This window comes from Gossypium hirsutum, chromosome A08, assembly GCF_007990345.1.
Source record: "Gossypium hirsutum isolate 1008001.06 chromosome A08, Gossypium_hirsutum_v2.1, whole genome shotgun sequence".
NCBI classification, from domain to species: Eukaryota; Viridiplantae; Streptophyta; class Magnoliopsida; order Malvales; family Malvaceae; genus Gossypium; species Gossypium hirsutum.
The window spans coordinates 116,066,221-116,138,309 of record NC_053431.1 but is presented as its reverse complement, the minus strand read 5'-3'; the positions used below and the strand labels follow the sequence as shown (position 1 = coordinate 116,138,309).

Here is a 72,089-nt window from a genome sequence, read left to right as displayed (position 1 = left end):
TTTTTATTTATGAATATTAAGTGTTTTTGATGAATACTAGGTATTTGGAGCCTTTATTATGCTATTTGATGAATTTATGAAGAGATTTTTGTTAAATTTTAATTTTAGGATTAAATTGTGAATGTGTCAAAATATTAGGGTTTGATAGTGTTTGATGTTTATTGGGGGATTTTTGAAGGCTTAGAATATTTGGATAAATTATTGATTTGAGAAAACTAGTTAATTTGATGAATTTCGAGTTAATGGACTAAATAGAAAAATTTATAAATGTTTAGGGTAATTGTGTAATTTAAAATAATAAAAGGGTTTTAATTGTAAAATGGATTTGAAATGAAATATATGCTAACAATTAAGGGATTTTACATTATAGATCAGGAATCCATAGATATCTAAGGAAAAGGAAAATAAGCGGAGTAGTCCCTAAACTTTCGCAATTTCTGAGATTCAGTCCAGGTAAGTTCGTTGCATGGTCACTATAAATTTTATTGAATATTCCATACTATTCATTTTGGTTGAATTATGGATTTTATTGAGTTATGCTTACCGAAATAGAAATACGGTGATTATTCAGGCTAAGTACCTAGCAGGCTTATTCAGGTTAAGTACCTAGCAGGCTTTGTGTCGGTGATTATTCAGGTTAAGTGCCTAGCAAGCTTTGTGTCGGTGATTATTCAGGCTAAGTGCCTAGCAGGCTTTGTGCCGGTGATTATTCGGGCTTTGTGCTTAGTAGGTTGTGTGCCGGTGTATTGGAAGTTGCATTTAATTGAATAGTTTTTGGTGAATTATTAAAAGAAATTTATATGGAACTTAATAAACTTCTTGATGTTTATCAGTTTGATTTATTCTTGTAAGAATTTTGGAATCGTTACTTTGATTGGATCGAATCGGAAGCTAGCACACTATCATCAACATCTCGGTAGTCATTTTGGTTCTTAATGTTGGTTTAAGTGGCATGTATTAGGAAAGGGTCTATAGTACTTGAATATTTTGTATGGATGTACACATGGGAAGTAATTTACTATACTTGTTTTTAGTAAAAATAGTTGAACTTGTGTGCTTAATTAGGTAGACCTTTTTGGAACATATATATGAAGAAATTGTATAAATCTTTTGGTGTCAAATGATGGTGACTGAATACTTCAAGTATGCTAAGTGAATTAGCTTAGTTATAAGTAGTTATGATGCTTAATTTTTTATAAGTGCTTAGTATGTTTGAATATATGGTAAATTGGTATTTGGTTGTGAATGACATTTATGAATATTAATGTTAGTAGTTGAATGGCATGATTTGCACCATTTGGTATGTTTTGGTAAGGAAATTTAATAATAAGTATTGATGAAAATATGTTTAGAAGTTAGTGAATATTTTGGCCAAATTTAGTACATGATTATACATATTACATGTTGTCATTTGAGGTGCTTAAGGGCATATTGGTTGTATTTTCTTATACATGATTGATTAGCTAAAATATGCACGATCTTGGTGCCTTTTTATACCCTGTATATATTTGGAATTTTGGTTATAGGTGCATGCCAAAATAGGTGAGAAAAATGGCTTGTAAAATGGTCTATTTTCGTCCATACGGGTACAGACACAGGCGTGTGTCTCAGCCATGTGTCCAGGTGACACGGCTTTCTATCCCTTGTAGTTTTAAAAATGGTTGCGAGTCAGACTGTTACACAGCCTAGTACACGGCCTGGTACACGAGCGTATGGGGTTATTATGAAGGGTATACGGCCTATCACACAGGCGTGTGGATTGGCCGTGTGACCCAAGTCAGTGAGTTACACAAGCAAGGACATAGGCTGTGACATTGCCGTGTGTCCCTATTTCGTAGGGACACACGGCCGTGTGATCTCTACAATTTAGAAAAAAAATTTGAGTTTCCTATTTAGTCTCGACTTGCTTCTAATGTGTTTTTAGAGTACAGTGAGCCCATTTAGGGAACAATATGTATAATTTGGATTGCTTTTAAAATGATTATTGATAGGATTTGAAATGTTTGAAAATTATGTTCGTTTGAATTGTAAACGTCGGTGATGCTTCATAACCCTAATCCAGTAATGGATACGGGTTAGGGGTGTTACAGCATATCTTTACTTGACAATGCACATGCAAGAGTTAGAATAGAGACTCACCTAATACTCATCTAAACTGTAACTCGAAGCTCCAAACTCGAACATCCTTCTCGAACCAGCAGAATTGCTTAAGGAACATATAATCACCATTAAAACCCATTTACATACAAATTGCTAACATCTCAATCATAACAACCGCCATGTAAGCCTTGTATTCATAACCTACTGTTTATAAGCTTCTTAACAGTCTTATTCTTTTAAAAACTTAACATGCAAAGCTATTAGACTAACCAGAAGGTGAAATGTCCGCTGATTAACTTAAAAATCTTAGCTCTATATTAATAAGAAAGAAGAGAACATACAAATTTAGGAACAAGAACCAGAGAATAGTATTTTCCACAATTAAAAACCTCCTAATGAACTCTTTTCACTATATATATACCCTTAGTTTCTTTTGGTGGAACTTGACAAGTGTCAATGGTATCCAAAATTTGTTTCAATAGATGACCTACAAGATCCGAGAGAAACATAAATGAAAATCCTTCATAAATGATATTTGACCAGTCAATTTAGTTGGTTCCTAATCAAATCACATTACAAACCCAATTAGCATAGTGTTCAGGCAAACTAGGCGTACTGCACATTTGGCAGTAACTCTTACTAGGCTTATTCTTTGCTTGATATATTCTTTTATTAAACAGCATAATAACTCAAGATAGAATCTTTAATTACTTACATGACGGGTACCTTATGCCAAATTCTTATTCACCAAAAACTGCACAATTCATTTCTAGTTTCAACGAGCTAGCGAAGAGATCGTTGGACATATGTATTAGGACTCAAATGATTTATAATTACATTTTTGCTTTTAGCCTATTAATTATAAATTCATTTAGTCACGAAGTCATTCCACTATAGTATCGTGACTGAGTTCTCCCTAACGACATACCATTACGAAAGTAATTATTTAGTGCTTGTCCAATGACATTATCATAAGTGTGTTACCCTTATAGTATATCTTTGATCTCTTTAGGATAATATCCATTCTCTCAATATGATCGTATTTTATCTCATTGTTTGCATATTCCTTCATGAAAAGCCAATCACTATTAAATAGTGATCAAGTCATCCATCACAAAGACGAACGACTAGTGGTTACATTTACTTTTCATCAGCCATGTAATGCCGATGAAAATATATCATTTACTCATGTCTTAGGGTATAAATTCCACTATTGTAAATGACACTACATACTGTAGAAATCGTACACCTAACACACTAGCTTTCGATTTCTTATTTATTCGAACTCAGGCTTTTACTTACATCAAAGTATACGAGTCACGCATAAATAGTCCATCATCCACTCAGGATTTAGGTATGCCACATTATGAACGTCATAAGTGAATAAATCTATAAACAGATTTAAGATCTATTATTCTTAAGTTCAATCTGATATATTGTTGGGCCAGTTAGTCACATCTATGTCTCTTATCTTTTGGGAGTCATTCACTCTGATGCCCAAGACAAAGCATCTCACCAGTTGGACTTGATAAACGTCATATTAGTCTTTCAATTGGTTTGTTTATTTTCGATTAGAATAAAGATATGTTTAGGTTCGTCTACTAATATAAGTTATCTTTATGTATTATAATCCGACCACGTAAATATAAGTTATCTTTTTGTATTATGATCTGACCACGTAATACTACTTAATATTAATTAAACATTAGACAATCAGCGAGTAATATTTGCTTTCATTTTGCTTTGTGTACAAAAAATCATGTGAGGACAATATACAAAGTATTAATGTAATTCATGAATAATTTTATTAACCAATTTATTTGAAAAATTACAAGTGTACTTAGACGAAAATATTACACTTAGGGCACCAAATCCAACAATATGGAGAGTCTAACTCCAAATATTTTCATGTCCATGCTTCTAAATGATGACAGACCAATCATATTCCTTTGTTCCATAACGATTCTAGAAAGGTTGTTATTGATTGATGTGGCATGGGTAACATTACTCTATATTATTTTCAGTTGTTTTCTAGTTCTGGTGTACCAACTTTGGATGCTTTTGCTAATTTCAGGGGGATTATCACAGATTATGATAACGGATATTTGTTGGCGTCTTTTTCTGTTCAGAAGTTTCGGGTTACTCTTTCTCAAATGCATATTGATAAGACTCTTGGGCCAGGTAGTTTAAATTTGACTTTCTTTAAAAAATGCTAGCCTCTCATTGAGGCTGGGATGTTTAAGTAATGTTATGAATGGTTGAATCAGAGTGAATTCCTACAACACTTAATGATAAGATCGTTATACTTATCCTGAACAAAGATCGACTAGATTGCATGAAAAACCTTTAGTGTATTTCTTTGTGCAATGTACTGTATAAGTTGGTGACTAAGGTTTTTGCTAAACATCTCAAAACTTTAATGCCCTATTTGGTGTCGCCTATGTAGTCTGTTTTTATTCCAGGCTACTTGATCATTTATAACGTTATGGTTGCCTTTCAGCTTGTGTATCACATGAAGAATAAAGTTAGGGTCGGATCGAGGAGGTGGCATCGAAAATAGATATTTATATGGTGTACGATCGGGTTGATTGGAACTTTCTTTGGTTTATTCTGCTTAAATTTGATTTTGCCACATAATGGGATAATTGGTTGATGATGTGCGTTAAAACAGTCTAGTATATGGTTGCTTTAAATTGTGAGGATTTTGGTCTACTTATATTGTATCGTGGCATTAATCAAGATGGCCCATTGTCTCATCACTTGTTCATTATGTGTGTTAAAGTTTTGAGTTACTTGTTTCGATAAGCAGAACAATGTGGCGCGTTACATGGAATTACTATCTGTCGAAATAACCCAAATGTTTCCCATTTCTTATTTGTTGGTGATGGCTTATTCTTCTTCCATGCAAAGAAATCTGAATGTCAAGTTATGAAGAATATTTTAACCACCTATGAGGTTGCATCAAGGCAAGCAGTGAACTTTTAGAAGTTCGACATGTTATTTAGTTCGAATACACCTTCAACAAATAGGGCTATGGTACATTCAATCTTGGGAGTAAGTGTTTTAATTAAACAGGCATGTTATTTGTGTCTCCAATTGCTTAGCGGTCATAATAAAAAAGGTGTTCAGTTTTATTTGGGATTGATGATGTGCATGATAAGTTTTATATTTATGATTGATCGTACTTGAAAACTAACTATTATCACAATAAAGGCAAGCGCACCTATCGAACAGTAGTATAGCTTATAGCAGTACTTGAATGTCGAACCCACATGAACTAAAAGTACTAGTATTAACCTTCTTTTTATTATCTAGCCTAAAAATAAGGGGATTTGCTTTATCTAAACTAATTAACTAAACTAAGAATGCACAGGAAGTAAATTGGGGAAATACTTTTGAGAAAAACTGATTGATTTAGACAATACCCAAGGAAGAATCCACCTAAACTTCACTTGTTATTTGACTCTGAACTAGATGATTTATTTACTTGACTCGATTCGTAGAAATCTCTAATTTATATTATTATCTCTCTCAAGACTAAAAACGTCTAACCTTAGGTTGATTAATTGAAATCTATTTCTAATTAAAACCCCTAGTGTTGCATTACTCGATCTATGGATTCCCTTATTAGGTTTGACCCTAATCCGACAGATTTATGTCGCCCTATGTCTAGGTGCAATCAACTCCGCTTAATTATGCTAGATCTACTCTTAGACAGGGACTTTTGCTCCTCTAAATAATCACATCAATACTTGAATTAATATCCTGGAATATTAAAGCAAGAATTAAGAACACATAATTAAGAACAAATCAAGTATTTATCATATAATTCAAAAAATAGTAACAAGATCCGTCTTAGGTTTCATACCCCTTAGGTATTTAGGGAATTTAGTTCATTTGTGTAAAATAAAACATCTCAGAAGAATAATAATAACAAAACATAAACAAACCCAAAAACCCCTGAAGGAAATTGAAGGGAGATCTTCAGTCTTGAAGGAGAATCCAGCTTCTAAGATAGATCAATCGGCTTTCTTTGGGTAATTCCTTGCCTCCCACTCCGTGTGTTCCTTCTAGGTGCCTCATCGGGTGTTTATATAGGCTTTAGAATGCTTCAAAACCCTCAAAAGTGGCCTTTTCTAAGTAGAACTAGACTTGGGCTTGACAAGGACACAGCCGTGTGCCACGCCCGTGGGGCGGCTTAGGCTGTGTTAAAGTCTGCTAAATAGACATGGGCATGTGGTATAATCGTGTGAGGAAGTTCAGGCCGTGTTGATTTCCCATGTTGACCCATTTTCTCCGTTTTTGGCTCGTTTCTCACTCTTTTTACTCTCCAATGCTCACCTAAGTATAAAACATGAAATTAAAAGATTAGGAGCATCAAATTCACTAAAAACAATAAAAGATCATTCATAAATATGCCAAGCATGGGGTAAAAATATGTACAGATTACGGTTTATCAAATATCCCCACACTTAAGCTGTAACGCCCCCTACCCGAGACCATCGCCGGAGTCGAGCACGAGGTGTTAACGGACTTAATTCATTAATTAAACAGCTCAAACAATTTATTTTAGAATTTCCAGACAAGCTGGCTAACTGCGTCACAGTCGCTAAAAAAATCCATATCTCGAGTTACAAAACTCGAAATCCAATTCCGTAAATTTTCCCTGAAAATAGACAGATATATCTGCTTACTAAAATTTTTATAGAACTTTTGGTTGGGCCAATTAGTACAGTTTATTAGTTAAAGTCTCCCCTGTTTTAGGGTTCGGCTACTCTGACCCCTGTATATTACGGATCAGATATATCCCTGTCTAGAGTTTCAATGACTATGCCGTTTGTTTCTCACAAGGATTTCATATATGTAAGGTAAAACTCCTAATTGTTTTTATACAATTTATGGTAAATTTTTAAATTTAGAACAGGGGATTCAGAAATTGCTCTGACCCTGTTTCACCAAAATGTAAATATTTGATAAAATAAAACTCTTTTACCTATTTTGTTTCTTCCACATGAAAATAGATTCATTAAGCTTCAATTCCATATTTTATTCATCATCTAATTCTATCTCTACTATTTTTAGTGATTTTTCAAACTCACGCCACTGCTGCTGTGTGATTCTGTTTTATAGCTAATTTCACCATTTTATGGATTTCCATAGATTAGTTAGCACATAAAGCATACGTGTTATCAAATATAATCTCGATTAGCCACTCCAATAGCTAATCATTCTCAAACATTTCCATGCCATCCATGAACTATATCATAATATTATATACACAAAAGGATTATAATGCTATACATGCCATATTCGCAAAATATGCAAGCCACCATACCGAGATGGTCCGTTAATAGTCTGAGCGTGCCTCCGACCGTCCTGATCTCCAAACTGGCTTGTCAAAACTATAAGGAATGGAAGGGAGGGAGTAAGCATAAATGCTTAGTAAGTTCACATGCAAATAACAAATAACTTAACAAAGCAATTATACCAACCAACATTAGCATAATATCACCAAAACATATATCACATTTCTATTCATCATTCATCGTTTTACTACATTATTGTTGTCGTATCAAGTCTCAACCCGAGGGTTAAGTACATACCTGTCCAAAGTGCCCATTCCACAACACTTACCAATACGTCACTTGCATCTTGAGTATTCTTTCATTTCACTAGAATTTTACCCGTTGAACACATCGGAATATAACTTAGATACATGGAAAGTTTGCACATAAGTGCCACATATGTAGCCAACCTACCATGTAACTCGCCCATAAGCGAACTCGACCTCAACTCAATGAGCTCGGGCATTCGTATCCATAAGTGAACTCGGACTCAACTCAACGAGTTCGTATGCCTAGTTATATCTCACGAACTCGGACTCAACTCAACGAGCTCAGGCATTCGTATCCATAAGTGAACTCAAACTCAACTCAACGAGTTCGGATACCTAAATATCTGAATCTATTCCTAAGGTTCAACGAGACTTTCCTTGTTCGTACTCCTTTACCATTCTCCTTGGAATACCAATGACGATACTTCGGTAGTCTTTCACATTTTTCACATAATTCATAAAATTTTTGCATGTTGTCCAACAATGACCACAAAGCATAGAATTGCATGATAACAATCATAATATCATACAAATAGCATTAAATGATTTAAAATAACGGTTATATTACAATATTTACATATGAACTTACCTCGATACAAAATGAGAATAGTCGAGCCTATTCCTCGTAAACTTTATTTTTCCCCTGATCTCAACTCGAATCTCTTTTCTCTTGATCTATAATACCATATTAATTTATTTAATACACACATTCATCAAAATAGCCCTTAATACGAACTTTGGTAAAATTACCATTTTGCCCCTAAACTTTCACATATTTACACTTTTGCCCCAAGGTTCGTAAATTAAACCTCATCCTCTTTTCTTATGTTTTATGACATGCTGATCATTTTTCCCTTCTATAGCAACATCAAATTCACACTCTAATATGTACTTATGAATATTAGGTAATTTTACCGATTATGTCATTTTACTCGTTTTTACGAAAAATCACTTAGCAAAAGTTGTTTAACACAATGTCAAACTTCATATTCTACCATAAAACATCAAAATTCATACATATCATCCATGGGAAAAATTTTAAATATAAACCCTAGCTCAAAATATTGGTAGAAATAGTTAAACCGAGCTACGAGGATTTCAGAAATGTAAAGAACATTAAAAACGGGCATAGAAATCACTTACAATCAAGGCTTAAAAGTGTTGAAAACCTAGCTATGGTGGAGAGAAAATTTTGGCAGCAACTTATGGAGAAGATGATCATTTTTGTGTTATTTGTCCCATTTTATTTCATTTAATATTCAAATGACCAAAATGCCCTTCCTTACTAAACTTTCAAAAATTCCATCCATGTCCAATTTTTGTCCATAAACTTAGAAATTGGTCAAATTCCTGTTTAAGACCTCCTAATTAATATTTCAAAGCAATTTCATACTAGAAACTTCTAGAATGCAAGTTTTGTAACTTATTCAATTTAGTCCCTAACTTCAAATTAAGCACTTTATGCATAGAATTTCTTCACGAAATTTTCACACAATCATGCAATCATATCATAGACCTCAAAATAATCATAAAATAATTATTTATATCTCGAATTTGTGGTCCCAAAATCACTATTCCGATTAGACCCTAATTCGAGATATCACATAAGCATTTGCTTGTCCTCAAGCAAAATCCTCAACTCATAATCAAAATTTAACTAAAAGAACATTAGGGTTTCAAATAGTCAAAGTTGAGCATATTAATCATAAAATTATAGGCATCCCCCTTTATCTAAGTAATTATCTTTAATTCCAAATTGACATTGATTGACATCCTCACTAAAGGTTGACTCAAATCACTCAGTGTGTTTAAGGTTCAATGATTAAGCACTCATTAGTCAAATATGAAAAGTTATTACCATAAGCTTGCATGAAAATCAAATCTCCACTATATTGAATGAGATGATACACAAATCAAAAGGTCTTAAGCAGGGTTTTAATAGGGCTTGGGTTAAAGGTGGGGATAAAGGTGATCGCGTGATTTCGTGATAGGTTTTAAATATTTAGAATTAATTGTTCTTAAAACTAACTATTATTGCGATGTAGGCAAGTGTACCTACCGAACAATAGTACAGTTTTATCAAGATTGGATTGTCGAACCCAAGGGAACTAAAAGTACTAGTAATGGCTGTCTTTTTATTATTTAGCCTAAGAATAAAGGGGTTTTTGTTTTACCTAACTAATTATCTAAACTAAGAATTCACAGAGAATGGAATTGGGGAATTTCCTTTTTGAAAATTGATTGAATTAAGACAACACCTAAGGAAAAATCCACCTAGACTGTACTTGTTATTCTGGCTCCGAATCAGACGATTTATTCATTTAAACTTGTTCCGTAGATATCCCTAAGTTATTTTATTATCCCTATTCAAGACTAATAACGTCTAATCCCTAGATTGAATAACCGAGAATTTTCTCTAATTAACATTCTAGGGTTGCATTAACTCGATCTATAGATCCCCTTATTAGGCTTTACCCTAATCCGACAAAATCTTGTCACCCTATGTCTAGGCGCCCAATCAACTCCGCTTAATTATGACAAATGTACTCTTAAACAGAGTCTACCTCCTCTGAATAAGAGCTTATCTTGAATCATATTCCTGGGATATCAAAACAAGAATTAAGAACACTTAATTAAGAACAAGTTAAATATTTATCATACAATTCAGAAAATAATAACAAGATTTGTCTTAGGTTTCATTCCCCTTAGGTATTTAGGGGATTTCGTTCATAACTAAAATGGAAAACATCTCAGAAGAATAACGAATACAAAACATAAAGAAAACCCAAAACTCCTGAAGGGAAATTGAGGAGAGATCTTCAATCTTGATGGTGAATCCGGCTTCTGAGATGGATCTATCAATTTCCTTGGAGTAATTCCTTACTCCCTATTCTATGCCTCCCTTTTCTTCCTCCTCTATGGTGTATTTATAGGCTTTGGAATGCCTAAGAGCCCTCAAAATTAGCCTTTTCCGAATTGGACTCAACTTGGGCTCAGTAGGGACACGCTCGTGTAACACACCCGTGTGCGATTACTTCAGGCCGTGCTCGAGCTTGCCAAATTGACACGACCTTGTGGTCTACCCGTGTGAGGAGGTCCAGGCCGTGTTGATTTCGTACTTTGGCCCATTTTCTCCGATTTTAACCCGTTTCTCGTTCCTTTTGCTTTCCTATGCTCTCCTAAGTATAAAACATGAAATTAAAGCATTAGGAGCATCGAATTCACCAATTCTAATAGGAAATCATCCATAAAATGCGTTAAATATGGGGTAAAAATATGTATAAATTACGGTTTATCAAATAACCCCACACTTAAGCATTTGCTTGTCCTCAAGCAAAATTCTCAACTCATAATCAAAATAAATTCTTCTCAACTTATAATTTCTATTGATAATATCTCAAAATAATCTATAGGTGATTATTGAGAATTCAACTAAAAGAACATAAAAGTTTCAAACATTCCAAGTTGAGTTTTTAATCATGCAAACATAGGTGTCTCCCCTCATCTAAGTAATTACCTTTGATTCAAAATATCACAGAGTTTCACATCCTCACTAAAGATTCACTCAAATCACTCGAGGTGTTTTAAGGACAATAAATGAAGCACTCAATAGTCAATAATGAAAAGTCATTACCATAGGCTTGCATGAAAATCAAATCTCCACCACTGATAAATTGAGATGAAACATCAATCAAAAGGTCTTTAGAGGGTTGTAATGAGGCTTGGTTAGGGGGTGTGGTCATAAGTTGAAAGAAAGGGTGAGAATCGAGATTGAATTAGAAAATTGCCTAACTAGAAAACGAGTTATTCATCACTTGCGTACAACAGAGCTTCTTCTCAGAATATAGAATTACTAATGTGTATACATAGTTTTTTTTTAGAACAAGTTAAATAACATAGACTAACTATTAAGAACAAAACATAGCTAAGCAATTTATTCAACTCAAATCTCGACAAAAATAGGGATTAATTTAGGGGATTTCAATAATAATAGATTAAGGGTTAATATTAAGGGTAATACAAGAAATGACTTGTTAGGCTCAAGGGGGTTTAATAGGGGTTAATCGTAGAGGTAGGCTTTTCATGGCATGAGTGGGTTAATCCTAAGTGCCTTAATCATTTTGACATATTAAATCAAATAGTGTGGTCTCGACATGCATAATCAAGTAAGTTCTAGAATAACAGTTCAATACTGACGCACTCAAAGCAATAATAAAAGTGAGCATGAAAGAATTAATAGATGCTCAAAAGGCTCAAAAATCTCACAAAAATTATGGCTTTTTTATGTTTAAAACTTTGTGAATTCCAACTCAAAATAATACCTAAACTTTGGGGAAACAATCTAAGATTTTAAATTCTTAAAAATCAACTTATCATGCTTGATTCTTTAATGTCTTGAGGTTTAAACAATAAATGCATAAATGCCTATGTTTTAATTTAAGATATATCAACAAAAATCATAAATCAATCAAAATTTATCCTAAATATGATATGAGAGCTTTTCAAGAGACCAAGGTAGTCATTTAGGGATTTTTCTGATAATGAAATAAATACCCCTCCACACTTAAGATGTACATTGCCCTCAATGTACAAAGATAGATATTAAAGTATAAAAATAAGATAGGGAGAGAAGTGAAACTTCCTGTATGATGAATTCCTCAAACTGGAGTTTTGGAGAGTAATCGGTTCGAGAGTGGAGGAGGATACTCCGGCGGTCATAGAGGTTCATTAGTCCATAAGTCCTGTGCCAAAAGAATATTATATCTAGTGGTAACTATGGTCGTGGTCGATCAGGACATGGCAGTCGTGAAGAACCTTTCCCGGTGGAGTTGTTAGTTCCTATGCGATGATGAGCTTAAGAGCTCTATATAACTGTGATAAAATCAAGAACTTTTTAGGGGATATTAGGAAGAATAATTACTCATAAAGAAATAACCGAAATTGATAATTAAAAATAAAATTAAAAAATCTAATAAAAATAAAAAGTAGTTTTAATAAAAATTAAAAACATAAAATAATAAATAAATGTTTATAAACATCTTCATTGTTGGATGGTTCATGCGGTGGGTCTGGCGATGAGATGTGGAGGTGCTGACAAATCTACTATAGAGTAGCATCAATGTTGTCAAGTCGTTGAAAATACTGCTGCTCGAATCTAGTGAGGCGCTCAGAGATGTCAGCATATGAAGCCGCTGCATGAACTGGACGAGAGGGTGGTGGTGGCTGAGTCGGTGGGTCCTCGTGCTGTGGAGGGACATCATCAGGAATGTCCTCGTAGGCCTCCTCCTCGGTAGATTGGGCGAGACGATATTGGGGAGGGTAGGTTCCTCGGTGCCTCTCGATCATCCTCATTCTAAGCATGCTCGAGATGCCTTGTGGAGACATCTGGCCAATAAAGGTAATGGATGATTCTTGGGCTGTGGTGCTGAGGAGCCCGAAGGGTCGAGCCAACCGAGTAACATAAGGGCCAATGGAGATGACCCCCTTCCTATGCCGCTCCATCTGGTGCTGAATCGCGAGGGCGATAAAATAGGCAAGGTCGATGACGTGCCCGTGCAACATACACCATAAGAAGTAGTTGTCGTGAGTGTTGACGACGTCAGTGCTCTCTCACCTCCCTGTAATCGTGTAAGCCAAAATGGCGTGTAGGTACCTCAGGGATGGTGGGAGAACTGATGCCTTGGAGCGGCTAGGATTGTAGGAGGCTGCGCCAGGGGCCAAAGTGTGACAGCACTTCGAGGGAGAGAAATGTATGTGGCAAGTGAGAGCATGTAGTTCATTCTCTTCCTTGAACTCCTCCGTATATAAGCCCAGTGTAGCACTTAACTCTGGGACGCTTAGTTGGCGGACTAACTCGCCTAGGCGAAACTGGACCTTGCCGGAATCATCGTAATTCGTCATTATGGTCTGAAGATGGAACGTTGAGCATAGTTCCATCGTGAGCTCGAGGTCTATTGGTTCGATGATCCCAAAGAACAGCTCCCAAGGGTCGGTGGTTAGGAAGGCCCGAATTGCATCAGCCAACTGAACTTCTACGGTAGCCCAATCGATGCAGCGGCCTGCAATTAAAGGTCGGGCCCGAAGTATTTGGAAAAGCTCTTCTTGGGGCCCTCGGGGGAACTGCAGGAGAGGGTGACGAATTTTCGTGGTTGGACCCGCAGAAGATGACGCTCCATTCCTCTTCTTTGAAGCAAGTACGGTGGTTTTCTTTCCTCGTGAAGACGACATGGTACCTGCGATCAAAAACCATTAATTCATTTTGAGGAATATCAAAGTAAAATGAAGATAATTTGTAAATAACAATCATAATTTCAGCAACTACTAAGACTAACAAGTTAATCAAAGCAATCAATTGTATGGCATAAAAATGACAACGAATTTCATGGAATGCAACATGTGTGACAGATGAAAAATGTTAACACTAAAGGCATGAGTATATATATATTGTTCTAATCATGAATATTTACTTCTAACTAATCAAATAAAGTAGAGAAATCATATAATAGTAAGAATTTTAACATGAGAAAGATAATAACTATTTTAGGTAAAACATTTGTACGATAAAAATAAGAAATGAACATGAAAAATTTCATATTATTATGATAAATAGCCCTAGAAATTAGTAAGAATAAATGAGAAAAGAGTGAACAAACGCTAGAAAGAGGAGAATGGGTGTCAAAAATGGAGTTGGGAAAAATTATTGTTTTGTTTTCACATGGCCCTAAGCACGCCCGTGCTCTTGGCCGTGTCCTTGTGGAAAACCTGTATTCAAGCGCTCCGTTAGTAAGTTAGATGTTGAAGACTAAATTTTAAAGAAGTTAATACAGTTAGTGCTCGGGTTGCCTCCTGAGAAGCGCTTATTTATAATCTAAGCTTGACTTACCTTTCCGTTGAATGATCATAGTAGTTTGAGGAGTTTATACTCCTCATTCCTGCTATTAATCTCATCAAAATAAGGTTTTAAACGGGTGTTGTTTACCTTAAAAGTGCCGAACTTGGGATGACTCACCTCAACCGTACCGAATGGGAAAATGCTGAGTACAGTAAGAGGGATTTCTTCATTCGATGTGGCAGCAATAATGTGGGGATCTGTGGCATCTAATAAGACTCTATCTCCAAACTTAAGTTGATTTGGAAAGGGATTGAGCTTGTTCTATCGTAGATTCGGTTTGTCAGGTGTTCTCAGTTTATACGTCCGCCATTCATCTAGCTCCTCAATTTGTAACCTTCGATCTTCATGAATGGGTCCTCTGCTATTGCTTGAGAATGGTTCATGTACTTCCTTCAGACTCATTTCCTGCAAAGAAGGTTGCACATATTGTTAGTTTTAGTAGAATGGTTTAGACGATCACCTTCAATTTCCATTGTATTGCTAGAATTGCGAGCTTGAAGGGTGATTGTTTCGTTTCCCATACGAAGTGTGAGTTCATCTGTGCCAACATCAATAATTGTATTAGCAGTTGCTAAAAAGTGTCTTCCTAGAATTAAAGGAGTGTTGCTATCCTCCTCTATGTTTAGAACAATGAAGTCAACGGGAAATATAAATTTATCAATTTTAACTAACACATCTTCAATAATACCCCTAGAAAATCTTATAGTTTTATCTGCTAATTGAATGCTCATCCTAGTCTGTTTGGGTTTCCCGAGACCTAATTGTTTGAACATTTTGTAAGGCATGATGTTAATACTAGCCCTTAAATCAGCTAATGCATTATTAACATCTAAACTACCAATTAAGCAAGGAATTGTAAAACTCCATGGATCTTTAAGTTTGTTAGGTAGTTTATTCTGGAGAATAGCTGGGCAAACTGCGTTTAGCTCCACATGTGATGCCTCGTCCATCTTCCGCTTATTTGCTAAAAGCTCCTTTAAAAATTTAATTACGTTTGGCATCTGTGATAGAGCTTCAATAAACGGTAAGTTAATATGCAATTTTTTTAAGAGTTTAAGGAATTTACCAAATTGTTCTTCTGAGCGGTCTCTCCTTGTCGTGTTGGGGTATGACACATGAGGTTTATATTTGACATTCATCGATTTGTTTTTATTGTGATCTACCTCACCTTGACCTTTGCTTACTATAGTTTCTTGTCTCGATTCTGGCTCAGGCTCAACAAATCCTTCTTCATCTTGAACATTAATCGCGTTAAGTTGTTCCCTTGGGTTAGGTTCGGTATTACTTGGCAAGCTCCCTTGTAGTCATTCGGAGATTAGTTTGGAAAGCTGACCTATCTGAGTTTCGAGCCCTTGGATCGACGCTTGTTGATTTTTAAGTGCTGTCACGGTATTCTGAAAATGGGTTTTTGATATCGAGATAAAATTTGTGAGCATCTCTTCAAGGTTCGGTTTCTTCTCCTATTGATAGGGTGGCTGTTGGTAGCCCAGAAGTGGTCGCTGATTTCCTTGGCCTCCCCATGAGAAATTTGGGTAGTTCCTCCAACCTGCATTATAAGTGTTACTATATGGATTATTTTGAGGTCGAGGATTATTACCCATGTAATTTAATTGCTCGTTATCCATGTTGTGACCATAAGATTGGTATTCCGAATGGCTTGGTCCACCTCCACTTGCTTCACACTGCATTACTGGGTGAACTTGTGAAGAACAAAAAAAACCTTCAATTTTCTTATTCAAGAGTTCTACCTGATTAGAGAGCATGGTGACCGGATCGACGTTATAAACACCGGTTGTTTTCGTTGGCTTTGTCCTCGTGATTTGCCACTAATAGTTATTCAATGACATCTCCTCTATGAACTCATAAGCATCTTCAGGTGTTTTATTATTGATGGTTCCGCCAGCAGCTGCGTCAACCATTTGTTGAGTCGAAGGATTCAGGCCATTATGGAATGTCTGAACCTGAAGCCAAAGCAGTAACCCATGGTGAGGGTACCTTCTCAAAAGGTCATTGTATCTCTCCCATGTATCTTAGAGTGTTTTTAAATCCATCTTCTACAAAAGAAGAGATATCATTACGTAATTTAGCCATTTTAGTCGGTGGAAAATATTTTAATAGAAATTTTTCGGTCATTTGTTCCCAAGTAGTGATTGACCCTCGTGGTAATGAGTTCAACCACTGTTTAGCTTTGTTCCTCAACAAAAAAGGGAATAACCGAAGACGAATGGAATCATCAGAAACACCATTAATTTTAAATGTATCGCATAGTTCTAATAAGTTGGCAAAATTAGCGTTGGGATCCTCATCTTGCAAACCATCAAACTGAACAAATTGCTGTATCATTTGAATAGTGTTAGGTTTTAGTTCAAAAGTATTTGCAGCTACAGTAGGTCTAACTATGCTCGATTCAGTTCCTATTAAAGAAGGTTTAGCATAATCATACATAGTGCGTGGAGCAGGATTTTGATTAGCTGCAATTGCAGGAGTTAGCTGATTGTCTTGGTTTTCAGCCATCTCTTGGTTGGGGTTTGAGTATCGTTCACTTGCTCGTTCTCTGTATATCTTAAGGTTCGCCTTATTTCTCTTTGGTTTTTGCGAACTCTGCGATCGATTTCTTCATAAAAAAGTAGTGGTCTTGACGGGTTTCTTTTAGTCATAAACTATAAAAACCTGCCGAGAGAGGGAAAAAATAAGTAATTAAATTAAATCAAATTGCAAGAAAAATAAACGGCGCCAAAAATTTAATCGCATGATTTCGTGATAGGTTTTAAATATTTAGAATTAATCGTTCTTGAAACTAACTATTATCGCGATGTAGGCAAGTGTACCTATCGAACAGTAGTATAGTTTTAGCAAGACCGAATTGTCGAACCCAAGGGAACTAAAAGTACTAGTAATGACTATCTTTTTATTATCTAGCCTAAGAATAAATGGGTTTTTGTTTTAACTAACTAATCATCTAAACTAAGAATTCACAAAGAATGGAATTAGGAAATTACTTTTGGGAAATCGATTGAATTAAGACAACACCTAAGGAAAAATCCACCTAGACTGTACTTGTTATTCTGGCTTCGAATCGGATGATTTATTTATTTAACTTGTTCCGTGAGATCCCTAAGTTATATTATTATCCCTATTTAAGACTAATAACGTCTAATCCCTAGATTGAATAATTGAGACTTTTCTCTAATTAACACCCTAGGGTTGCATTAACTCGATCTATGGATCCCCTTATTAGGTTTCACGCTAATTCGGCAAAATCTTGTCACCCTATGTCTAGGCATGCAAACAACTCCGCTTAATTATGACAAATGTACTCTTAGACAGGGTTTATTCCTCCTCTGAATAAGAGCTTATCTTGAATCAGTATCCTGGGATATCAAAACAAGAATTAAGAACACATAATTAAGAACAAGTTAAATATTTATCATACAATTCAGAAAATAATAACAAGATCCGTCTTAGGTTTCATTCCCCTCAGGTATTTAGGGGATTTAGTTCATAACTAAAAAGGAAAACATCTCAGAAAAATAACGAATACAAAACATAAAGAAAACCTAAAACTCCTGAAGGGAAATTGAGGAGAGAACTTCAGTCTTGATGGTGAATCAGGCTTCTAAGATGGATCAATCGGCTTCTTTGGAGTAATTCCTTACTCCCTATTCTGTGCCTCCATTTTCTTCCTCCTCTAGGGTGTATTTATAGGCTTTGGAATGCCTAAGAGCCCTCAAAATTAGCCTTTCTGAATTGGACTCAACTTGGGCTCGGCAGGGACACGCTCGTGTAACACGCCCGTGTGCGATTACTTCAGGTCGTGCTCGAACCTGCCAAATTGACACGGCCGTGTGGTCTGCCCGTATGAGGAGGTCCATGCCGTGTTGATTTCGTACTTCGGCCCATTTTCTCCGGTTTTGGCCGGTTTCTCGTTCCTTTGGCTTTTCTATGCTCTCCTAAGTATAAAACATAAAAGTAAAGCATTAGAAGCATCGAATTCACCAATTCTAATAGGAAATCATCCATAAAATGCGTTAAACGTGGGGTAAAAATATTTATAAATTACGGTTTATCAAAAGGCTACAAAAGAGGGTTAGAATCGAGATTAATTTAATAAATTACCAAACTTAGAAGGATGAAGCAAATTACTAAATTACAAGAAAGTGCCAGAATTCGGCTATCTAAAGAAAATGATGAGAGCTTTTTCTCAATATAATAACTTTACTTAACCAAGCTCAATAAATAATTGTAACTATACGGTTTTTTTTGTTTTAAGAACAAATCAATGATGGAAAATACATAATAAGAAATAATTCAGCAATTGGAATGAAAGAACAAAGCTAGGTAATTAATTAAATCAAATATCGATAAAAAGAAGTCAATGAAAAAAGAGAAATACTTAATGAATCAAAAAGGGTTAAGTTGTGGGTTATTATTATTAAGGGTAAAATCAAGAAATAAAAGTTAAGCTCCAAAGGGGTTCACTAGGGGTCAATTACGTGGGTAGGCTTTTATGGGGTAAATGGGTTAAAACCTAAGTGCCTTTATCATTTTCATATATCATACCAACGGTGTAGTCTTGACATGTATAATTGATAAACTGTAATTTATACATATTTATACCCCATGTTTAACGCATTTTATGGATGATTTTCCATTAGAATTGGTGAATTCGATGCTCCTAATGCTTTAATTTCATGTTTTACACTTAGGAGAGCATAGGAGAGCAAAAGGAACGAGAAACGGGCCAAAGTACGAAATCAACACAGGCTGGACCTTCTCACATCGGCAGACCACACGGCCGTGTCAATTTGGCAGGCTCGAGCACGGCCTGAAGTAATCGCACATGGGCGTGTCCTTGCCGAGCCCAAGTTGAGTACAATTCAAAAAAGGCTAATTTTGAGGGCTTTTAGGCATTCCAAAGCCTATAAATACACCCTAGAGAAGGAAGAAAGGGGAGGACAGAGTAGGGGTAAGGAATTACTCCAAGAAAGTCGATTGATTCATCTTAGAAGCCGGGTTCATCATCAATACTGAAGATCTCTCCTCAATTCCCCTTCAAGAGTTTTAGGTTTTCTTTATGTTTTGTATTCTTTATTATTCTGAGATGTTTTCTTATTTAGTTATGAACTTAATCCCCTAAATACCTAAAGGGAATGAAACCTAAGACGAATCTTGTTATTATTTTCTAAATTGTATAATAAATATTTGACATGTTCTTAATTATGTGTTCTTAATTCATGTTTTGATATCCCAGGATACCGATTCAATATAAGCTCTTATTCAGAGGAGGTAGACCCTGTTTAAGAGTACATTTGTCATAATTAAACAGAGTTGATTGGGCGCCTAGACATAGGGTGACAAGATTTTGCCCGATTAGGGTGAAGCCTAATAAGGGGATCCATAGATCGAGTTAATGCAACCCTAGAGTGTTAATTAGAGAAAATTCTCGGTTATTCAATCTAGGGATTAGACGTTATTAGTCTTGAATAGGGATAATAACATAACTTAGGGATCTCTACGGAACAAGTTAAATGAATAAATCGTCCGATTCGGAGCCAGAATAACATGTACAGTATAGGTGGATTTTTCCTTATGTATTGTCTTCATTCAATCGATTTTCCCAAAAGCAATTCCCGAATTCCATTCTCTGTGCGTTCTTAGTTTAGATAATTAGTTAGTTAAAACAAAAACCTCTTTATTCTTAGGCTAGATAATAAAAAGACAGTCATTACTAGTACTTTTAGTTCCTTTGGGTTCGATAATCTAGTCTTGTTAAAACTATACTACTGTTCGATAGGTACACTTGCCTACATCGCGATAATAGTTAGTTCAAGAACGAGTAATTATAAATATTTAAAACCTATCACGAAATCACGCGATCAAGTTTTTGGTACAGTTGCCGGGGAACTGAAATATTTGGAACACTCAATTTTTATTACTTTAGTGCACTTTAATTTATTATTATTTATTAATTTACTTTTTTCTTTTCTTGGCAGGTTTTTATAGTTTATGACTAGAAGAAATCCGTCAAGACTATTACTTTTTGACGAAGAAATCGATCATACAATTCGCAGAAATCAAAGAGAAATAAGGTGAAGCTTAAGATACACAGAGAACGAGAAAGAAGACGATACTCAACCCCCAACCAAAGAGATGGCTGAAACCAACCAATCAGCTACCCCCACTACAGCAAAATTGACTTTTATCGGCGTTTTTTAAGGTCTTTAAGCGCCGCTAAAACTATTTGCGGCGTTTTTACAAGCTCCGCAAAAAACGCCGCTATAGACGACGCCACTAAAGTTTGTGGAGTTTATTTTAAAAAAACGCCGCTAAAGGTCATGACCTTTAGCGGCGCTTTTCCCACAAACGCCGCTAAAGATAATGAAATTTAAAAAAATATATAAAATATTATAAAAATCATGAAAAATATAAAAAAATTTAAAATTCATTATCAAAATATTGAGAAGAATAATATCCATGATATAAATATAAAAATTTTCTATTAAAATTTATTATCAAATTAAATTTTCTATTAAAATTTTAACTAAAAATATTGAAATAAAAATAAAAATTTAGAATCAAAACTAAAATTCTTCCGAAAACATTAGGATCCTTGATGAATGCATACCGTACAAATGAGATTGATAAACTGGGCATGAACAAAAGCACTTTAAGAAAATATTTGCATGCTCTAGTCTTAAATAATCTCCATGTGATATACATAATTGTTTTTTGCTGAACTCTACTCCAAGGCGTTGGAATCTTTCACATGCCTTGATTGTATCATCCAGGGTGATGCCAATATGTCCTGAAAAAAGCAAAAGGGCATTTTTAGTACCTAAGAAATCCCAAAAACTCCTTCAATACACAATCCACATATTACAAGAGGCAAGGACTATTCATACCAGAGCCTAAAGGTTCTGAATTCCCGGTTTGGTATCCTTCGAACTCCTGGTCACTTTCAGTATCCCAATTACTGTATAGGAAACATTCAAGTGTTAAACACACTGCAAGGCAGAGGAATAATAATTAACTGTTCTATCAACTGGATCACTTGAATCTAATGAAACATCCTACATCCAAGGAAAACATGCATTTTGAACCAAACATCATTGTTATTACCAAAATGGCGACACCTAAAACCAACAACTGAAAGATGCAACTAGCTAGCACAATGAGCCACTAAGAAATGAGACTAATCAAGGATTTGACCTCATAGCTCATAAAATACAAGGTGAACTTCAATTCAGGAACATCTACTCTCTTAAGCAACCTGAAAACGAGCTTTCATAGAATCCATTAACTATCAAATAAAAAAAGGTTGAAAGTAGTACTTACATTTGTATAAACACTTCAGATATTTAGACACAACCTATAAACAGCCAACAAAGAAGTCAAATTAGATAAAAACGAGCTGACTACCACTAGAATTTGCTAAATTAGTAAATGTTGCTTTGATAGATGAACTGGTAAAAGAAGTGTTGTATCTCGTACAAAGAGCACTGGTCCAAGCTGGATAAGAAATAAAGAGCACTCGCCGCAATTACTAAATCAATCTTACAAGCTAAAACAGTAATTTCTCAAGAATTTAACACAAACAAAGTTCATAAATTCAAGTACCAAACTATCCCCCAAAAAGATTCCCAATTTATTGATCTGTTTGTTTACCTGTGGTCTCCCAAGTAGTCCAGCAGAATTCAAATTAAACCTTGGAATCTCCTCATCTCCCACTCCCTCTGAATGACTCTCATTACCCACAAACCCAAAATCCTTTGAATCCGAAAATCCTACCGAACCCTCCATATCATTAACACCCACCTCAGCCTTCTGCCCTTTCACACTCATATCACCTCTAACCGACACAACTGCACTCTCCTCAGCTCGAAACGGGATCGGTAACAATAATTCTATTTAGTTTTGCTAGATGTTCGGTGTGGAATGATTTTAGTTTTGTATGAAATAAAACTAATAATTCTATAATCAAGAGATAGAACTTATCAATAATCCACTTGATGATGTAAATTAATTAATTATTATGAATCTTCTTTTTAAGTATATAACCATTGAACTGTAGTGCTAACATGTTGACAACATTTATTTATTTATTCCAAACACTTCTTTGTTTCTTCCAAACACAATGAAATGCATAGAAAGTGAAATCATGAGCATGGTTTTAAAATAGATAAGACTATTTTTAGAGAACACTCCATGGAGAAAAAAAAAAAAGAGTGCATATCAATGAAATACTTACACCTTATCAAAGAGATAAGCCTTTCCATGCCCGCAGTGGAAAGACTGAAACACAGGTTAAGGATGGGGTTAGTATGACTCTATGATGCTGAACAACACAAGATGTAATTCAGATAACAATGAGAAGCATGGCCATGATGAGCTATGAAGATAATGACAACAGGGGAAGCAAGCATGCGTAAACCACATAATATATTAGCACAACAACTGAGCAAGAGAAAAAGAAAATTAAAGAACATAAATGGCAACATACAGTCTCAAATTTTGCGAGGTACTTTTAACTGTATATTCATAAATAAATAAATAAATAAATAAAAACAGCCAACATAAGCAATTTTCAAAGAATAAATTCATGAAGAAACAGGAACTTTTGGCCCACTGTAAAACTGGTATTGTACTTCCAAAAGATATCATATAAACCTGAAGTGGGGCCAATCTTAACCCGGCAGCAACAGCATTGTGGAACTCAGGCCATGACTTGAGTTCTTGAATGTTCCTTATGCTTGGATCAAGATTAACCTATCAGCACAACAATTGTAGAAAATAAATACAAAAAGGAAAAAAAAAAACTGAAATGATGCAAAGGAGATAAATGGGAGAATGTTTAAAAGAAAGAACAGTAAGGAGAAGAACAGAATTACAAATGGTTTCTGTGGCTAAACACAGAATTCTTAACCCAAGCTTCCTACAGTTTAAAAAAATAGGCAATAAATCTTGAAAACATAGAGCAAGGATTATACGCCATATATAATAATATTTTGCTGAAAGCTTTCTAGTTCAAATTTTCCATAAATGATAATACAGTTGCTCACTCACGGGGAAACTTGACAGTATATATGATATCACCCAAAGAACAAATGCATGTTAAAAAGAAAAAAAGAAATAGCAAAAGAATTATTGCTGGACCTACAGTTGCATTTTGTTGGGCTGGCAACCGCCCTGCTAAAACAAGCTTTGGTACAGTAAAGGCCTGCATAAAGTGGCAAGAGAATCCATCAGGAAAAAAGTGGCATGCATCTTAAGGTAATCAATCTCATAAGAAAACAATCAATTGATGAAAATAAATGTAAAACTCCAAAAGAGTGAGTACCTCTGTTAATAGAGTATATATGGTTGCTAAAGTAAATGCCCCACGGCCAAGAGGAAGAGCAGTAGTCCTTTGTGCAAGCTGCCACAGTTGAGCCTGAACAAACAAAACAACATTAATGTATGCAATCTGCGTTGAGTTATGTGCAGAGCAAACTATAATCATCATGTTATTACTCTTCTAAAATGACAGCTAACATGTCAGATAGAAGAGACTACCAAACTAAATGAATCTCATCATGTAAGTTGTTTGCATATCCTGTCAGATATTCATGTTAAAATCTCAAGGGTATTTTGCAAGCCCTCAAACATTATCACTATCTCCTTGTAAAGAAACTATCAAGGGCATTATCAAAGGAAGGAGGAAATTGTAGGCTAATGCATCCAGTGTGTTTTAAAAATATTGATCTAAGCATATATAGATATACATGTGGTACCATATATTGCCAGACCAATTTATTAGAAAATGATTACAACTTAAGCTACAATGTGCTAGAGGGAAAAGAGGTGACTATACAGCATTCAAATCAAGCAACAAAAGAAGCATACCTGTTGAAGATCCTGATCAGAGGCACTTGGATTGGCTGATGTTTGGATAGCCACAGGTCTTGCAGAGCATAGAAGGCGCCTAACCTTGTACCAGTGACAATAGCAAGTAGGAAAAGACAAGGAATTTCAACAACCAAATTCCATTTTCCGAAATAATTAAAAATATACATAAACATGCAACAAAAATTATAAACAACAGAAGGAACACTATAAATTCTTGAAGTCATTTCCATACTGAATCAATATAAATTCTCAAGCTATGAACAAGTACTTAGAGCTTGCTCAGTATCCGCTGGATTGATGCCGATACAACTCAATTTGAAAATCCAAATTTTATTTTGCAGGAAACGAACCCAGCACTTCAAATCTAATCTTCACTTGAAATCCATGAAAAAGCCGACTGAGAATTAGAAGCCGCCACCAAAATCCTGCAAACCAATTGAAACCAGAAATATAATCACGATAAGCAACAGAAAAAGACAAATCCGATGCCTGATATCTAACCAAAATATAATATCTTGGAACTGAGAGGATCTCCAAAGGCTGAAAAGAAATTAAAAATCTCAGATTAAGTGGCACAACTTCAAAGTTTAAAACCCGCACTAAGGAAGCTAAAAAAATAGACCAGAAGTTAAGTCTTGGAGACATCATTTATATACAAAAAATGAAGAAACATTCAGTAAAAGTGAAACCCAACAACCGAATGAAGAACAGAGCAGCACCAGGGATAGATCACATACATAGTTAAGCAAAAAAAAAAAAAAAAAGAGAATGATTAAAAGGACATCCAATTATTACTCTTTTTCTTCCTGAACATTCATAACTGCAGAAAGAAGACTCCCAAAGGTGGGGTCAACCCGAATTTCGACCACAGGATCATCTATCACCAAGAACAAATGGAAGCCGAAGTAAAAAAATATTTAACAGACCTACCCTTTTGAGCAGAACTGAGTCTAAGATAATCAATTCAAAAACCCAAAGTTGGTTTTGCCTTGAACAACTCTAACTTCAAACACAGATACAAGAGATTCTGTTTTGTTTTTGCAGGTTGTCAGTATACTAAATCTCACCTATAAGCAAATCTGCAACTAAATCTCAGAAAAGATAAGTTGGGAATCTTACAGTCATAATATGCAATCAACAAAACAACATTGTACGTAATGTTTATATGTACTTCACGAAAAGGGAAAAGAAAAAGAAGAAAAAAATATAAGAAGAGAATCGTTCAGATCTACTAGAAACCGTTTATACCCAGAAGAAAATACATTAAGTCAAACAAAACAACATCAAATGTAATAGATCAGACAGATTTAAAAACCTTAATTTTAAAGATATGAAATGTTTGAAAAGAAAACAAAGCAAAAAAACAAAAAAAAAAAAAGAAAAGAAAAGGGGGGGAAGGAGAGAGAACGTACAGATTCAGAGAAGAAGGCCATCAAGCGTCGGAAAAAAAGAAGAAGCAAAAGCCATTACAACGAACTCAAGATCCGACGGCAGAGATTGCTGCCTCTCGTCGTCCTCAGACATTTGATGTTGTTGGAAATGGGAAATTTGGGGGCAAATTTTCAGAGTAAAAGGAAAAAGAATTAAGTACAAACTTTTACTTGGGGGATTTAGGGCACGCGACAGAGATGAGAAGAAGAGGGAACAATAGGCGGGTAATCAAAAATTATTGCTCTTTTGGGGCGTTTTCATAAAAAACGCCACTATAGCTTAATCTTTTGCGGCGTTCACTATTGTTTAATTTTAATTTTTTTTTATTTTTAACATTTTTTTTATTTATTTTTAAATATTAAAAATTGAATTTTTTAACTGAAATATGAATTAAAATATTAAATATTAAATTTTTAAGTTTTTTATTTCTAAATTTTAAATTTTTTATTTTTTATTTTTTATTTTTTTATTTTTAAATTTTAATTTTTTTTGAATATTTTTATAATTTTTAAATTAACATATAAAACACAAAAGGAAACTTTAATAGAAATAAAATGGAATCGATGAATTAAAAAAATACAAAATGACAAAGCAATACAAGTATTATTCTTTTAAGTATAAATACATCAATATATTTTTATATTAAATAAATATAAATATTTATATATGCAATATAATTGTGTTAATAATTTACAAGAACTGGATCAAATTAAAGTTCATGCATGTATACAATTGCACACTAAACCATTGTTCACGTATGCTTTTGGGATTTAACCCATTTTTATATATTTTTTTAAAAATAATAATTTATATTTATCTTATTTAGATTTATATTATAAAAAATCCAGTATACACAAGTTAAGTAGTTCACCATATTTACCCCTAAACACTAAAAATTAAACCCCAAATCTTAAACCATAAACCTTAAATCCTAGACCACGAACATATATATACTTAATATCCATAACATTGATTAGTGTTTATAGTTTTAGGGATTTATGATTAGAGATTTAAGGTTTGGGGGTTAAAGGATTATTGATTTAAGGGGTTAGGGTTTAAAGAAAGCCATAACATTGTTTTTAACAGCTTCGTAACTTAATTAAATGGAAACTTCTAATTAAATAGTTTAGTTATCAAAGTGTAACTTTTCATGATTAAGTAACTAAAATGAAATTAACTTTCCCATAGCTAAGTGAATGGTCTAGTTAATTTATATTGTTTATAAAGTCAGTTTTAGATATGATCAAAATAAAATCAAATTCAAAATAAAAATAAGACCTTATTTAATCTGTTACTTTACCATAAATTCGTTAGGGATTTAGGATGTCGAATTTGGGAATGGGTGATAATACTTTAGGGATTTAGGATGAGGAAGAAGGGGGAAATAGAACTGGGGAAAAACGGGAAAAATGTTAAGTGTATCATGTGTGGGTAAAAAATAAGACAGCTAAACAACGAAGTTTTGAACAAAATAATTTAACATTAGCAGCGTTTATAACCTAGCGCCACTAAAAATGCACCTATTGCGGCGTTTAGGATTTTAGGGGTTATAGTTTAGTGTTTAGGGCTTGTTAGGGGTTTACTATTTTAAGGGTTATAGATTAGTGTTTTATGTTTTTTTTGGGGTTTAAGATTTTAGGAGTTACATGACTTTTAGCGGCGTTTTACCAAAAGCGCCGCTAATGCTCTGGTCTTTAGCGGCGTTTCACCAAAAGCGCCGCTAATGCTCTCGTCTTTAGCGGCGTTTCACCAAAAGCGCCGCTAATGCTCTGTTTTTTGCGCGTTTTAACAAAAAATGCCGCTATTGCTCAGTTTTTAGCGGCGTTTTTGTCAAAACACCGCTATTGCTCTGTGTTTTATAATTTTTGCGGCATTTTTTGATAAAACACCGCTAAAAACGCCGTTAAAGCCCTATTTTCCTGTAGTGCCCCTGCAATTGCGGTTAATTAAAATCCTGCTCCACGCACTATGTATGATTATGCTAAACCTTCTTTAACAGGAACTGAATCGAGCATAATTAGACCTGCTGTAGCTGCAAACACTTTTGAATTAAAACCTAACACTATTCAAATGATACAGTAATTTGTTTAGTTTGATGGTTTACAGGATGAGGATCCCAACGCTAATTTAGCTAACTTCTTAGAACTATGCGATACATTTAAAATTAATGGTGTCTCTGATGATACCATTCGTCTTCGGTTATTCCCTTTTTCATTGAGGAACAAAGATAAACAGTGGTTGAACTCGTTACCACGAGGGTCAATTACTATTTGGGAACAAACGACCGAAAAATTTTCACTAAAATATTTTCTACTGGCTAAAATGGCTAAATTACATAATGATATCTCTTCTTTTGTGCAGATGGATTTAGAAACACTCTACGATGCATGGGAGAGATACAAGGACCTTTTGAGAAGGTGCTCTCACCATGGGTTACCGCTTTGGCTACAGGTTCAAACGTTCCATAATGGCCTAAATCATTTGACTCGACAAATGGTTGACGCAGCTGCTGGCGAAACCATCAATAATAAAACACCTGAAGATGCCTATGAGTTTATAGAGGAGATGTCACTGAATAACTATCAGTGGCAAGTGATGAGGACAAAGCCAACGAAAATAGCCTGCGTTTATAACGTCAATTCGGTCACCATGCTCTCTAATCAGGTAGAACTCTTAAATAAAAAGATTGGTGGTTTTCATAGTTCTTTACAGGTTCACCCAGTAATGCAGTGCGAAGCAAGTGGAGGTGTAACAAGCCATTCGGAATACCAACCTTATGGCTACAACATGGATAACGAGCAATTAAACTACATGGGTAATAATCCTCGACCTCAAAACAATCCATATAGTAAGACTTACAATGTAGGTTGGAGGAACCATCCCAATTTCTCGTGGAGCGGTCAAGGAAATCAAAGATCACAACCACCTCTAGGCTACCAACAACTACCCTATCAACAACAAAAGAAGCTGAACCTTGAAGAGATGCTCTCAAAGTTTATTTCGGTGTTAGAAACTCGTTTCCAAAACATCGAGACAACACTTAAAAATCAACAAGCGTCCATCCAAGGGCTCGAAACTCAGATAGGCCAACTTTCCAAACTAATTTCTGAACGACCACAGGGTAGCTTGCCAAGTAGTATTGAACCCAACCCAAGGGAACAACTCAACGCAATTAATATTCAAGATGAAGAAGGAGTTGTTGAGCCTGAACCAGAACCGAGGCAAGAAACTGTAGTAAGCAAAGGTCAATGTGAGGTAGATAACAATAAAAACAAAATGGTGAATGTCGAATATAAACCTCGTGTGCCATACCCCAACGCGACAAGAAAAGACCACTCAGATGAACAATTTGGTAAATTCCTTAAACTCTTAAAAAATTACATATTAACTTACCGTTTATTGAAGCCCTATCGCAGATGCCAAACGCAATGAAATTTTTAAAGAAACTTTTAGCAAATAAGCGGAAGTTGGACGAGGCGTCGCATGTGGAGCTAAACACAGTTTACTCAGCTATTCTCCAAAATAGACTACCAAACAAACTAAAAGATCCAGGGAGTTTTACAATTCCTTGCTTAATTGGTAGTTTAGATGTTAATAATGCATTAGCTGATTTAGGGGCTAGTATTAACGTCATGCCCTACAAAATGTTTAAGCAGTTAGGTCTCGGGAAACCCAAACAAACTAGGATGAGCATTCAATTAGCAAATAAAACTATAAGGTTCCCTAGGGGTATTATTGAAGATGTACTAGTTAAAATCAATAAATTTATATTTCCCGTTAACTTTATTGTTCTAGATATAGAGGAGGATAGCAACACTCCTTTAATTCTGGGAAGGCCCTTTTTAGCAACTGCTAAAACGATTATTGATGTTGGCATAGGTGAACTCACACTCCGTGTGGGAGATGAAACAATCACCCTTCAAGCTCGCATTTCTGGCAACACATCGGGAATTAAAGGTGATCGTTTAACCCATTCTACTAGGACTGACAATATGGTACAACCTACTTTACAGGAAATGAGTTTGAAGGAAGAACACGAGTCATTCTCAAGCAATAGTAGAGGACCTGTTCATGAAGATCGAAGATTACAAATCGAGGAACTCGATGAATGGCGGACGCATAAACCAAGAACACCCGACAAACCGAATCTACAACAAAACGAGCTCAATACCTTTCCAAATCAACTTAAGATTGGAGATAGAGTCTTATTAGATGCCGTAGATCCCCACATTGTCGCTACCACACTGAATGAAGAAATCCCTCTTACGGTACTTAGTATCTTTCCATTCGGTACGGTCGAGGTAATGCACCCCAAGTTCAGCACTTTTAAAGTAAACAACACCCGTTTAAAACCTTATTTTGATGCGATTGATGACAGGAATAAGGAGTATAAACTCCTCAAACCACCATGATTATTCAACGGAGAGGTAAGTCAAGCTTAGACTATAAATAAGTGCATATCGGGAGGCAACCCGAGCACTAACTGTATTAACTTCTTTAAAAATTTAGTCTTCAACATCTAACTTACTAACGGAGCTCTCGAATACAGGTTTTCCACAGAGACACGGCCAAGCACATAGGCGTGCTTATGGCCATGTAAAAATAGGGCAAGGATTTCCCTAAACACGGGCTACGATAAAACGCCACGGCTGTCCAACATGACTGTGGTCGAGCCTGCCAAAACAACATGGGCGTGCAACATGCCTGTGTGGAAGACCCGTGGTTGAAACTGAGAAACTAGCATGGGTGTGCGACACGCTCGTGGACTAACCTGTTAGATTGACACAGGTGTGGGGATTTCCCACACGGGTGTGGGAGAAGAGAACAACTCCAGACAAGGCCGTGTGTACCAACACGCCCAAGGAACACGAACGTGTACGAAATGTCAGACACGCCCAAATTCAAAATTTACAAATCACACGGGCTGAAATTGGGGAACACGGGCGTGTGCCTTGGCCGTGTGGCCCAAAATCTATAAATACCCTGAACTATTCACTTTCTTCCCCATTCAAAAACCCTAACCCTAGCCGCTGCAACTCCACACGGCCTCCCTACCACGCCCGTGCGCTGCTTCCCACTCCATTTTTGACGCTCAATCTCTCTCCCTTAGCGTACCATATCGTCTTCACGAGGAAAGAAAACCCCCGTACCTCCTTTGAAGGAAAAGAAGGGAGCGTCATCTTTTGCGGGTCCAACCACAAAAATTCGTCACCCTCTCCTACAGTTCCCCCGAGGGCTTCATGAAGAGGTTTTCCAAATACTTCGGGCCTAACCCTTAATTGCGAGCCGTTGCATCGACTGGGCTGTCGTAGAACAAGTTCAATTGGCTGATACGATTCGGGCCCTCCTAACCTCCAACCCTTGGGAGCTGTTTTTTAGGATCATCGAACCAACATACCTCGAGCTCACGATGGAATTATGCTCAACGTTCCATCTTCAGACCGTAATGACAAATTACGATGATCCTGGCACGGTCTAGTTTCGCCTAGGCAAGTTAGTCCGCCAGCTCAGCGTCCTAGAATTCGGTACGACATTGGGTTTATATACGGAGGAGTTCAAGGAAGAGAATGACTTAGATGCTCTCACTTGCCACATACATTTCTCTCCCTCGAAGTGTTGGCACACTTTGGCCCCTGATGCAGCCTCCTACAATCCTAGCCGATCCAAGGCATCAGTTCTCCCACCATCCCTGAGGTACCTACAGGCCATTTTGGCTCACACGATTACAGGAATGTGAGAGAGCACTGACGTCGTCAGCACTAACGACGCCTACTTTTTATGGTGCATGTCATACGGACACGTCATCGACCATGCCTATTTCATCACCCTTGCGATTCAGCACCAGACGGAGCGGCATTGGAAGGGGGTCATCACCATTGGCCCCTATGTGACTCGACTGGCATGACACTTCGGGCTCCTCAACACCGCGGCCCAAGAATCATCCCTCACCCTCATCGGCCAGATGTCTCCACAAGGCATCTCGAGCATACTGAGCATGAGGATGATTGAGAGGCGCAGATGAACCTACCCTCTCCAATATTGTCCCGCGCAATCTACTGAGGAGGAGGCCTACGAGGACATACCTAATGATGTTCCCCCACAGCACGAGGACCCACCGACTCAGCCACCACCACCCTTTCATCCAGTTCATGCGGCGACTTCATATGCTGACATCTCTGAGTGCCTCACTTGATTCGAGCAGCAGTGTTTTCAACGATTTGACGATATTGATGCTACTCTACAGCAGACTTGTCAGCATCTTCACATCTCATCGCCAGTCCCACCTCGCGAACCATCTAGCGATGAAGATGTTTAAAAATATTTATTTATTATTTTATGTTTTTAATTTTTATTAAAACTACTTTTTATTTTTATTAGATTTTAGGAATTTTATTTTTAATTATTAATTTCTATTATTTCTTTTTGAGTAATTATTCTTCCCAATATCCCCTAAAAAGTTCTTGATTTTATCATATTGATTTTATCATAGTTATATAGAGCTCTTAAGCTCATCATCACATAGGGACTAAAACTCCACCGGGAAAGGTTCTTCACGACAGCCATGTCCTGCTCGCCCACGACCATAGCTACCACTAGAGATAATATCCTTTTGGCACAGGACTTATGGCCTAATGAACCTCTACGACCGCCGGAGTATCCTTCTCCACTCTTGAACCAATTACTCTCCAGAACTCCAGTTCGAGGAATTCATCATACAGGAAGTTTCACTTCTCTCTCTATCTTATTTTTATACTCTAATATCTATCTTTGTACATTGAGGGTAATGTACATCTTAAGTGTGGGGGGTATTTATTTCATTATCAGAAAAATCCCTGAATGACTGCCTTGTTATCTTGAAAAGCTCTCATATCATATTTAGGATAAATTTTGATTGATTTATGATTTTGATTGATATATCTTGAATTAAAACATAGGTATTTATGCATTGATTGTTTAAACTTTAAGACATTAGAGAATTAAGCATGATAAGTTGATTTTTAAGAATTTAAAATTTTAGGTTGTTTCCCCAAAATTTAGGTATTACTTTGAGTTGGGATTCACAAGTTTTAAACATCAAAAAGCCATAATTTTTGTGAGATTTTTGAGCCTTTTGAGCATCTATTAATTCTTTCATTCTCACTTTTATTATTGCTTTGAATGCGTCAATAGTGAACTGTTATTCTAGAACTTGCTTGATTATTCATGTTGAGACCACGCCATTTAATTTGATATGTCAAAATGATTAAGGCACTTAGAATTAACCCACTCATGCCATGAAAAGCCTGCCTCCACAATTAACCCCTAGTGAACCCCCTTGAGCCTAACAAGCCATTTCTTGTATTACCCTTAATATTAAGCTTTAACCCATTATTGTTGAAATCCCCTAAATTAATTTAAGCCCATTTTTGTCAAGATTTGAATTGAAATAGTTGCTTAGCTATGTTTTATTCTACTCTGTAATTTAATGTGTTCTTAAAAAAAATGTATACATATTTGTAGTGATCTTCTATTTGTAAGCTTTAGAAGTTAAATTCCTTAGTCTGAGAAGAAGCTCTGTTGTATGCAAGTGATGATTAACTCTTTTTCTAGTTAGGTAATTTTTCAATTCAATCTCGATTCTAACCCTTTTTTTCAGCTTGTGACCACACCCCCTAACCAAACCTTATTACAACCCTCTAGAGACCTTTTTAATTGATGTGTCATTTTAAATTATAGTAGTGGAGATTTGATTTTCATGCAAGCCTATGGTAGTGACTTTTTATTATTGACTATTGAGTGCTTCATTTATTGTCCTTAAACACCTCGAGTGATTTGAGTGAATCTGTAGTGAGGATGTGAAACTCTGTAATATTCTGAATCAAAGGTAATTACTTAAATGAGGAGAGACACCTATGTTTGCATGATTTAATACTCAACTCGGAATGTTTAAAACTTTTATGTTCTTTTAGTTGAATTCTCAATGTATGATTACCTATGGATTATTCTAAGATATTATCGATAGAAATTATAAGTTGAGAAGAATTTATTTTGATTATGAGTTGAGAATTTTGCTTGAGGACAAGCAAATGCTTAAGTGTGGGGGTATTTGATAAACCATAATTTATACATATTTTTACCCCATGTTTAATGCATTTTATGGATGATTTTCCATTAGAATTGGTGAATTCGATGCTCCTAATGCTTTAATTGCATGTTTTACACTTAGGAGAGCATAGGAGAGTGAAAGGAATGAGAAATGGGCCAAAAACAGAGAAAATGGGCCAAAGTACGAAATCAACACGCCTGGACCTCCTCACACGGGCAGACCACACGACCGTGTCAATTTGGCAGGCTTGAGCACGGCCTGAAGTAATCGCACGCGGATGTGTCCTTGCTAAGCCCAAGTTGAGTCCAATTCAGAAAAGGCTAATTTTGAGGGCTTTTAGGCATTCCAAAGCCTATAAATACACCCTAGAGAAAGAAGAAAGGGGAGGACAGAGTAGAGGGTAAGGAATTACTCTAAGAAAGCTGATTGATTCATCTCAGAAGTCAGATTCATCATCAAGACTGAAGATCTCTCTTCAATTCCCCTTCAGGAGTTTTGAGTTTTCTTTATGTTTTGTATTCTTTATTATTCTGAGATGTTTTCTTATTTAGTTATGAACTAAATCCCCTAAATACCTAAGGGGAATGAAACCTAAGACGAATCTTGTTATTATTTTCTGAATTGTATGATAAATATTTGACTTGTTCTTAATTATGTGTTCTTAATTCTTGTTTTGATATCCCAGGATACCAATTCAAGATAAGCTCTTATTCAGAGGAGGAATAGACCCTGTTTAAGAGTACAATTGTCATAATTAAGCAGAGTTGATTGGGCGCCTAGACATAGGGTGACAAGATTTTGTCGGATTAGGGTGAAACCTAATAAGGGGATCCATAGATCGAGTTAATGCAACCCTAGAGTGTTAATTAGAGAAAATTCTCGGTTATTCAATCTAGGGATTAGACATTATTAGTCTTGAATAGGGATAATAACATAACTTAGGGATCTCTACGGAAAAAGTTAAATGAATAAATCGTCCGATCCGGAGCCAGAATAACAAGTACAATCTAGGTGGATTTTTTCTTAGGTATTGTCTTCATTCAATCTCAACATGAATAATCAAGCCGTATCCCACGGCCGTGTCGCCGCCCGTGGTTTTAACACGGCCTAGGGCACGCCCATGTGCCTGGCCATGTGGATTTGGAAAACCTGTATTCAAGGACTCAGTTAATGATTTAGATGTTAAAAACTAAAATTTAAAGAAATCAACACCGTTAGTGCTCGGGTTACCTCCCGAGAAGCGCTTATGTAGATTTTAAGCTGGACTCTACCTTTTGAGTATATTCAGGGAAGTTCATGAAGCTGTAGCTCCTCTCTATAGTCTTTAAAATTCTCACCGTTATAAAGTTTGAGATGATGTCCATTTACCTTAAAAGTGCCTTGTGATGGGTGACTTACCTCTACTGTTCCATATGGAAAGACAGCTTGGACTACGAAATGACCTGACCATCGTGATTTAAGCTTCCCAGAAAACAATTTAAGCCTCGAGTTATATAACAGGACAAGATCTCCAACTTCAAATTGCTTACATTGCCTTAAACGAGCGTTATGGCAGCACTTTGTCGCTTCCTTGTATAGGCGTGAATTTTCATATGCATTGGTTCACCATTCATCTAACTCGTTTAACTGCATCAACCTATTTTCACCTGCAAGTTTGAGATCAAGGTTTAGAAACTTTATAGCACAGAATGCCTTGTGTTCTAGCTCAAATAGTAGATGACAACTTTTTTCATAAATAAGTCTGTAAGGTGATGTCCCTATGGGGGTCTTAAAAGTAGTTCTATAAGCCCATAAAGCATCTTTTATCGCTCAATCCTTCCTGTTTGATTCTACTGTCTTTTCTAGGATACGTTTAAGCTCTCAGTTTGCTACTTCGACTTGTCCACTAGTTTGAGGATGGTAAGAGGTAGCTGCATTGTGGTGAACTCCGTATTTCTTAAGGGTATTATCAAATTGGGTATTACAAGAATATCTTCTACGAGTTCGTCAAAGATGGCTATCATGCAGCGCTGAAATGTAGCAGGAGCATTACATAATCCAAAAGGCATTCTACGATGGCATTCTACGATAAGCAAACGTACCATATGGACATGTAAATGTCGTCTTTTCTTGATCATCAGGAGCTATTGGGATTTGAAAATAACTAGAGAGTCCGTATAAAAAACAATAGTACATGTGCCCTGATAAACTTTCCAACATTTGGTCAATTAATAGCAGGGGAAAGTGATCTTTTCTCGAGGCATCATTCAGCTTTCTATATTCAATGCAAACTCTCCAACATGTGACTGTCTTTGTTAGGATTAATTCATTCTTCTTATTGGCTACAATAGTCATACCTCATTTCTTATGAACAACCTACACTGGACTTACCCAAGAACTGTCAGAAATAGGATAAATAATTCCAGCATCTAGAAGTTTAATTACCTCAGCTTTAACAACTTCTTTCATGTTGGAGTTCAGTCGTCTTTGAGCTTGCACACATGACTTATATTCATCTTCCATTAAAATTTTGTGGGTGCAAAAAAGAAGGGTTGATCCCTTTAATGTCAGAAATTTTCCAAGCTATGGCCCCTTTATGCTCTATTAATACTTGGAGTAATTCTTCTTTCTCATTGGGTTGCAACTTAGAAGCAATAATCACCGGTAATGTAGAATTATTTCCAAGGAATGCATATTCCAAATGATTTGGTAATTGTTTAAGTTCCAGTTTGGGAGGTTCTTCAATAGAGGGTTTTTGCTTAAGTTCATTATTTACCTTAATACCCTCATATCCTGCTTGTCTTGGAAAGGGTTCATTGGAATTTAGTTTAGTTTTTATCTTACCTATCTCAGAATCATCATCATCCATCTCCTCTCCTTGGGCAAGACACAGTTCCAACGTGTCCTTATATACGATTTCCTGAAAAGAATTTTGAGTAGCATAATCAATAGAATCAATAAAATAACATGAGTCATCCTGTTCCCTAGAAAATCTCATGGCATCATAAATTTTGAAAATAATCTCCTCGTCACCTACTCTAAGTACCAGTTTACCATCATCCACATCAATAACAGCCCTAGCAGTGGCTAAAAATGGACGACCTAAGATTAGAGGTACTTCAACATCTTCATCCATGTCAAGCAGAATAAAATCAATAGGGAATATAAATTTATCTACTTTTACAAGTACGTCCTCTATAATACCCCTAGGATATTTAACAGATCTATCAGCTAGTTGAATACTCATTCTAGTGGGTTTAGGTTCCCTAAGACCTAGTTGTTTAAATATTTTATATGGCATCAAATTAATGCTAGCGCCTAAATCAGCTAGTGCCTTATCAACATTCAAACTACCAATTAAGCAAGGAATAGTGAAACTTCATGGATCTTTCAGTTTGGTTGACAGTTTATTTTGAAGTATGGCTGAGCACTCCTCGTTAAGTTCCACTGTAGATAAGTCTTCAAACTTCCTTTTATTTGTTAGAAGCTCCTTTAAAAATTTTGCATATGTAGGCATCTGCGATATAGCTTCAACAAAAGGTAAGTTAATATGCAGTTGTTTAAAAAGTTCAAGAAATTTACCGAATTGTGCATCCATGCGGTCTTTCTTCAACTTTGCTGGATATGGGACTGGTGGTTTATATTCCTTTAGTATTGGATTGTTCTTGTTTTCGGGTTTCCCTTCCTCTCATTTGTTTCTGTCAGCTTCTTGTGGTGGCTTCTTTTCAGATTCAGCTAACACTTTCCCACTCTTAAGTGTAACTGCTTTCACATGCTCTTTTGGATTGGGTTCGATGTTACTAAGTAGACTTCCTGGTGGCCTTTCTGAAATCATCTTAGCTAGCTGTCCAATTTGATTCTCGAGCCATTGGATCGATGCTTGCTAATTTTTAAGTGCAGTTTCAGTGTTCTGAAAACAGGTTTCCGCTACTAAAATAAATTTTGTCATCATCTCCTCAAGGTTCAGCTTTTTCTCTTGCTGGTAAGGTTGTTGTTGAAAGCCTAGAGGGGGTGGTCTCTGATTCCCTTGGCCTTCCTATGAGAAATTTGGGTGGTTCCTCCAACTCGCATTGTAAGTGTTACTATAATGATTATTTTGAGATCGAGGATTATTACCCATATAATTCAGTTGCTCGTTTTCTATGTTGTGACCATAGGGTGGGTATTCTAAATTGCTCGTTCCACCTCTACTTGCATCGCACTGCATTACTGGATGAACCTGTGAAGAACCAAGTAACCCATCAATTTTTCTATTCAAAAGTTCTAATTGATTAGAAAGCATAGTAACTGAATCGACGTTAAAAACGCCAATCGATTTCGTCGGCTTTGTCCTCATGACTTGCCACTGATAATTATTCAGTGACATCTCTTCTATAAATTCATAAGCCTCTTCAGGTGTCTTATTATTAATAGTCCCACCATTAGCTGCGTCAATCATCTGTCTAGTCGAAGGATTCAGGCCATTGTGAAAAGTTTGAACCTGTAGCCAAAGTGGTAACCCATGGTGAGGGCACATTCTCAATAGATCATTGTATCTCTCTCATGCATCATAGAGTGTTTCTAAATCCATCTTCACAAAAGAAGAAATATCATTCCTTAATTTAGCCGTTTTAGCTGGCGGAAAGTATTTAAGCAAAAATTTTTCGGTTATTTGTTCCTAAGTGGTGATAAATCCTCGTGGTAAAGAGTTTAACCACTGTTTAGCCTTATTCCTTAATGAAAAGAGAAATAACCGAAGGCGAATGGCATCGTCAGAAAAGCCATTGATCTTAAAGGTGTCGTAGAATTCAAGAAAATTTGCCAAATTAGTGTTTGGATCCTCGTCCTGCAAACCATCAAACTGAACAAACTGTTGTATCATTTGAATCGTGTTAGGTTTCAGTTCAAAATTATTTGCAGCAATAGCAGGTCTAACTATACTCGATTCAGTTCTTGTTAAACTAGGTTTAGCATAATCATGCATAGTACGAGGAGCAGGATCCTGATTTACTGGGTTTGCAACAGCTACAGGAGGTAGCGGATTATTATGATTATCAGCCATCTCTTCGGTTGTGGTTTGAATATCGTCCTCTTGCCCTTCCTCTATGTATCGTAGGCTTCGCCTTATCTCTCTTCGGTTTCTGTGAGCTGTGCTTTCGATCTCACTATCAAAAAGTAGAGGTCCTGACGGGTTTCTTCTAGTCATAAACTATAAAAAACTGCCAGAAGTAAATAAAAGAAAATTTAGTAATTTAAGAAAAAATAAAATTAAATTGTAATAAAAAATAAAAAATGGCTAAAGTAATAAAAATTAAGCGTTCCTAATATCTTAATCCTCGGCAATGGCGCCAAAAACTTGATGTGCGTGATAAGTTTTATATTTATGATTGATCGTACTTGAAAACTAACTATATTATCATGATAAACGTAAAAGCACCTATCGAACAGTAGTATAGCTTATAGCAGGACCGGAATGTCGAACCTACAGGAACTAAAAGTACTAGTATTAACCTTCTTTTTATTATCTAGCTTAAAAATAAGATGATTTGTTTCATCTAAACTAATTAACTAAACTAAGAATGCACAAGAAGTAAATTGGGGAAATACTTTTGGGAAAAACTGATTGATTTAGACAATCCCCAAGGAAGAATCCACCTAGACTTCACTTGTTATTTGACTCTGAACTAGATGATTTATTCACTTGACTCGATCCTTAGAAATCTCTAATTTATATTATTATCTCTCTCGAGACTAACAACGTCTAACCCTAGGTTGATTAATTAAAATCTCTTTTTAATTAAAACCCCTAGTGTTGCATTAACTCGATCTATGGATTCCCTTATTAGGTTTGACCTTAATCCGGCAGTTTTATGTCGCCCTATGTCTGGGGGTACAATCAACTCCGCTTAATTATGCTAGATCTACTCTTAGACAGGGACTTTTACTCCTCTGAATAAGAATATTAATACTTGAATTAATATCCTGGAATATTAAAGCAAGAATTAAGAACACATAATTAAGAACAAATCAAGTATTTATCATATAATTCAAAAAATAGTAACAAGATCCGTCTTAGGTTTCATCCCCCTTAAGTATTTAGGGAATTTAGTTCATATGTGTAAAAGAAAACATCTCAGAAGAATAATAATAACAAAACATAAAGAAACCCAAAAACCTCTAAAGGAAATTGAAGGGAGATATTCAGTTTTGAAGGAGAATCCAGCTTCTGAGATGGATCAATCGGCTTTCTTCGAGTAATTCCTTACCTCCCACTCCGTATGTTCCCTCTAGGTGCCTCCTCGGGTGTTTATATAGGCTTTAGAGTGCTTCAAAACCCTTAAAAGTGGCCTTTTCCGAGTAGAACTAGACTTGGGCTCGACAGGGACACGACCGTGTGCCACGCCCGTGTGGGGTGGCTTAGGCCGTGTTAAAGTCTGCTAAATAGACACGGGTGTGTGGTCTACCCGTGTGAGGAAGTCCAGACCATGTTGATTTCCCACGTTGACCTATTTTCTCCCTTTTTAGCCCGTTTCTCGCTCTTTTTACTCTCCTATGCTCACCTAAGTATAAAACATGAAATTAAAGGATTAGGATCATCAAATTCACTAAAAACAAGGAAAGATCATTCACAAATATGCCAATCATGGGGTAAAAATATGTATAGATTACGGTTTATCAATTGACTTTACAAGCATATTTTTAATTGGAAAAATAGATTTTTATCTCGGCCAGGAAAGGAGATTATGTTTAAAACAATTGCTCAGGTGCTCTCGGTGTATTGTATGAGCATTTTTCTTCTTCCTATTTATACTTGTCTCGGGTTAAAGTGACTTATAAACTTGTATTGGTGGGGCTCCAACACTAGTAATTCGGCTCGATTCTATTGGGCATCATGAGATAAATTATGTACTACTAAAAAGTTGTGGTATGGGCTTTCAAGATCTCCATTGTTTCAATTTAGCTATACTTGGCAAACATGGTTGGAGGATTCTTTCCAATTCAGACTCATTTTTAAGTCGTCTCTTCAAAGCTAGATATTTTTCGAGAGGTGAGTTCTTTAATAATTCCGTGAGTGCTAACCCGTCTTTTATTTGAAGAAGCATTTGTGCGACCAAGTATGTTGAAAAGAGAGTTTTGTTAGCGAATTGGGGATAGACGTATAGTTTCGGTTTACAATCACCCATGGCTCAATGACGACTTGAATTTCTATATCACTTCTATGCCTCTTGATGGTATGGACAATTTATTGGTATGTGACTTGCTCTGGGATGATCAATGAGGTTAGGACTAAGGCTTGGTTGAGGGTGTGTTTTCTCCTTGTGATGGGCAACGGATTATGGCTATTTCGCTTAGATCGTTACACCCCCAATAGGCTTATCTAGCACTTTGATAAGAATAGTGTATATTTGGTTAAGCTCGTCTATCGACTTACTTTCGAGTTGTTCATTGATTCACTGGTCAATAGAGTGGGGGGACCTTGGTTGTCTCTTTGGAATGCTGATATTCCGCCAAACGTAAAAGATCTTTTATGACGTTGTCTTCGTAACTTTCTTCCGACATGTTGTGAGCTTATTCACAGGGGTTACGTGTTGTCGATTGACTGTCTTGGTTGTAGATAGGTTGAGGATATCGACCATGTACTTTTAGGTTGTGCTTTCGCGGTTTAGGTGTGGTTGTTATCTGCTATTGCAATTCCATCTCTCTTTTTCTAATTGGCTATTCTCGCTTCTATTTGGTGCTGATACTACCTTATTTAGTACAGTGTGTCACTACTTGGTCTCTCTGGTATTTCAGTAATTGGTTCCTATGGTGTGAAAACACATTTATCATGGCTTTAGCTATGGCTTTTGCTGCTCGCTTCAGGCAAAATTGGGCTACTCCGCGGTCGACCTACCAGCAAGTGCAGCCTACTACTGCTCAAGTTGCTGCTAGTGGCGTTATTAGCAGGTTTCGACGACAAGTTGGCTACGTCAAGTATGATGTTGACATTGCTTTTAGCGAAGACAGGCAACATGTCGGCTACGAACTGGTTGTTAGGGACAAGGAAGGTGCTTTCATCCGTGCGGTCATTAGCCATCCACCTGTTGTGGCTCGGACGACAGTGGACGAGGTTATGGCTATTCGAGAGGCTCTTCTCTTTAAGTCGGTGGGAAAGAGCAAGGTAATATTGTAGACTGATTGCCTTGAAACTTGTAGTGCATTGAACTCTGATAATCATGGTATTTTTGAATTTAATCTTCTTTGTGCTTCGTTGCGTCGTGACTTACATGATATATCTTTCTGTTGAATTAGTAGGAGAGCTGAAAAGGTTGTCGATCACCTTGCTCGGGTGACGTTGCGTCGTGACTTACATGACATGATTATGTCTTTGTTCCGCATTTTTTGATACCTTAATTCGGATAATTCTCAATTGACTCGTGTTAAATTGGGTGTATAAAGAGAGCCTGCTGGCTCGAATTTAGTTTAGCCTTCTTTTTATCTCAAAAGTGATTTGCAAAAGAAGAAAGAGGCTATCTAGTAACCAAAGCCCAATGAATTATTTTTAACTTAATTATTTTAATAATGAATTAATTCATTTTTTAAAAAAAGTTAAATGAATGTATACAGTTCAATTTTCAATAAAGGAAGCGAAAGGGATTGTGTAAGGTTTGAGCCTTGGAATTTCAGCTAACACTTCAAATCAATGCAATCTTTTGTTATTATAGTCTTGGTAGATAACATATTCGTCAAAATTAAATAAATATGATTACCAATGCTAAAAGAATATTAACATATAACCGAACAAATTTACAAATAATTAAAATTTATTGATGAATAAATTAAAAAAAAAACGTTTTTATTATTTTTAATATAAAAGAATCAAATATAATTTATAAATAAAATAAAAACATAAATAATAGTATTATTAATTCAACAATAACAAATTTTAAACGGATTTTAAATAATTCATAAAAGAGTTTGTTAATGACATGCTCAGTTAAAGCTTCAACATCTTCTTCCTATAAAAAATAAAAACTGAACCATGTATATTTGTGCCCTTTAATATGGTAAGATTCAGTCTGATGGCTTAACCAACCAACGAGATGAGTTTATAAAAGGGTTTGTGATAGAAAGTAGAAACACTGGCCAACCACTGATATTACATCAAGCAATTAAATTACAAGCAAACAGTTAAAAATCTCTAGAGATATTCAAACTGGGGTGCCTAGTCTGAAGCATCTCTGTATTATTCACTCTGACGGGACTATTCCAAATAAAGAAATATCACTTTTAATACGGTGCTATAGAGACCAATACTAAGAATAAGGTGATAACTCCAGTCAATGCTATCCTGTCAGCACCTCCAGATTGTCCTATAAAATTTTAGCAACAATATATTAAGGTTGAAACAGTAAGCGCTAAAATTCATGCTATCTTTTATTTTTTCTTTTACCTGGCGGGGATGGAGCAGAGGTGGGAGAAGTGGCTTAACATGAAAAGCAAATATCATTAGTCTCTATTAAACGAAATATAAGAGAATTCTAGTATAGAAAATTAATCAAAGATTGAATAATATTGGCAGATAGGTAGAGACATTCACATACCGTTGCAAGCGCTGAGATCAGTACTGACCCCGCATTCACGAGAGATCCTGAGAGCTTCCGGGACAGTGACGTTGAAGGAAGCAAGTGTATTAGGGTCGTTATAGAGGTTGCAAAGGCAAGGAAGATCTTTGGCGACGGTTTGTCTGATCGGGTTACAGCAGTCGTCTTCAGGTTTGGCCGTGGCGTTGTTCAGGTAAGGATAACAGGACACAAGGTTCTGCGCACAACTTGCTTGCGCATAAGCTGAGGTTACCATCGTCCCCAAAATCACAAGAACCGCCATGATCAAAAACTTAGCCATGATTGTGAATTTCAGTTCAATTACGTGTTAGCTTTTCCCTGGGGTCTAGGTTTTCTTGCTTAAATACTAGTACTTAGGTTAAGCTGGCCTTTCCCTTCCTATATTTCCCATATTTTGGGCGAAGGAAGACATCATGGTATCATAAAATTGTGACGGAGGTTATTATATTGAGAGATAAATTATATATATATATATTATTAAAAAATAGATAAATTAATTCTTATATGATATATTAAAAAGTAAATTAATCTTTTCGTTAAAAATTTCGATCTATTTCTATTATTAAAGATTGGTCACTGTAAACATATGGCACACCACTTATAATTATCTCGTTATATAGAGATGAATGAAAATTTTCTCAAAAACAAAAAAGGCTAATTTATTTTTAGATCTAATAAACAAAGATAAATTTATCAATTCTTTTAATAAATGAAGCAACATGCAATCAAACTCCTAATAGCAAGAGCTTCTATGATATTTTTAGCATCAAAGTCCAAGTGTTAAGACTTGAGAGAATTCCTAATATGCCTAATAATATCTATAGCTATATCTATAATGATAAGTCATTCGGACAACAATTTAATTGAGAAATGATTAAAACGCTTATATATATAAATTTTATTATTTTGAAAGTATTTTTATATTTTTATGTAAACTAATAAAAAATTAGATAATGAAATTTGAATTTAAAATATAATAAAATTTTAATTTTACTATTTTAATAAAAAATTAATTTGATCGGTATAAAAACTTTTTATTATATTTATTATATTTTCTTGCCATAATCTAACTAATTCAATACAAAACTTATATCTTCCAAACTACTACTACTGTTATATTTTTAATTTAATCGAATGTCTTATTCCTAAAGTAAAGAAACACAGTATTTATTTCGTTTTAATGATTGCCTACTTCCTGTAAATAACACATCAAGTCAAATCCACTTTGACAAGTATACGATGGAAGGATTAGACAGTTAGCCTGGGCGAAGTTTTTTAATTCCTACAAGTAAGATTAAAGTTTTAATAACATAGTTAAGAGGTTTTAGGCGTTGTTTTTATAATTAAATGAGATTGGTTGGTTCTACTAATTGAGTATTGAATTAGTCGAAATATCTTTATGAAATAAGAGATTAGCTAGTTGGATCGGTCGAGCAAATTGATAGATTTAGTTGATTATATTTATTGAATTAAATTTTATTCTATTTTTAATAATTTTTTAGATTAAATTAAATAAATCAATTGAATCAAGAATTAGTGGTCTAATTGATTCAATCACCAGATTAATTTTAAAAATATTAATTTTAAGATTATGAAGAATCAAATTCAAGTTTTATTATGCATGATTATTCTTTGGATTTATTCTAAATCTACCACAATAACTTTTAGTTGATTATATTCAGAATTTCAGTTTGAATTCATTCTAAATATAATTGTTTTCACATGTATTTTTTGTAATTGTATTTATAATTATACTTACAAACAATTCCTTAATAAATTAGGGATATGATAGGTGTCCTTTTTAATTAATTTTTATTTTTTTTAAAATATAGTCTAAAGATATATTGGATTTGAAATGAAAACTTCATTGATAACTTACAAGTACATTACACTTTCAATGAGAAAATTTAGATAGCATTATTATTCAAACATTGATATTGTTGAAAAAAGTAACTATAAATCTCTGATTTGTAAATCGTAAAATGAATATAAAAATCTATGAAAAATACATTTTTAATACATAGGATAATCATGTTGAAGAAAGATTTTATTATTTTGTAATTTTCTAAAATAGTCGAATAATGAAAGAATCATAAATAAACTAAAATTTGAGAGATGCCATTTTTAAGAACAATAGTAGAAATTAATTGGGTTGAAATGTTGCAGAAAGGTATGGTTTTCTTACCTACATTATTGTTTAACTGATCGTAAATGGGTGATTACCTACCATGTTTACTATCACAGCAAGGCTCCCTTTCTTTAGTAGTAATTCAAGGCTGAAAATTAGGCGCATCAACTATTGGGCTACATAGATAGAATAGTGAAATGAATAGGCTTTTTAATTTAGAATTGTTATTACTAAATATACTATTATTGGAGTTTTAAAAAGTGGAAATAGAAAAATAATTATGTATTTTTTGCTATATAATATAAAAAACATATGATAACTTGTTGACAATAATTATCCTTTAGATAATTTATGTTTTAATACTTGATTTTGACCTAGGTTACGTGTACTCCTTTAACCAGGATCCTATCTCAGCACAACTTTCAATCCTTCAATTCGGCCCACTTCCTGCTAAAATTAATTTAGAGATTGAATTATTTTAGTTAGAAGAAATTTTGAATTGTTTTAAATTTAAAATGAATTAGGTAAATTTGAATTTCAGGTATTCTGGATTAAAAATCTTACAACCTCAACCAGGGGCGAAACCAGGAGTTGGTAGGGTTCCCGGCTCCTTTTAAAATAGAAAATTTTTTATTTAAGTCTTTTAAAATTTTTAAAATTTTAAATTAGTGAAGGTAAAATTATACTTTGACCCCCTAAAAATAATAAAATTTTAATTTAATCCTTTTAAAATTATAAAGATATAGGCTATTAAAATGGTGAAATTATATTTTTACTATCGTAAAAATTATAATTTAATTTTGACCTCCTAAAAGATTTCCTCGTTTCGTCCCTAACCTCAACCTTGCAATCAGGTCAAGGCATCATTATATTTGTCGATATAGAGTAGTAGAAGGGTGGAGGAAAAGAGAACTACAGGAACTTCATACAAAGTCTTTCTTTCCTAATAAGTAGGTGGCAACTCTCTTATTTAGAGTTATTTTAATATAGTTTTTATAATATTTTAGAAGCTAATTTTAACATTTAAATTAGTTTTTATTGCATGTTATAGTTTTTTGAATCAATTATATTTTATTTGAATATTGTTTGTTTGTATCTTTTTTAGAGTTAACTCATGTTTACTTGATATTTTTCTTTTTATATTGTAGGTCTCGAATGGAGAATAGAAGACCTATAGCATAAAGTAAAAGGGATCGAGGAGAAGTCTTCCACTCCATCGGATTTGATTCAATGCAGTAGAGCATGCTCTTGAATTTAGAAATTTTGGCAACAAGAAGTTTCCTTCACTGCAACTGCTGCGCTTGGTGGAGCGGTGCGATTCGCAAACACTAAAAATAAGGGTGACAGGATTTAAGAGAAACAAAAAGGAGGAAAAGAGAAAGAACTCAACTTGGAGGCTAATGATTAATTCTCTCACACAAAGGGAAACTTCAAGCTTGCAAAGATAAGAAGAAAAAGAGACCTAAAGCTCTTGACATTAATTCTTTAACTAGGTTCTCTCTAGATTATTTCTTTTTACTTTTTATTGATGCAAGTTTGTTGTGAATCTCTATTTGTGTGGTATACTTAACTCATTATGAAGTAAACTCTATATTCTTGGAATAATAATGGATCCTATTTCTTCGTTAATTAATTTATTTTCTCTTCGATTGTTTCGATATTTGCTAATTATATATTCAGTCATATGTTTATTTAATCTACTTTTTTAGTCATCAAGTTACATTAATTTGAAAATATTGATTTTACTTGGAAGAGAAAATTAAGGTAGAAATATAGACTGAATAGATTAGGGTTAACTTTAGTAGCGCTGATGAACGAGTTAATTTGCGGTTAGGATAGGAATATACCTGAAGCCCAAATCAACCCAATAGGTTTGCTATTAGTGACTTCACCCAACTTGCCTATCATAGAAATATAGCTAATGGGAAAGGGGGGTTAACTTAACTAAATACTAAAAGGATCTAATTAATGCCATTGAATATCGGGTTAGTAATTACAGAGATTGAACAATTGAATGATAGATAATTAATTAATTGGATTAAGTGAAGTTAAAAGTTTCAAGTCTTTAAAAATTGATTGAGAAATTTAGTGAATTTCATTGTTTTAGTTTAATAAAATCTCCATAATTTGCTTAGTTTAATTTTAATAATAATTAGAATATGTTTTCTTGATCTGGAATAGATAACATTGAATACTTGCTACTTAACAGCTTAAAATTTGATCATCATTGAGAATGATATTTTCTTATCACTTTATTAATTGATCAATATATGCAGTTGCATAACAAAGTTCCAATCACCAGCACGAGTGTGTGTGTGTATGCGCGCACGTGTATGTGTCAATTTCTTGGACAGGTGTCGAGTCATGTGATCTCACCTACATATGTGTTTGGACTCAATTCCCCAACTAGCTATAGTTCTACAATGATCTCCCATTTTGCATGATGATAAGTCAACATTATTTACAAGTGGTATGTGCTCATTGGCGATGTCTTTTCTTTTGGTGAGAAGGTAATATGTAAAGTCTGTTGGAAAAATTCAATTTAAATTTTGATTTTGTTGCACAAAAAAAAATTATTTTTTAAATCCGAGCGGTTATGTTATTTATAACAATAAACTTTTTACCATATTTGTACATGTGTTTTGGAATAGATAGTTTAAGTCTTTTCCTAGCTCTTTACTAACATGATTTCTCTGCTATACTCACGATGTAACACCCCAAGCCCGGCCTAGATGTTATAGCCAAATTTGAGAATTACAATAATACGTAGAGATCTTTACTTTCCAAACGTTGCTCAATACAAAATCGAAAATCAAAGTTTTATAAAATTTGCCACAAATCTTTGATAGAAAAACTTGCCACTTTTAAATCGTTTATGTAAATCTATCAATTACTAACTTAAAGTCTAAATTTTACTAAATCATTGCATTTATGTCGCTTTCTTTATAAAACTCGTAATTTGAATAAAACTTTGTAGAAAAAAATTTTAGAGTTGATAATTTGGAAACCGTGATCTTGATAAGTGAAAACCTATAGTTCGCCAATTAGGCATATTCTAAAACATTCGTTATAAATTTTCATATAACTCATTTTAAAATTTGCTGCTGAAAGTTCTTAGCTTGTTTTAGTTTTGAAAACCGAATTCTAATTTGTTAGCTTGTATTTTTTTTTCATTTTACGTTAAAACTTCTAAAAACTGATGAACAAATCAAAACCAAATTAAAAAACATAGTCCAAAACCAAATGTCCAACATTCTTAATTAACATAAATCAAAACATATTTTTTGAAAGACCAATCCGGGTTCCTACTCATCGTTCAGTCCTAAGTCAGAAGTTCACCTGAAACGTATTAAACAAACAAGTGAGCTAAAAGCCTAGTGTGTGACTTGACCCACAAGCAAAATTCTATTTAGCAAGCACATATGTATATGTCACCACAAAATTTTTACTTATAAAATACAAATATCATATCAGAATATTGTATTACATAAAACATATATCAAATCATTATGTCATATTTCTAGAACATATTCCGAATCGGAATATCTTAATTTCATAAACATATGTCAGACCAGATTGTCAAATTTCCAAAAACACATATCATATCAGACCAGAATAAATGTAGATACAGATCCTACCCCCATCCGCTAGACACCAACTCCGACCAACCAATCATACCAAATAGGACTATAAGAGTCCATCTGTCCAATCACACCAATATGTGGCGGTGTGCCACTCACAATATACAGCTGAGTTTCCATATAGAAATTTAAGGTCTAGCTGCCATATATTTGCAGTAATAACTGCCATACAACACATCCTCCATGTCATAACCCACCCTAATGCATATGCAAAGTCACGTTAACATACATACATATCACATATGTTGCATGGCCTGCACACATAAATAAATATTATATGGAGCGTAACTTACACATAACTTATACAGATCATAGCAAATCATCTTACATAGTCGAACCGGATAACTTATCGAAACAGATAACAGAATATTTATAATACACATAGTTTACAAAATAGTCATTATTAACTTAACGCATTATTATTATACTTATTGAAACTTATTTAACATACCTCCTACACTTACCCATGTTTGTTTATTGAAACTTATGCTTTTCTGGGCCTATATAATGCCCATGGACCCAATTTATGAGTCCCTTAATCAGCCCCTAATCGGGCCTCCAAATTGACCCAAAAGGCCCACACGGCCTAAAAACTTAGCCCATGTGGTCCATACAGTCTACCCACACAATCTGCATGATTTCACACAGTCATGTGCCCCACATGGTCTGCATGATTTCACACGACCGTGTGCTCCACAGGCTTGTCACACAGACTGTCACACGACTGTGTGGCACTGGGCAGTTTTAAAAGATAGCCCAGTTTCTTGATTTAATCGAGTTTCAATCGAGTTTTTGGGTTGATTTCACACATTTGATGTTATTTATGGACAACCACACAATAGATCACTCCGAAAATCCTACATTCTACATTCAACATCAAATTGTACCAATTAAAAACCCAGAGATAAAAATCTAACACTTAAATTCATAACTTTCCCTTACAAAAAATCAGCCCCTAAAGCTGATATTCGAAAACTTACCTTGAAAAGCTGCCTATCCAAGCGCTTAATTCACTGGAAGTTCATCTAACATCCCACGCCCCTCTCCTATAAGAATGCAAAAAATTGTCAAACACTAAGTCCTTAACACACTAGAATTTAAACTCAATACCAACACAACTAAAAACCTTACCATCGAGAGAGGGAAAAAGAAAACGTTAACACTTACACTAAACTTACTTAACAACACCATGACCCACTCGTATGGATGAAGGACACAGAATCGATAGCAAGTTCGAATAACATGAACCAATGAAATCAAGAAGAAAAATAAAAGAAATAAAAGGGAAATGAGAAGAAAGATAAAATGTGACAAAAATGAAGGAGTAATGGATGGTTGTTTTGGAGAGAAATTTGGGGAAATAGATTTGTTTTTAACTAATTAAAAACTACTCATTGCCCCTACTAAATTTGATTAGTTACCTTATCCGGTTTTTCCCAAAGAGTTTAAAACGAAAAGAAAATTCTCAGTTTCACGCACAGAGATTCGAACATATGACCAAAAGATAAGCTGACACCTTACCACTGAACCAATAGACTCATTCTGATATAACTTGCACAGAAATAAGATTTAAGCCAAAAGACTAAAGATATGAATTGAGCTAAAAATTAACAAAATTTCAAGGGAAATGATTCAAACCCAAAACCTCACACACACTACCCTAACTGTTACACCCCTAACCTGTATCCGTCGCCGGACTAGGGTTAAAAGGCATTATCGGACATATCGGAACATTTCGCATACATTTCAAAAACATCATAACATCATAGTCAAACATCAACATAAAGTCCCTTTTTTAGGTCAATAAGACCTTAAACAAGCTTTAGGAAGAGGTCGGGACTAAACATAGTAGAAACAAAATTTTTCAAAACTTAAACATTTTCTAAGTTAGAAAGGTTACATGCCCGTGTAAACAGGCCGTGTACCTTACATGCATTAGACACGTCTATGTGTCTAGGTTGTGGCAAAATAGGGCATACATACTGACTTGTCCACATAGCCACAAGACACGCTCGTGTGCCAGGCCGTGTGAAAATTAGGGAGGCTATTGACTTAAGTCACACGGCCAGTCACACGTACGTGTGTTTAGCCCGTGCTCGAAACTGACTTGGCCACACGGTTTGGCACATGCCCGTGTGTACGATAGTGTGGTTTGCCCAGGCTTATTTCGAAATGGCCTTCGAGCAATACGGTTGAGACACAAGCCCGTGTCTCAGATCGTGTGGACAAAAATAGGCCATTTACAAGGCCAATGTGCCACCCATTTGGGTCCTCCCTACAATCATATAATAAGTATCAATAGCATTACAAATTAAACTAATTTCAACCACAAACATATATCATTTATGCCATACCATTACCAACCATTTTCATTGCTTAAATCCATACCAAATTATACCAATTCATAAACCAAAAATCATACTAAAACATATGTTTCATAACTACAATTCATTTCATACATTATCATACCAAAACTTTACCAAATTCTGAAATAGGCACATACCAAAAACTTACCAAATTGACCAATTCTCTTAGCCATCCATGAACACATCATAACATACCATTTCTTAACACAACTTAATCTAGCCATATCACATGGCATGATATATACATCACAAAACATATCAAAATAGTCCTAACCTATACATGCCATACTTTGATATATAAATTTACAAAAAGGGTACCAAAATAAGGTTCGATAGTGTGGTGATGTTCCTTGACGATCCCCAAGCTCCCGGTAGCTTCGATGTCTAAAAAAATTTGAAAACACACATAAAGTAAGCTTTCAAAAGCTTAGTGAGCCATATACAAATAAACTTATCACATAACATAATTTAAATTCAATTCAATCACATAGATCATGGCAAGGCATAATCACGTATCTATAAATCTCATATAGCTCATACATATTTCATATGTCCATATATGTTCAAATACTTACCTTTTATTCTTAATCATGATATACATTTCAAACGTACCTAAGTTGATACACAACCGCATAATTACTCGTTTCTCGGGATGCCCGTTGAACCGTATGGAATCAAATAGGATACGTGGATAACTCGGAAAGCTCATACAATGCCAACGTCCCAGATGTGGTCTTACATGTAATCAAGTATCGATGCCAATGTCCCAAACAGGGGCTTACACGAAATCAAATACGAAGTCGATGTCCCAGACAGGTCTTACACGTAAATCTTAAACCGATGCCAACGTCCCAGACGTGGTCTTACACGAAATCACATATTGGAAATCCTATGTCATGACATATGTATCCTAGTTATACCTATGGTTCGTACGAGACTTTTCAGACGTCGTTGCATTATCAGAACTTTCTCGGATTTCACATATTTCACTCTCAAATCCATTCATCACAATTCAAATATCTTATAAGTAATTCATAATTCAATTCAATACATTTATTTGTATATCAACTTACCTCGTATGTACTAAACGAACGGAATCGACTACTCGACGACTTTCAACTTTTCCTGGTCTAATTTTGTTTTCTTTGGTTCTTGATATAAACATATTCAAATTTGACTTATTCAATCTTACATTCATTCAAAACAATCCATATACACACATTTAGGGCATTTTACAAATTAGCCCTCACATTTACACATTTTAACATTTTAGTCCCTAATTCATAAAATCACAAAATACACAAAATTTCATGGAGTTCATATAAGCCCACATATTTCATTTATTTCACATTTTAGTCCTTCAATTTCTCATTTTCACAATTTAGCTCAAAATACTCAAATTCATTAAAAATCCCAATACAAAACATAGTAATCTAACACATATATTTCATTTTCTATCATCAAACTTCATAAAACTCATATTATCAACAATGACATAACTCAAAATCATAATCAAATTCAAAAATTGAGGCTTGAGCTTGAAAGATTACTAAGCAACGATCACAAAAAACGTAAAAATTATAAAAAAACGGATAAAAAACCATACCTTAATCATCAATTTCCTTAGCCGAACCAGAGGAAGCTTATTTTATTTCTTTTTATTCTTCAAATTTTTGGCAACATGAACATAAATGGCCTAATTTCATTCCTTTGTTTTATTATAATTATCATATTAACCAAATACCAATTTTACCCTTAATGAAATAACATATAAAACATTAACATTAAGGCCATAAATGTCCACTCATAATATCAATGGCATAATAGCAACATAAGGACCATACAATTAAAAAAGCCATAGCAAATAGGTACTTTTAACATATAACATGCAACTTTTACATTTTATGCGATTAGGTCCTTTTTCTAAATTAAGCACACAAACGATCAAATTTTCACACGAAACTTTCACAAATATCAATTCATATATTATAAGCACGGAAAATAATATTAAAAAATTTTTCTAACTCAGATTTGTGGTCCTAAAACCACTGTTTCGACTAGGGTGTAAACCGGACTATTACATCAACCCTCAACCACTAAACTAATTTCAATTATTTTTCATAATTGTCACAATCAAAGCTAAAGAATCCGGATATGACCACTCTTGGTTTCACTAACCCAATTTCTTTTAACTCGAGATGTGACACACAAATTGATGAATACAACAAAAACTTTTATTTATGTTCCAGTGGGGAAGATCAATATCTTTTTATGAGCTAGAAAAAAAAAACTCTCTTAAAGTTAGAATTTATTTACAAAATGATCTTTCTAAATTTTGACAAAGTGTTGACACTTAGTTTTGTATGTTTTTTGATCTAGCCCATGATCTCTATTTATAAAAAAAATCACAAAAGTCTTTGTTGAATAAGAAGAAGTAAAATAACAATATTTTAATAGAAAATACAAAAAATTCCCTACTAGAATATGTATGGGAGGCAAAACCCTTTTTTTGGGAGCTAGGGTTGTCATCCATCCTATGTGAGATGGGCTATTGAATCTGTCTCATATATTGAGTACAACTATATGTGTTATTTAGATTTTTAAGTATCTCATATAATTTATTCAACTAAATAATTAATTTCTATTCTCAAAATAATTAATTTATATTCTCAAAATATTAATTATTTAAAATAAATTTAATTAAAATTTCCAAATTAAATTATTTTTCAATTAATTTTAATGAAATTAAAACTATAACCACTTTAGTCTAATAGCAGATTAGGGTTAAATTAGGCAAATATGCCATTTTTTAATTGGCCAAATAAGCCTTTTTTTTTTTCAAAATTTAAGAAAATAGATTGATTTTGGAGAGAGTGAGTGAAAGCGCATTCAGTTGTGCGAGTCCAGCTGTGCGCGCTTTCCTCCAACGATCATTTGTTAATGTCCACAAGCCCATTTTCTTCCGAAAAGATGCCATGATTTATATTTTGCCGAGATGAGACCATTACCTTATAAACCTATCCTCTGAAATCAGGTTCCTAGGTGATTGAGCTTTATGCAGTCACGAGTGGAAGTCTACGTAGAGATCTCGGTTGACGGTTGTTATGAGGTCATGGGTGTAATAGGGGGCCCAGTTGATGATCGTTGTGTGGGCACGAGCTCAAAATTTTTGGATACCAGGAGATGTTGCCTTATAAATATCATACAGAAGTTTGAGGGCATAATCATAGGGAAAAACTATGGGGCTTCCTGCTATAGTCTATGTATTTTTTTTCTCTATCTTCACGCAACCAGTATCTTTAGCCTTCCTTCTTATCCGAAGGCCAACATTGTCATGGACGCAAGAGATCTTTCAGGCAGTAGCTATTGTATCGATGGAGTAAAGGTGATGCTCCTTTCGGGACGACAACGATTGCTGTTATTAAACAAACCATTAATAACTACAACCATTGTCGCGTCGACCTGAGTTTGACCTCTACTTCTGCCAAAACATCCGCTCTCCACTTGAGAGCCTCTTGTATCCACCTCGGTGTTAGCCTTCAGATAAGAATGAAAGGTTAAAGATATCAGTTGCCTGGAAATAGAGAAAAAAAAATTAAGTTGATTACACTGGAAAGCCCTTCGTTTTTCCTTATGATTATGACCTCAATTTTATGTATGTTATATATAAGACATCATTTGCGGGTATTCAAAAAGCTTGAACTCGTGACTGCATAACGACCGTCAACTAGCCCCAATTACACTCAAACTCGTGACTGCATCACGGCCTTTGACTGAGACCTCCACTTAGACTTTGACCTGTGATCGAATCAAGCACTATCACCCAGAAACCTTACTTCCATAGGATGGGTTTGTGTTATCGCATCCTCAACCCTTCAAACCTACCTATAAACTTTCACAGTTTTACTCCTAAAACCCTAAATTCTAATTCTAAAACAAAAAAACCCCTAACTATAATCTTAAAAAAAAACTCAAAAATCAAAGGCCAAGGAGAGTGTGTGAAAGTGAGTCTCTCTCCGAAAATCACTTTATTTCTCTAAATTTTTTAAAAAATAACTTATTTAATTAATTATAAAAAATAGCATATTTGGCTAATTTAATTGCGATGAATATATATATATTGTTTTGTTTAGGAAGAAAGTAAAGAAGAGCAGGAGAGAGTGGGACCAAAGGACTATTGGGGACGCGAGCCATTCAACAAAGGTTAATGTAAAAGCAAAAATTCTGTTATTGATTATGGGTGAGTTTGGATGGGCGGTGCGTTTACCTGCGGTTAGTGTAAAAACAGCGGTGGCGGTGAGATTAGATACTGTAGCGATACTGTAGCGTGAGATAAAAAGTAAGCTAAACGCACCGCACCGCACCCAATCGCCCATCCAAACCCACCCTATTAGTTATTTCTTTTGGATAGATTTATCATCTCTGTATGGGCAAAAAGATAAACCATAGGATACAAATTAAAGACTTATTAAATAAATCTTTTAAGAATAATTTCTTCCCAATATATATAAAAGTTTACTTTTAGAGTACGTAATAGAAAAAGTAGTCGTGCTATTATCAATTGAAGAGAGAATCTATTTATATTAATATAAAAATTTGAGTGGTTTTATATTTTTATATTATTAATATTTTAATAATTTAATCTTTAAATTTATTAAGATATTTATATTTGTTATGTATGTAAAATTTTGAATTGATATGATATTTATATAATATTAATTTAAAATATTATTTATATTAATATATATATTTAATGTATTTTTTGTATAAAATTAATAGTTAATTTTTTTATTTTATATCAAATTTGATATATATAATCTATACGAATGAAACATAAAATATAACAATTAAATTACGAAAATAATAATCGTATAAAAAATTATAAAATTGTATAAAATTTAATATAAGTGAATCTTATCTTATAACAATTCAAGGTTTTTCTTATTATTAAAATATTATAAAAATAAGAATTAATAACGCAAACCTTCCTGGTCAAAAGTTGCAAATTGCAAAACAAGTTTTTGAAGCTTATCCCACTCCTTTTTTTATGGAGTGTAGTGTTCAATCTTATCTCCTCTTCCTCACACATTCCAAAAGCTCAGTCTTTGAATCATTTAAAAGATAAGTTTTCAGAGTTCAGACTCAAAGTGGGAAGAAAACTTTAAAAGTTCCTCATATTTGGATGTGATTGTAGCAAATATAAGTAGTATTAAAAGTATTTGAAAATTATGAATAATTCTTTTCTATGTTTAAAAATAGAAAATCAAATTCTATTTAAAAAAAATTATCAAATTTATAAATGAATTACTAGTTTTGTGATACACTTATTATGTGGGTGAAAAAAAATAAAAATATCATAAAGTTAAGTTAAGCAATGATTTTATTGAGATTTCTTTTTGAGAAGGTAACGAGGTTATGGTTGTGTTGGGAAGATTTTTTAAAATCTTAGAATATTTAGTTTGAACACCCATTTTAAGTTTTGACAGTGATTTTTCATTTTATTTAAAAAATATATAAATCACCTATATTACTAAACATGTTACTTTTGTTTTATAGTTTTGATTTATTTCAATATTACTTTTAATTTATTTGTTATTTTTTAATTAAGTTGATGTCTAGTTAACTTGATATATCAACTTGGTTAACTCTCAAATTAAAATATCATAAAAAAATATAAAATGAGGATTTCTTAAGTCTCAACTTATATAGAACAATGGTTAAAACTCTTATTAAACACCTATTTGACACCGGTTCAAATTGTGTAACCTCTATTCCCACCCCAATATTCAATAAAAGAGATGATGTAACTTTTGGTCATTGAATTTGACAATTAGATTCATATTGCCCCTGAACTTTTTTTTATCCACTTTGACCATTAAACTTGAAAATCGTGATTTATTTAAACTCATTTTATTATTGATCGTGAAAAAAATGGGATAATATAACTTTTGGCCTTTGAACTTAGCAAGTAGGCCCACACTAGCCTTTGAACTTGACCACTATATTCACCTTGGTACCTATATTTTTTTATCCATTTTGAACTTGACAACTAAGTTCATTTTGATCTTTCAACTTGAAATTTCTAAAAGTTTAATGATGTGACATTTTGAGTTTAAAAATAAAAAAATAAAAAAATATTTAAGAACCAATATGAACTTACTTATCAAATTCTGAAACTAAAAGTTACACACTCTCTTAATAAAAAAAATTAATATCTTTTTTAAGTAAATCTCATTTCAATAAATCATTACAATTACCAGGACAACTTTTAGTTTTAATTTATTTTGTGAAAGATAGGACATTTTTTCTTTATATAATCCTATATAAATAGTATGTATATATATAATTTATATTATATTAATTTTACATTGATATTCACTAATTTTATGCTCAATTTATTAATTATTAAAAATAAGAAAAAATTAAAATTGAATAGTAAGACTATTTTTTTAGAGTATACTTATGTTATGGGACTAGACCTTTCGTCTCGCAATCCGCATGGCTTTAGGTGATTCCTTCGCTTCAAATGTGCCTAAGTCAATTTAACTCTGGAAAAAGTGAGAATTCTCACAAAATTTCTCTAAGGCACTGAATTATAGTGGAAGCAAACTTGAATTGGAAAGGCAACAAAGAAAATATAATGAAGGAAAGTAACACACCAAGTGTTTGAGTAAATATTCGAACTATGAATGAAGTGAAGTAATTACAAATGAAGGGGAAGACCTCTATTTATAGTTGAGCTCCCCCAAAACAAACAGTGTAACACCCCTAACCCATATCCGTTATCGGAACAATGTTACAGAGCATTACCGGAGTTTATAGATCAATTACAATTAATTTATGTCATTTACTATTCATTTCTGAAAATAAATCACAATCAATCATAATGTTCCTCATATGGGTCCTCGAGGCCCAAAATACATATTAGAGTCGAGTCGGGACTAAACCGGGATCACATAAAATTTTTCGTGAAAACTCAAAATTTTTTTAGGTGCAGGGGACAAACACCCGTGTGTTCAGGTTGTGTGGCTCACACGGCCAATGGCATGCCTGTGTCTTAGGCCGTGTGGCATTTAATGTGAGGCACACGGCCGTGTCCTAGCCCGTGTACATACCCATGTAACTCTCTAACTTAGGTCACACGGCCAGCCACACACACGTGTGTTAGGTCGTGTGGTTAATTTTAATTTTTGAAATTTAGGTGCAGGTTTCACACAGCCAAGACACATGCCTGTGTGCTACCCGTGTGTCACACACGGCTGAGACACACGCCAATGTGATCAATTTTGAGCATTCTGTTTCTAAATTTTAAGATGCATGGGACACACGGCCAAACCACACGCCCACGTGCATGGCCGTGTGTCACACATGATCAAGACACATGCTCGTGTGTCTACCTATGTGGACAAAATAAAACCATTTCCTAGCTTTATTTTTTACCCAAAATTTGCTAACAACCTACACCAACACTTGCAAACATATACCAACTAATTCAAGCATTATAACCAAGCCCACTCTAACATCTAAGATGAAATATTATCACATGCATTCATGTTTATAATCTTACCTTTTATAGATATACTTATTTAACATAACTCAATCAAACCATGCTAAACACATATGTTGTAACACCCTCTAACCCCAAACTGTCACCGAAACAGGGTTATGGAGCATTACTGAACCTATCGAACAATTTACAATTAATTCAAAATAAATGACATACATATCTTGATTTTAATTATAAAGCCCCTATAATGGACCCTCGAGGTCCAAGTCACACGTTAGAATCGAATCGGGACTTATTCGGAGACTCCGAAATTTTTTTTCGTGCAAACTCAATATAACCCATTTATAAATATCTAACCTTCCCTGCAATTTCAAATCGAGACTAATCCAAACAAACCAATTCATGAATTTATACATCTCTAATTATAACAAACTAATAATATAAAGTTTTAACATTTTTATGTTTATGCCAATCTAACATAAGATGTTTGATTGATTCATTTAAATTATCATTCAACAAAGTTGCCCAAAGCTATGATATAGACTATGTTTAAGACAAATGTAATTGTATGGAACAACCATTACCATCATTTATTATTAATGTTTATATATCAAAATAACAACAAATTACAACCTAGGTACATGCCATTTTCAAAAGAGAAAATACATCACCACGTTTTTGAGTTTGGGATTGACTTGGATGTTGAGTCGTTATTCACTTTTGTACCTAACCTGCGCACGGAAACGAACCGTATGCTGAGTATGCACTCAGTGGTATTTCTATAAACCAACACTTAAATAATTATAAAATACATTTATAATACTACTCAAATTCAATAACTATTTAAATATTCACCTTTCAATCTAGTGCTCTATTTTATTTCAAACTCAGTATCAATCATTATTTTTCAATAACAATTATTTGTTTATTGTTATTCAATAACAATCAGTTATTCAGTATCAAGCAATCAATAATAATCAGTTATTCAGTCCAGTAATACAGTCATTCAGTGCAATACTTTACTCCTATTCACATAACTCGGACTTAGACGGATACACGGATCCAACCAACACACCAGTATGGCACTCAATGCCTCATCGGCTTTGCTGAAGTAAACAGTAGTAGTACGGTACTTAGTTCCTCATCGATTAAACCGAAGTAATAGTAACAGTACGATACACAAGGTACCTCATCAACTTGAAGTCGAAGTAACAGTACGACACTTATAGTACCTCATCGACTCAAGGTCGAAGTATCCTTGAACACTTCCAATCCTATGGCATGCCAATTATATTCGACTCAGCCCGATACAGTAAATAGGGTATTCAATTCATTTCTCAATTCACAATAATTAGTTATTTCAATATCCATTTCACAATAATCACAAATTCACATACATTCAATTCAATATCAAAACACTAATACTTACCTTAATATCTTTCCATACACATCAAATAATAAAAACAACAATTTAAATGTTAAGTTCAGTTTATAGAAATACAAACCGTAATTCTCGAATTACTCTTCGTCAACCTTCTCCTTTCCTTTTTTTGTCAAGGTCTCCGGTATTACATTAGCTGTGGAAATTAAAATAATTATACCATTAATTATAGCATTAATTTATAATAATAATTGAATTTCTATCCAATTTATATTTTAGTTCCAATTTAGTCCTAACTAGTTTTATTTACTTTTCTAATTTAATTCACCTCTATTTCTATTCAAATTTCATCCAAACTCAAATTTAACTACTAAATTTTTAGTATGTTTCAATAATTTTAAATTTTCCTCAATTTAGTCCCTACAACATAAAACTTATAGCTTACTTTACAATTTAATCCCTTTATCAATTCTAATAAATAATTCTATCAAATAAATCCCTAATTCATCTTTTTATTCAACATGAACTATGTTCAAAACCTTAAAACTTCCAAAACCTCAATTTAATTTCATCAAAACTTTGTTCTAAAGCTTTTAAAACATCAAAATTAAGAGAAAATGACTTGATTGACTTATCTTTTAAAGCTTAAAGCTTCAAATCCCTATTTTTTTCCTTTCCTTTTCTTTTTCTCCTTTCTTTCTTCCTTTCCCGTTTTGGTCTCTATAACTTTCTTTCTTTTTCTTTTATGTTTCATCTTTGTTTCTTTTTATTATTTACTTTATATTATATTTTAATTATTAAATATCTATTTAATAACAATTATAATCAATACATTTGTCTACATATATTTTTTTTACATTTGTACAATATCATAACCATACATTTGTCTTAATTTTATTTAATTATCATATAAAAAATCTTATACTATTACTATTTAATTACTAAATATCTTTTTAATTTAAACATAATAAATAATAAATATCTTATACTTAAATAATACATATATTACAATTGTATTTATGTATTTTACAACATTTGTACACTATCATCACCGTAAAATTGTTACCATTTGATTCATTTATCAAATAAAAATCTCATTATATAATTATATAATTACTAATTATATTTTACTTAAATTTTCAAATAAATATTTATTTGCTTAAATACGAAGTAATTAATTAATTATTTTACAATTGTATATATATTATTATTTCATTTGTATATTATTATCACCTTACACTTGTCATATTCTAATTTATGTTCCTAATATAATAATATAATTTTAATAACCTTAATAATTATAAAATACATAAAAATCTAAAAGAAAATCTCAGATTTTCTTAAGTTTGCTGCCTCATCTTATGCAAAATGGCTTAATTCCCATTTTGGTCCTTTTTACTTTCTTTTCATCCATAATTAAACTTTTACCCCTTATTCAATTTAGTCTTTTTTCCTAATTACTCTAAATTAAGCTAAATTCACTTAATTAAAACCCAATTAAACACACCACTAGACTCATAAATATTTCTAATAATTATTTACGAACCTATTTTGTTAAGAAGGTGGCCCACTAATGTACTTTTCTGATGCCCGTGAATTTTGGGTCATTACATATGTAATTACCATGATATAACTTTACAAATATACCAATTCAAACCATCACTAGCCATTCCAATGGCTAGATTACAAACAACCACTTACAAGCCAATAATTGGTCAAATTAACCTATACAGGCCATTATATCAAAATATGTTTACTATTTATACCAAAACAAGCTGGTGGATAGTGTGATGATGCTCCGAACGATCTCCAACCTTTAAGAGCTTCCGAGCACTATAAAACAAAAGAAAATAAAACTAATAAGCATTTAATGCTTAGTCAGTTCGTATAACAAGAATTAAACTTACCAATCATATTCATTTAAATAAGCATAACAATAACATGCTTCCTAACAAATTGGCAAGTTTGCCTAATCACATACACTCAATTAAGCAAGTTAGTCACATATTTCACATGTACATCAAATAAACATGGATGAGCTCATCATGCTACAAACTTTCAAGTATTTAAGAAGCATTCGGCACATAATTCCTTTAATCTCACAAATTCTCATGTCAGGAGTTCTATCCGTTGAATTATTGAAATTTCGATGGATACTCAGGTAGTATATGTGAGGTATACAAATCAGTGATCCGTCAATTCATGTTCAGAGGTACCCATTAGGGTACATAATCAAGAAGCACACTATCGAGCCACATATCAGGATGCTCAGATGAGCCATATAACAGGACGCTTATCCGGGGTAAATAGGAAACTCATAAGAGTTTTAATTAGGGAACTTATAGAGCTTAACAGGTAACTCTGAAGATTTATTATCAGAGAGCACCGGATAGCCAATTAACAGGGAGTTCAAGCGAGACATGTCAGGAAGCTCAAAGGAGCCTATATTAGGACGCTCATGTGGAGCTATCACAACCGATCAAATCATGTAACAGGACACTCACAAAGAGCTGCAGTAGTCCGCAACACATACAGAATCACTACCGATCAGGATGCTCGTAGGAACTATATAATAGGATGCTTAAGAAGGCTTTTAACAGGATGCTCGTCCGAGTTATAATGTCCGCAACATATGCAAGACTATAATTAGTACGAAAAATACTGTAGTCCATCGCATTTCATTATTCAAACGAAACTCATTATTTAACGAGCAATTTCAGCATGTGATTATTTTCATACATTAATCATTTATACAATTCTCACATATACAACATTCAATTCAAAAACATAAATATACATGATTAATTTACACGAACTTACCTCAAGACTTATTCATATACGAAAATCTACTAATCAGAAACTTTTTGTTTTCATCGATCCAATTCCGTATTTGGTCTTTCCCAATCTATATAAATGAATTTAATCATCAATTTATTACATTTCATATTCAATTGAATTCAATTTACATCCTAGGCAAAATTACCATTTTGCCCCTATACTTTTCATAAATGACAATTTTGTCCCTAAGCTCGGAAAATGAAATTCATGCAATTTAATCCTTATTCCAAGCCTAACCGAAATTTTCATATAAAATTTACAGCACATATATTTCACAAAATTTAGAATTTTTCCATAACATTTACAGCACAACATTTACATCTTTTCTAGAGTTTTCATGTAAATTTTAGGGAAAAAGATGATATAAAATGATGTTATTTGATATTTATTTTATTTATCATCTTTAATTTTTCAACTTTCCAATTTCATCATTTTCTTTTTCTAAATTTTCATGGATGAATTGCCAAAAATATCTACTAACTTTTATTTAATGGTTTAATTACCATATAAGGACCTCTCATTTTGAATTCCACAGCTGTTTGATACTTATAGCTACTGGAGCTCAACTTTTTCATTTTATGCAATTTGGTCCTTTCCATAATTAAACACATAATCGGTAAAATTTTCTTATCAGAATTTTCATATAACATTCCTATCATAATGTGACCATACAATAATATTTAAATAAATTTTCTTTATGGCTCGGATTTGTGGTCCCAAAACCACTGGTTTGATTTCACTAAAAATAGGCTGTTATAAACGGTACAGATTAAGTTACATCGACGATCGAGATTAAAGCCTATCTACGATCAAGAGTCCTAAGGGATTTAAACTTTATATAATTTTTATCCCTTTAGAATTTACACTATTTACCATGGTAACTCTAGTTTTACTAGAGTGTTTCACTAGACCACTAAGGTTTCAAGTAGATGGGCTTGTCTACAAGTTCCATGAATCGGGCTTGTCTACAAGTTCCATGAATCGGGGTAGTTCATGTGGGTCAACTGAGCCCCTAATAAGTTTACCTCTATGGGGCGTTTTGTGTGAAATGGTCACGGGCTTTGATCTACGGCCCATGACATTCTTCCCTACCCATTCTCATAATGTAATAGCCTGTTTTTTAGTAGTGTCAAGAATAGTGGTTTCGAGACCACAATTACGACATATGAGTTCATAAATATTAAATAATTAATTTTTACAAGGTCAATAGTTTCATATTAAAATTTGGTTAGTTAATTAATGAAAAATTGACTAAATCATAAAAGCTATAAAATTTAATTGCTATTAGTGTTTAAGTACAAATTGAGTATAATAGCATAAGGGGATTGTTTTATATGGAAATTTAGTCATAATATTATGGTTGGACAGTTATTGGATATGGTTTAATGAAATTAAAAGAATTATTAAAGGTTAATTTAGTAATTAAGTAATTGTAAACATAAGAAAAAAATAAACCGTAAAGTATCTTCTTCTTTTCATCATTTTTGTGGCTGAAACCATAGAATAGGAATCTTGAAGCATTTGGTTTATTTGTCCCTTGCATGTAAGTGTTTTATTAGTCAATTTTTCGTAAATTTTATGTTTTGAGATTGTTGCAGCTTAATCTATCTAGCCCAGGGACTATTTTGAAATACTATCAAAGATTTGAAAACTTATCATTGTTGTTCTTGAAGCTTTCTTGATGTTTATGCTTGATTTTAAATCTTGATGTTGAAATAGGACTATTTTGTAAAATGATTTTGTATAGTTTTTAAGTTTAAGGACTAAATTGGAAGTATGTTAAATTTGGTAGGATTTTCATGTAAAATTTTAATATTAAAGGTCTATATAGATATGGTTGATAATTCGATACAATGTGTTTATGGATTAATTGTGAAAATAAGCTTGTTTCGGTTTTATGGACTAAATTGAATAAAATGTAAAAGTTTAGGGGAATTGTAAAAAAATGTCAATAAAGAAGTCATATGCCTTAAATGGATTATTATAAAGTATTTGGGGTTGATAATTGAAGTAAATTATTGTTCAGATCAAGGGCCGATAGATAATCGTGAAAAAGAGAAAATTGTTTATTAGTCCCTGATATTACAATTTTTGTTCTTTAGCCCTGGTAAGCTCATACGGTTTAATTTAGTATAATTTGTAATACTATATTGACTTGTGAATTTTGGTTTGTTGAATATGTGTATATATAATTAAATTGTCACAAATTGATACAAGGTGAGAAAGTGATTGAATTATAAAATGTTATATGATTTTGTATATCGAGACTAGATGAACATAGGATAAGATACAATTGACATGCCAATAAATTATTTTGTATACGAGATTGAATTGTGATGGGATGATGATTCTTGACTTGTTATTATACACTTAATATACCGGAGTCTAGCATTTGTTGTGGATTACCGAGTTATATTTACAGTGATTTTGGCGTGTTTCAAGGGGCGGGTGTAAAGCCTGTGGGTTAGGCACTTGGTGCCTAGGTGTGTTCTTGGTTGAATTTGCTCGATTGAGCATTCTGGTGTGTTTTGAGTGGATAACCGTATATCCGTATCTATTCATATAGTTCATCAGTTGAATTTCAATGGTTAAATGACATGATGTTGATATGTATTTGATATTTGGTTATAACACATTGTGGATGACTTGTATATGTGCTTAGGATTTTCGATATTGTATCGCTACTTGATAAGGTATGATATCGCACAAATGAGATGATTAAATAACTCATATTATAAAACTCACCTATTGAATGCTTGTGGGTTAATGTTAGTTAATGAGTTTGTTAATTATTAAACTATGTTTTCAAGGTAAGTTATATCATTTCAACTTGTGAACTTACTAAGCTCATGAAAGCTTACTTGTGTCAATTTTCCTGTTTTCTTGTAGATATCGTTTTGCGGAATCGGGCTATGGAATCAACTTGAAGATCACACTATCTAGCTATCTTTTGGTAGACTTTGAAAACGTTTATTTTGGGATATATGGCATGTAATAGGAGTGAAGTTGTGTACATAAGTGTTTGATGTAACTAAAGTGTGTTTGAGATTTCCTAGTCATGTGAATTTGTTAATATAATGATGTGATTGATTATAGTTGATGTGGTATGTGATGATATAATAGTTAAAATGGTTTTGAAAGTTTAATTGCATGGTAGATGGAATATTGAGTACCATATATGTATAGTTGGTCTTTGGTTACTTGTTTAATGGTAAATGGTTATGACATTGTACTTTGATTTTGATTTGAGATGTTTTAGTTGATTAAGTGAATTGGTATATATTGTTAAATATGTGCTTATATATATACTTCAATATATGGCTTGTTAGTTGTTAAAGAATTTGTGGCATTTGAAATTTTGTATAAAATTGTTTAAACAAGCTTGAATTTGTTAGAAATGACATTGAATGTTAGATTTGATTGTTGTTTGTGATGGTGCCCTATGACATATTGGCTAGAAATGGGTAAATGTTATGTTTTGGCATGATTTTAGTGTGTTTTGAATAGGTTGAATGATTGATTAATGATATACTTGTAGCTTAAGTAAGCATGAAATGGTATGACTTACGTTTGAAGGCACATTTCAGGTTACACGAGTTGAAACATGGCCTCACACACGACCGTGTTCCATACACGAGCTCATGGTTTGTGTGATTTAGTTTTCATTTGGCACACACCGCCACAATTAGTTACAGGGTTTGGAGACACAGTCGTGTACCTCTACCCACATAGTTTTAGTCCTCACGCACGGTTGAACAACATGGTCTTGTCCCATAGAACCATATAGCATTATGCTGTCACACAGCTTGGCCACATGATCGTGTGGTTGTTTTTTGTTTTTACCATACTTTTATGTTTTATTTTGAATTAGTCCCTACTTGTTTCTAAATTGATTCTAGAGTTTCCTAGGCTCAATTTAAGTCTCGTTTCTGTATGATTAGCATGATTATTCAATGGTTATTTATTAATGGGTGAATAAATTTAATTTTGAGATGAAATTGTACATTATTGATTAGTGAATTGTTGTAGCATCCCATAACCCTAATTTGATGTCGGAGACGAGTGATGGGTATTATACCTATGCCCTCGTTGCATTCTTAGAATGGCACTAGTTTGGCTCATGTTGGACCAATCTTGATGCCTCGACTAATTCCTAACTTCTCTCTATTGGGTCCTTCTGTCTCTCGGAACTTTTGCCTCAGCTTATTTCTCCGCTGTCGCCTAACTCACACTATATTTCTCTCTTGTACATGTCGATCGTAAGAGGTCATCGCTCTTGCTTCCCCCCATTGTGACTTGCCTCGGTCGGGATCTTGTTGATCCGCATAAATAGGCTTAGGCATGCCTACATTCAATATCGAGTTCATCTTGAGTGTTGCCACTAACTCTGGTTTGTAAGCCCTTCTGATCGCGTGATTCATAACAAGTAATAAATATTTATAATGAAGATCAAACCTAGACTAACTATTATCACGACGAAAAGGCAAGCGCACCTATCAAACAATAGTATAGTAATGGCACGACCGGGATATCGTACCCAAAGGAACCAAAAGTACTAGTAATAACTATCTTTTTATTATCTAGCCTAGGAATAAAAGGGTTTATTTATTAAACTAATTATCTAAACTAATTAACTATTTTAATTAAAGCGAAGAGAAAATTTGGACAAAGACTTGAAGAAAAGAAATTGATAAAGACGACACCCAATGAGGAATCCACCTAGAATTCACTTGTTATCTGACTCTGAACCGGACGATTTATTCACTTGACTTGATCCATGAGACTCCTTAACCTATGTTATTATCCCTTTCGAGACTAATAACGTCTAACCCTCAGTTGAATTAATCGAAATTTATTTCTTAATTAAAACCCCTAGGGAAGTAGTAAATCACTCTATGGACTCCCATATTAGGTTTCACCCTAATCCGGCAAAATCTCGTAACCCTATTTCTAGGCATTCGATCAACTCCGCTTAATTATGCCAAATCTACTCTTAGGCAGGGTCTATTCCTCCTCTGCATAAGCACATCAAATCATGAATTAATACTTGGAATATTAACTTAAGCATTAAGAACACATAATTAAGAACAAATCAAGTATTTATCATATAGTTCAGATAATAATAACAAGATCCATCATAGGTTTTATCCCCCTTAGATATCTAAGGAGTTTAGTTCATAATAAAATAAGAGTACATCTCAAAAGTATAAAAATAACAAAACATGAAGAAAAACTCTAAAACCCCTTAAGGAATTCTGAGACAGATCTTCAGTCTTGGAGTAGCTCCAGCTTTTGGGATGGATCGTCTAGCTTCTTTCAAGTAATTCCCGGCATGTGGTTCTGTATTCCAAAAAAGTTCTGGAAGAGGCCCCCTTCTTTAGGTCATAGTTAGGGTGTTTATATAGGCTTTAGATTGGTTTTTTTTCTCCCTAACTACCCTTTTTCGTGTAAAATACAACTCTTTGAAAAAGGGACACGCCCGTGTGCCACGGTCGTGTGACATGACTGCCAGGCCGTGTTCGATCCTTTAAATTGCCACGGCCGTGTGGGCTTAATGGCTAGGCCGTGTGAATCGTGTAAACCTTGGTCGACACCCCCGAAGGCCAGGGGCGTGTGAGATGCCCGTGTGGCAAGGCATAAGCTGTGTGATCTTCCCGATTTGGTCTATTTTGTCCCTTTTTAGCTCGTTTTTGGGTCCTTTTGACTCTTGGTGCTCTCCTGAGTACAAAACATGAAATAACCGGATTAAGAGCACCAAAATCCACAAATCTAGTAGTAAACATCCATAAATATGATAAGTATTTGGGGTAAAACTATGTATAATTTGGCGTTTATCAAATACCCCCACACTTAAGCATTTGTCCTCAAGCAACACTCTCATTTGCTGCTAGCATTCATTCTTTTTAATCACATGATCAGTATTGATAATGTTACAAACTATTCCACGGAAAATCATACAGTGAGAATTTAACTATAGATGTATTAAAAGCCTCAAACAATCTAAATCGGATATTTTGATAATAAAATCATAGGTAATCTCCTTCCTCTAAGTAATTAAATCCAGTCCTAAATATACAAGAGATGACATCCTCACTAAAGATTCACTCAAATCACTCAAGTGTTTAAGGTTCAAGATTAAGCACTCGATTGCCTAACATGAAAATTTATTACCATAGGCTTGCATGAAAATCAAATCTCCACCACTTGTAAATGATATGATACACTAATCAAAAGGTCTTTGCATGGTTGTAATAGGGTTTAGGTTACAGGTATGGATACAAGCTAAAGAACAGGGGTTAGAATCGAGATAATTTCAATATGTTACCCCACTATCAAAAACTTAATTACTGAACCACAAACAAATATCTAAAACTATTTTACATGAGTTCATGACAACTTTATCTTGCTGAGAATTACATTTTTTTTCAGAACAAATCAAGTCAATATAATATAGAAATCATACTTCAAGATTCAGTAACAAAAAATGGGAACATAGTGAGGTAATAATATTAAATTTAATCTCGATAAAAAGGTAAATTAAGTAAGAGGATTTCAACAATAATAGGCTAATGGGTTAATGTTAAGGGTTAATCAATAAAAAATGTTAGTAGGCTCAAATGGGGTTCGCTAAGGGTTTAATTATGTGGGAAGGCTTTTTATAGAGTAAATGGGTTAAATTCTAAGTGCCTTTATCATCTCAGTATATCAAATCATACGTGTGATCTCAACATGTATAATCGAAGCAAGTTCTAGAATAAAAGTTCAATGTTGACACATTCAAACCACAAAAGAAGTGAACAAGAAAAAAAGCTACATGCTCAAAAGGCTAAAAAATCTCACCAAAAATTTGGGTTTTTGATGTCATTTCTGTATACTTAGGATTTCAAGATAATACCTCAATTTAGAAGAAATGGTCTAAAAATTTTATTTCTCAAAATATCAACTTATCATGCTCGATTCTTTAAGGTCCAATAATCAAATAATCATGCATAATTCCCTTGGTCTAATTCATGACATATCAACAATAATTATAGATCAATCAGAATTCATTCTATCAATATATTATGAGAAAATCACTTAAGCACAAGACCAAATTCAGGGATTTAAGAATAATGCAAAAAGTTAGGTTTCCTGTTCACCCCCCACACTTAAGATGTACATTGCCCTCAATGTATAGAGATAGATTATTTAAAATAAAGAAAATCATAAGAGGAAAGGAGGTGAAACTCCCTATTATATGGATGTGGAGCTTGATTCTGAGGATGGAGTGTTCGGGGAAAGTGGTAGCTACCATTGTTCTTGGCTAGATGAAGAAATTGGGTCATTGAACATGGCACTCGTGAGGTATTATTTCCATTTTGTTTCCTCATTCCGTAAAATATTCCTAGCAGCTTTGCTTGGAAGTCTGTAGAATTATGAAAAGCTTATTAAGAGTTGGTGTGGAAGAGAGCGTAATAGAATTACTTGTTAGAAATACTAGAAAATGGAAAAAGTAAAATTTACTAATATAGATATGTCTTTCAAAATAAAATAATAAAATTGAAATGAAAATAAAAATAAAAATCAAAAGAAAAATAAAAATAAAATAAATATAATATAATAAAAATAAGAATAAATAAAAAAAGGAGGATTCAATGATCCTCGTCGGTGGGGCCCTCAGGTGGTGGTGCTGGAGTGGCAATGTGAAAGTACTGGCACAGCTGCTGCCTCATAGCCTGCATATCGTCCATCTGTCGGTCCCGTCACCGATCTCGCTCGTGAATCATCTCGAACTGTGTAGTGTAATACTGCTCAAAGTGGGTGAGTCGGTCAAAAAGATGTGCCAATGAAGCAGTCGCATGAACTGGTCATTCCCTAGATGGCGCAGTGGAAGGCTCCTCATGCTGTGGGGTAACATCATCAGGGATGTCCTTAAGATCCTCCTCGTCAATGGCATGTGATAGACGGTACTGAGGAGGATCAGTCCCACGTCGGCGCTCGATCATCCTCATGTGTAACATAGTCGTGATATCCTGTGGGGACATCTGACCTATCAGGGTAAGCGCTGATGACTGGGCCACGGTGTTGAGGAGGCCGAAGTGTCTGGCAAGGCGCGTCACGTAAGGGGCCGATGGAGATCACTCCTTTCCTATGCCGCTCGGCCTGATGGCGAATGGCGAAAGCAATGAAGTATGCCAAGTCAGTCACGTATACATTCACCATGCACCATAAATAGTAGGCATCGTGAGTGTTGACGATGACAGTGCTTTCTCTCCTCCCGATCAAGGTGTGTGCCAATATGGCATGGAGATAGCAGAGGGACGGAGCGAGAGCTGAGGCCTTCGAGTGGCTGAGGCCGTAGGTGGAAGAGAGTGGTGCCAAAGCCTTCCAGCACAACGAGGGGGAGATATGGATATTGTGTGGTAGTGCATTCATGTCCTCCTCCTCTATAAACTCATCGGTGTAAAGTCTCAGAGTAACTCCAAACTCTGGGACACTTATCTCACGAACTAGACCGCCTAATCGGAAGTGAATGGTGCCTAGGTCGTTATTATTTGTCATCACCACCTGTAAAAGAAAAGTAGAGCATAATTCTAAAGTTAGCTCTAAATAAGTGGGTTTGGTAATAGCGAAGAACCGTTCCCATAGGTCTGTGGACAGGAGGGCGCGAATGGCAT

At 34.3% G+C, this 72,089-nt stretch overlaps 2 protein-coding genes and 2 non-coding genes across 4 annotated transcripts; 1 reads left to right on the top strand and 3 right to left on the bottom strand.

Annotated features, from left to right (window-relative positions):
* Nucleotides 1–21,216: 21,216 nt before the first annotated feature.
* On the bottom strand, nt 21,217–37,123 carry LOC107895111 (uncharacterized). Its single transcript, XM_016820344.2, has 10 exons — nt 37,034–37,123; nt 24,867–25,031; nt 24,489–24,572; nt 23,944–24,036; nt 23,764–23,823; nt 23,274–23,372; nt 22,855–22,898; nt 21,816–21,876; nt 21,509–21,579; nt 21,217–21,411 (listed from the first exon to the last, which is right to left on the bottom strand). The coding sequence occupies exons 1-9, from the start codon at nt 37,121–37,123 to the stop codon at nt 21,577–21,579; spliced, it is 699 nt and encodes a 232-aa protein (XP_016675833.2). The 3' UTR covers nt 21,217–21,411; nt 21,509–21,576.
* Nucleotides 28,252–28,357, bottom strand: LOC121205889 (small nucleolar RNA R71). Its single transcript, XR_005900962.1, has one exon. It is a non-coding gene; the product is annotated as a small nucleolar RNA R71 (small nucleolar RNA).
* Nucleotides 37,124–38,483: 1,360 nt separating the features above from the next.
* Nucleotides 38,484–38,590, top strand: LOC121205713 (small nucleolar RNA R71). Its single transcript, XR_005900788.1, has one exon. It is a non-coding gene; the product is annotated as a small nucleolar RNA R71 (small nucleolar RNA).
* Nucleotides 38,591–43,050: 4,460 nt separating this feature from the next.
* LOC107895110 (non-specific lipid transfer protein GPI-anchored 7) lies at nt 43,051–44,012 on the bottom strand. Its single transcript, XM_016820343.2, has 3 exons — nt 43,551–44,012; nt 43,400–43,432; nt 43,051–43,319 (listed from the first exon to the last, which is right to left on the bottom strand). The coding sequence occupies exons 1-3, from the start codon at nt 43,849–43,851 to the stop codon at nt 43,237–43,239; spliced, it is 417 nt and encodes a 138-aa protein (XP_016675832.1). The 5' UTR covers nt 43,852–44,012; the 3' UTR covers nt 43,051–43,236.
* Between the last annotated feature and the right edge of the window lie 28,077 nt (nt 44,013–72,089).

Excerpts from the sequence above, each read along its gene's own strand:
- LOC107895110 (XM_016820343.2), bottom strand. The coding sequence starts at position 43,851 with ATGGCTAAGTTTTTGATCATGGCGGTTCTTGTGATTTTGGGGACGATG. Across the intron at positions 43,433-43,550 it reads TGATCTCAGCGCTTGCAACG|CCACTTCTCCCACCTCTGCT; the intron begins GTATGTGAATGT and ends TTTCATGTTAAG. Across the intron at positions 43,320-43,399 it reads CTCTGCTCCATCCCCGCCAG|GACAATCTGGAGGTGCTGAC; the intron begins GTAAAAGAAAAA and ends AAAATTTTATAG.
- LOC107895111 (XM_016820344.2), bottom strand. The coding sequence starts at position 37,123 with ATGGATGAAGATGTTGAAGTACCTCTAATCTTAGGTCGTCCATTTTTA. Across the intron at positions 24,573-24,866 it reads GGCTTTTTCATGGATTTCAA|GTTAGGCGCCTTCTATGCTC; the intron begins GTGAAGATTAGA and ends CACTGGTACAAG. Across the intron at positions 22,899-23,273 it reads TAAGATTGGCCCCACTTCAG|TCTTTCCACTGCGGGCATGG; the intron begins GTTTATATGATA and ends CCTGTGTTTCAG.